Source organism: Larimichthys crocea, unplaced genomic scaffold, assembly GCF_000972845.2.
Source record: "Larimichthys crocea isolate SSNF unplaced genomic scaffold, L_crocea_2.0 scaffold537, whole genome shotgun sequence".
Taxonomy (NCBI): Eukaryota; Metazoa; Chordata; class Actinopteri; family Sciaenidae; genus Larimichthys; species Larimichthys crocea.
The window spans coordinates 248-66349 of record NW_020857021.1 but is presented as its reverse complement, the minus strand read 5'-3'; the positions used below and the strand labels follow the sequence as shown (position 1 = coordinate 66349).

At 41.5% G+C, this 66102-nt stretch overlaps 1 protein-coding gene across 4 annotated transcripts; it reads right to left on the bottom strand.

The window, feature by feature from the left end:
• Positions 1 to 5673: 5673 nt before the first annotated feature.
• On the bottom strand, positions 5674 to 31261 carry sh3bp2 (SH3-domain binding protein 2). Of its 4 annotated transcripts, none has more exons than XM_010753707.3 (13): positions 31107 to 31261; positions 11764 to 11903; positions 11493 to 11595; positions 11074 to 11191; positions 10905 to 10972; positions 9883 to 9968; positions 9720 to 9797; positions 8612 to 9335; positions 8419 to 8527; positions 8026 to 8081; positions 7715 to 7790; positions 7118 to 7177; positions 5674 to 6983 (listed from the first exon to the last, which is right to left on the bottom strand). In XM_010753707.3, the coding sequence occupies exons 2-13, from the start codon at positions 11897 to 11899 to the stop codon at positions 6852 to 6854; spliced, it is 1746 nt and encodes a 581-aa protein (XP_010752009.1). In that variant the 5' UTR covers positions 11900 to 11903; positions 31107 to 31261; the 3' UTR covers positions 5674 to 6851. The 4 variants fall into 4 exon arrangements, with proteins under 4 accessions (XP_010752009.1, XP_010752008.1, XP_019112500.1 ...); XM_010753706.3 differs by lacking the exon at positions 31107 to 31261 and adding an exon at positions 21970 to 22386; XM_019256955.2 differs by lacking the exon at positions 31107 to 31261 and adding an exon at positions 13468 to 14080 and having other exon boundaries at positions 8419 to 8524.
• Positions 31262 to 66102: the final 34841 nt, after the last annotated feature.

The following is a 66102-nucleotide window of genomic DNA, read 5'->3' as shown; positions in this document are numbered from 1 at the left end:
CTGTTCATGCAGGGACAGCTTGAGGAAAAAAGGGCGAAATGGACAAAAGTGGTCACAGTGTTGACGTCTCCAAAGAAAAAAATGGACCAATTTCTAATGTAATCTTTCAGTGTTTAAGGAATCTAATATTCAAACACCACTGTCAAACTCATCATGAGGAAATATGCAGCTAAGAACAGAGAAGGTAAATAAATAGTTGGCAGGTTTAAGGACGAGTCTGTGAAGACACATATGCTAAAAGCTGCAGAAATCGTGTGCCCCAACAGCCTGACAACAGACTGTGGCAGATAAGATTTCAGGGTTTTGGAGCAAAGCTAACCCACAGATGTCCAAGCAATTGCCCACGATTGTAAAAGAAATTGATAGGGCCATTGATAGGTCCCTTTAGGGTTAAACACAAAGCCATTTGTTGTACTTTGGGTTGCGATTGATGAGAGCACAGACATGTGTTGTTGAGCTGTTACTCAACTGGCCGTATTCATTCATGGTGTTGATGAGACTTTACTGTCACGGAAGAGTTTTTAGAGTTGGCAGACATCCTAACAGTAAAAACTATGTATACTGTGTTCATATTTAAAGATGCTGAACACTGTGCGTGCAGTTGTAGCTTTTCTATAGGTCAGTATGGAATGATTTACTGGCCTGGCCCACTTGACATCAGACTGGACTGTATGTGGCCCTTGAACTGAAGTTGACACTCCCTGCTCTAATTAAACATGGCAGATAGATGTCACTGCATAGTGTCAACAGACACAGAACCCAAAGTGAACACTGAGAGCACCAGATGGCTCCATGTCAGCTCCTTTCCCCAACATGCATGTTGAGCTGTAAATGTTACGGCAACTCTTACACTGTCAGTGTCACGCATGAACAGCAATCTACAGAAATCTGCCACCATGAAAGAGGAAGCACGGCAACCATATTTCCAGGTAAAATATTAATAGAAAAACAATGATATTGTGATTATTGTGCTATGTAGTTACCAAGGTGATTCAGCAGCTTTACAGCTGGTTATAGAAGAAAAGAACCTGAGATTCATCTAGATCACAATAAAACAAAACAATACAAACAAACACAGATGGTTCATAAAACCAGGCCTGTGGCAGGATTTTTGTTTTTCATTTTTACCTCATCATGCAGAAAATACGACTTAAAATCCAGCAGAGAAGCGACATTTATAAGGCAGAGAAGTTGCACACAGCCTACAGATATCAACACTTCTTCAGACCAAACAGCTTTATCCTCATCTCACCAGGAGGCTGCGGGGCTTCTCACCACTGGCTGAGAGCAGATATTTAATCATGCCCAGATCTGGGCCAGGTTTCTGAAGATGTTTGTAGCCAAAGGGGGAAGTGTTTGTGAAGGAGAACTGTTAGTCCACTCTTTTAAGAGTTTTATTTTCCTTACTTAGCCCTTAGAGAAGACAGCAGAGAAGAGTGAGGAGGTTCTGCTGTGATTTAATACCACACCGGGATGATTCATCTTGGCCAAAATGAGCTTTAACCTTCTGCAAAATGGTTCCAGTGATCGGTACTACAAGGATAAGATATATAAAAGCAATATATGACTTATAAAGTTGTGAGCATCCCTTGAAGCATCATCCTTCCATGTTGACTCAAAGCAGATAGAAGGAGTGACTGCTTTGACCTTCCACACTGAAATTTCCTGTTTACTTCAAACAGAAATGAGATCTGTCAGTAATAAAAAAGCATATCCATGAAGATATACTAATGGGTGGGTAGATCATAAGGTTCATGTTCTCACACTGTTTAGGGATCAGTTTGGAAACATCTTGAGCTCTCGGTGCTTGCATGAGACGCTGTTCAGCACCACAGACAGCGACACTCAAAGCTGGTGAACGTCTCTGGTTGTTGTTGACACGTGTACAACACATTATTTACCGAGACATCTACTCCACATCACTGAGATTTATGTGAGAGAGGACAAGATCACAAACACAAATAAAGATGAAAAAGTGCTGCTTGGTACGAAGTCAGGTCTCTTATTTGTCACATACTCAGCATGTGTCTACGTTATGCAGAAATGCTTATTGCCCCCTATGGTAATGTGCTCGGGAAAAATAATATCAGATATATAAAAAAGAACAGTATGTACAAGAAGAGGGAAGAAAATACAAACACACACACACAAAATAATGTGCAAATGACTATGGTTTTGGCTTTCCAGACTGCAGCAGTTCAAACAGACCATGGTTCAGAGGGTTCGAAAGAGCCGAGTGACCACTCTCTGCAGGCCTCTGTCGTCCTTCTAGTTGCTGCTGACATACCAGGAGGTAAATGGACTTTTGTTCCATGCCAAGGTCTTTTCAATAGTTTTATAGACATATCTTTGCCTAATAATGGAATATTATACGGAAAACTATTATTGGTACAGGGAAAAACAGGCATTTCATGCATCGTTTAATTATGGGATTTTGTGTATAATGTATAGAATGTTTCTTTCAGACACTGCTAGAAGAAAATGCCCAAAATACACATTCAGGTTGTTTTTTTTTTTTTTTTTTTACTACACACACTATTTGTGTCTGTAGATTTAATCTAAAATTGCCTTTAAAAAAACAACTAATTTGCATATTTAAAGATGAAATCTCAGACAATTTGAAGTGCAAAAAATAACTCTCTGTATGTAATCAACTGAGAAGTTTTATGGTGATATTCATTAATCAAACGTTTTGACCCTATTCACCAGTTGTGTCTTAAAGATATTTTTAAAGGAGTGCTTCGATGAACTAGTGTACCCCGCCTCTCGCACATTGCCAGTCCCCGCAATCTTGATAATGACAAGCGGTTATGGAAAATGGAATGGTATTATCTTTAATCTCCACTTCAGTAGCACGTACATACACCAAACCTCCCAGGTTTATTGCTGTCTATATTCTGAAGGGTTTTACAGACGGGTTTGTTCTTTTCATTTTTAATATAACATGATGAGTGATAAGATGAGATTTCCAAAATTCCCTCTGTAAAAACCTTTGGCTGCAATACGTGAACAAAATGAAGAATGTTAGATCTGGCTTTATGTAGTTAAAGTATTTCAATTAGTGCATTTTTAATGGGAGAATATATCTCAAACCCGAACACAACAAAATTAATAAAATCACAAGTAATGAAATGGGAAGTTTCATGGTGATATTATTAGTTAACATTTTTTTCTTAATTATCTATAATGTTTTCCCCTCACATTGCAGTATTGTGTTTCACCACTGGTAGCGAGCCTCTCCTGTTGCACCTGTTCAGTCTTTTCCAGTCAGTCTCTGATGCTTCCCAGAGAAGAGCTTATGAAACTAGATGTTCATTTGCCAAAGCAGCCATTCATCCTCATGACACCACAGTATAAACGACCTGTCTCTGTGGTTTGTGAACGTTTGTTTTCAATTGAGAAGTGACTAATTGCTGCCCTCTTGTGGCCGATGTGGGTAAAACAGCCAATACAACAGTTGTTTTCAGTAACAGCCAGTACTCGAGTTGAGGGGTGGGGGTGGTGGCATCCCCCCCTGGAGGAAAAATGGTCAAAATCATCCCTTCTTCCATCCCTTGTGGCATTTTATCAATATATGTAAAAATTACTTATATTTAACACTGGAAACAGAATTGCCATTCGACATTTAGGGGGGCTTCATGATAATCAGCCTATTACCTATGTCAGCGGTTTTCAAAGTGTGGGGTGCGTCTCCCTTAGGGGGCGCCAGAGGACTTCAGGGGAGGCGCGGCGGAGGAAAAAATAAAAATATATCTTACAAAGATATGTGTCTCATCACTGTGCGATGAAAACTCGGAGAGCTAGCCCCCAAAGAGTAGCAAAAAAAATCCACAAAACGACACAGTATGTCTTATCTTTGTTGTTTGGTGACAAAAGTTCTATTTCAGCGCGGAGAAACGCTGCTAATATCTCCTGCTAATGTCTCTGCTTTAGTTTGAATCAGTCACGAAGCTCCTGGTTGTTACATAAAGACAAAGACGCTTTGACAGTGAAGTGTGACCTCTTGCTGCGATATACTACCTTTGGGTTTACTTCATTCTGGATCGTCATTGGTGGGTCAAAGGTGAATGTGGGCGGTACTAATAGATTCTCCTGACTCTGATTGGTCGACAGGTGACAGGTGTCAATCATCCACACTCTGCGTTGTTTTAGCCTTAGCAGCACCGCTAGCTGCTACCTGCTGCTTCATATTCTTTAATACCGCTTGTTTCAAACATCGCGTCGTCTTAAAACTCGAAGTCTTCTTTCCTCCTCCTTAAATTGTGTTTTTTTAAGTGAAGATGTTTTTTTTTTTACAAAAATTTGTTTAAATGTATTTAAATATGTTAAAAAACACACAAAGATGTTAAAAACATACACAAAGATTGTGTTTAAAAAATATTAAAGCACATTCACAAATAAAGATATTTAAAATGTTTTTACAAATATGTTTAAAAAAGATGTGAATGACATGATGTCCATAGTTAAGTGTTTTTTGTTTATTTCCGACAAATAGTGTTGTATTGTGCAGGCCATGCAACTGAGAATGCAAGCTATGAATCAGATGGGATTTAGGATTTGCCATGTCTAGCAAGTCACCCTAAAATTGACTAGAATGCAGGAAATTGCATCTAAGAAATACAAAATTTGGAAAATTGGAAAATATGTCACATAAATGAAAAATTTCACCATTCTCAGCTGGTTGTTTTCTGCCGTCCCACCACAGTGGACAGCACTGAAGCCATTGTGGTTCAGAACGAGGCAAAGCCACACTCCAGTTTCCTTACACAAAGACAAAGCATGAGAAAAATCTTTAGAAAACCTTTGCTTGAACACACTCTTCTGCTTTCAAGCATGCTGTTTTGTGATTTATTTATTGACTTTTATTTATTGTCTTGTGAAAGTGTGTCTGAATTAGATCATTTTCGCAGAGAACTGAGCTGCTATTTGAAAAAAAGAAGAAAAGAAGAAAAAGAAAAGATGTTCCTCCTTGCAGTTCTCCTTGTTTATATTACATTATAACCTCAATTTGAGAGCACCTGCTCATAACTTATTTTCTTAACCGTCTCGACAAAGATTCTGTTTTCTGATTTGTTGTCAGACTTCTTTGAACACCAAGTTTCGGTTTCAAAAGAGAAAAGGCTGTGAGGATGAGGTGCTGCTATTTAAAATGTCACTGTTGTCTCATAGATAGTTCCTTTTATATATTATGTACAATGTAGAGTTTAATAAAAACACAGAGTCTGTCACAGAGGCTGAAAATTGAATGAAGCTCCAACAGGTGACATCATTGACATTTTAACTGTCACAGATTCTCCAATCATCTCATTTACAGCATCTCTGGTGATGTTTGAGCTTCATGCCAACACAACCAGCATCGAAAATCTATTTAGTGCTAAAAAAATTTGTCCATCAATTGCCAACTTTTTCATTTTTCATCTTCTTGATAGTGAAAATTATAAATGTGTAATATATAGACTGTTTTCAAACTCACAAACTTGGGCTCTGGGAATTTTCCCTCATTTCCTGACATTAAATAGACTAAATAAATAGTTAATCGTAGGATTACAACTTAATTAATCACAGCTTTTTTTTACACTGGGTGTGGTGCCCTGTGGTCTACACAATGCAGGAAGCTGCACCCTCAATGTTTAGATACAGAAATATTAAAAAAGACGACAAAACAACAGGAAGCTCTGAGTACATTTTTATACTTTCTCAACATATATTTCTGTAGAAAACTAACATATTTACATTTTTACATACATACAGTATTTACATATAAATATAGAGCGATTTACAGCATTGAAGTCAGTGCTGTACAGACTGTATTTGAAGAATGTCAGCACATTTGCAGTCCAAAATTCTTCACGTTCAATCTGACATGTTGAACCATTGAATCATCTGGTTCTATTCTCTGTTAATGAGTGGGAGGTCTCTGCCCTCAGAAAAACCTTTTCAAGCCCAAAAATCCGATGATGAGCTATGCTGGAAGGCATAAATCACAATTACACTTCTTGGACCTTGCACCTGGACAAGAAAGATGTGAGATAATAGAGGTACAAAGTCTGGACAGGAGGCTGCTTCCTTTTTCACTCACAGCTTTGACATTTGAGAATCAGGGTATCTACGTCAAGTTTGGGATGACACATCTGTGTCATTGGTCCTGAAACTAGCCTGATTTGAATAGAAGATTGTCTCTATACCCACACTTTTGGTCTGTATCTCTGAAGTGCTCGCCCTTCACCACTGGGTGCTGGGAAAGTGTGTTCCATGTCTGAAAAATGGTATTCAGAGATGTATCCAACAACAGTCTCACATCAGTCCAGTTGTTGGTAGTCATATGTTAGTTTTATGAAAATGATCATTACAGTGCAATCAAAAAGTCCAAACTTTACACTTTGCTCTTTGATTAAGCTTCACCACGGATTGTTCAGTTTGCATAAAGCAGCAGGAATGTTTCAGAAACAGAGAACAAAGTGTCTGATTAATTCATATTTCTGTTCCATTCAAGAGTTTTGAAAACAGGCTTGTCTTATTATAACTTATTAATTAACATGTATTTACAGAAACTGACGTTTCCAGTGCACATTAGAAGATTAAGATGACTTGCTGTGTTAAAATAGCAGTCTAGTTTGTCTTAAAGTTAGTTCAAATATGGCTTTTTTTTTGTCATTATGATTGACAAAAGTCTTTTTGATGCATTCTGGTGCAACAGCAGATTAAAAATGATCAGTTTTCTCTTCCACAGTGATAGGCATAGGAATATAATTAATATATTCTGACAGTTAGTTTATCTCCATGAGATGAGTTACAGTTGTAGAGACGTCCCAGACTGTTCGTCCTCCCTTGGTTTCAGTCAACTCTGAAGATCAGATGCTCTTTGTGTAGGGCTTCTGCAGGCAGAGTGAGCCGTGGTGAGGAAGTGGGTGGTTGAAGTAGTGTTCGATCAGAGCTGGCAGAGAGGGGAAGGTCACTTCACTGTCCAGATAAATGGTCTTGTTCTGTCAAAACAGCCACAGCAAGCAAAAGACTTTAAAATGTTACACTCATTACTCTACACATGACTGCTGCTAATTTTATACATATATGCTGTATAACATTAATATGAGAGCACAGAGAGCAGCAGGTTCCTTACCTCTTCAAACAGTCGGTAGTTTCTGGCTTTGCTTATACTGACGTCCCACACCACCAGCACCTGGACAACACACCAACATGATGAGAATTAGGACAAACTTTAACTTTTACATCAGCATCATAGGCTTCAGTGAAGACAACGAAAAAGACTCTTATGTTTTCTGTCTGTAATGACCTTTGGTAAATGTGAACTATAGTCACCTACAGGAGTGACCCGATGACAACCAACAACCGACAATTTGAGGTATTACACAACACAGTGTTTCACACTGAGGGAGCTGAGGGTATTGTAGTTCCTACACAATATTAATTTATATCAATTTTATGAAGATCAGGCTGTACTCGGGCTCGGAGGCGCTTTGAGTTAAAAGCTAACGTCAGCATGCTAACATGCTCATAATGACAATGCTAACATATGAATGTTAAACAGGTGTAATTTTATGTTCACCATATTAGTTCAGTGTGCTGCTATGCTAACATTTGCTCAACACAGTTAATTTGAGGTTAACAAGGGAACTAGTTTTACAAACATACATTTTTTTGTGTGCCCAAATATTTCAACTACTTTCACTGACCACAGCAGCTTTTTAATTTTTACCTGTGAAGTTTTGGTTCCTGATTTTCGTATGCCGTACAGTCCATCTTCTGGAGGGTCGGGGCTCTCCCGGAATAACCTGCAGGTACAAACATCATCACAGGGTTACAGGTCAGCAATACACACACACACACACACACACACACACACACACACACACAGATCACAGATAAGAAGGCATGAACAAAAACACGTAGCATATTTTTTTCTATATCACTGTCAATACAACAATTGCATTTAATGAAGCAGAAACAGGAAGCAGTATTATTGTTTCCCACAAGGGGGCAGAAATATTGCAGTGGTCAGTGTCGTACTTTTCTACAAAGCTGGTTTCAGTCGTGTCGATGAACACAGATTCTGGCAGCTGCATCTGCAGAGAAAAACAACACGATGTAAACAAATTGCAAATTGTAGCACTGATAGTAAACACATGCTCAAAAATAATATTTAAAAAAAACCCCCACAAAAATCTGTTTAAGAAATTCAAGTTTGTTAATGGTTGTAAAAGAGATGATGACATCAATGATGAGGTCACACAAAGACAATGAAGTTACAAGTGTACATTTCAGCCCTGAAATCAACATTAAAGATTGTACTTATGACTTAAAGTGTGTGTGATCTATGAGGATTTACAAGCTTATGCTGATAATCTTGGTGCTCCTAATTTGAGCCCATAAACTGTGTGGAAGGTTCAAAACATCTCTTACATTCTCATAGTCTTCATCCTGTGCACTGTGTCTGTCTTGCTTCTTCCTGAACTCCGTGGGCGTCTCTTCTCCCAGCGAACGGAAGCTCTGGCCTTCTGGTGATGCCCTTCTGAGGGAAAAACACTTCTTTGTGAGTTTCTTTTTCAGAGGATGCCTGTTGTGTTGAATTTTTTGTGTTCTGAGTCTAACTTACTGAAGTGGGCTTCCTGACTGCTTGGGCTTGGCTGCAGGCAGCTGTGGTTTGACTAATGGTGGAAGAGGTTTGGGTAACCCTTGCTTATTGTGTGACTGTGGTGGCAGTGGTGGATGATTGGGGGGCGTCTGATTGAGGGACAGGGAGTTTTGAACCACACTTCTGAGGACGGCCACTCCAATACCCGCGGGGAGAGGAGTCGGCAGACTCGGCTTGCTGCGGAGGTTGCTCATCACCATGTGGTTGTTGTTGCCCAGCGACTGCACCCCTCCAGTATTAAGAGGGCAGGTGGGACCATTTAGGATCCTGGCTTCTAATTGTTCGCAGATGGGTAGAGTGGCAGGGGATTGGATCGATACGGCCGGTGAATTCCTCCAGTCTCTCTTGTCGGCCCCGGCGCCCCCAACAGACGTCGTCCTGTTTGGAATAGTTCTTTTTGCGTTGGGTGGAGGAGGAGGTGGAGGGGACGAAGACAAGGACTTGTGCAGGTGGGGGGCAAAGGGGAGAGGAGGAGGCGGGCCTTTGTTTAGGTCCTTGAATGGTATGGAGGGTGGAGGGATAGAGGGCGGTGGTTTTTTGGGGAGTGGGCTGGTTGGGATTCTGTGCTGTGGAGGGATAGGAGGAGGGGGACCTTTGTGGAAACTGGCACCAGGGTCTGGACGGAGCTGCAACCCTGCAGGCACTGGAGGAGGAGGGTAGGATGGAGGCGGCCCTGTGGGTCGACCTGAAGAGGTAAAACAAATTTAAAAATCAGTTTATTTTTTGTTGTTTTTTATGTTTTGCTAAGTTTTTTGTCCTTTATGCTTCCACTACATGTTAATGTGTGAATGTTTAAAAGGAGAACATCTGTGTTAACTCATTTTTATCTGTATTTTATGTCCTCATGCAACCAAGAGCTGGGTTTCGTTTCCTGTTTCACAGTGAACGAGGTCCTCTGGTGCTCAGCACAGCACACTATACACAAAAACTGATATCAACTAGTGTGTCAGAGTCTCTCAAAGAGCTAGAATAAACACATAAACATTAAAGTTAAGACACTGTGGGGGTCTGTTGAAGTTTATTGTGTTGTTTCCTTCATTCAGCTAAAATAAAGTCCACGCGGTGTCACCTGTAGATGTTGGCGAGAGGTCACTGTCTGGCTTCAGATAGTCTTCCTCATCGTCATCATCGTCATCCTCACCATAGTCTGCGGTGAAAGGAGAGATAACACAGTTTAGTAACACACAGTGTAGCGTGGGTGTGTGCTTTGTGTATGAGTTGATCATTCTTACCGTCTTCTGGGTTGTCGATGAGGTGTTTGATATCCATTGGCTTCTCAATCGTGCCATAGAAACTGTCGGCATCTGAATCTGAGTCGCTGTGGTGACAAAGAAAATGTTATCATGAATAAATAGGTTTATGGACATTTGCAGATGACACCATTTAAATTGTTAATTATCGTACCCATGTAGTCCAAACTTATTTGGGCTTCTTTAGCTCTTGTATTTATGTTTAACAATCTCTGCCTCCAGACACCTCACAGTTTTATCCCACAAAAATGATTTTTGTTACAGAAGTACAAGAAATGTATATTTCTGTCAAAGTTCAACATCTCTGAATAAAGTATTTTAGTCTAAGGTTAGAGAAAGAAATCTGACTTCGTTTGTCATATATTCCTGAGCAGCTCAGAGACTCTATAATCAAAAGCTATTAAATGAGCTGCTAATGTGACCAGGCCCAATGACAGTATGTGTTCTGAATAAAAAAACATCTCAGGCTCATAGATTACTAATCAAAAACAAGAGGCTGTTTTAATTGCCTTTATAAATTATAGATTAGCCTGCAGGTTTCCCAGGACTTAAAAAACTTTAAGTGCCATTAGTCTGCAGGTACGGAAGCCCTAAATTGTCATACATACATACATACATTTTATTCCACCCGTTTTCCCGTGATAACAAGATAATTTCCTCCGTTTTCCCATGATAACGAGATAATTAATCTGAGATCTCGAGAAAACAAAATGATAGTCTATAGTGTATTAAATCATTGCAGGAAACTACATTTAGTGTAACAATGTCAATTGCAGTCAAGTGAGCAGACGTTCATCTTTTCTTGATTTCAAGTGCGCCCATATTACAGAATGTATGGCAAATGTATGTAGTCCATGACGGGTGGAATAAAATGTATGTATGTATGACCCTTTAGGGCTTCCGTATGGGAAAAGTTCTTAGCCAAACACAACTGTAATTTCTATGGTAAAGATATTCTGTGTCTGCACTGCGCTATCAAACATGACGTGATTTGCTGATGTTACCTTGGAATGTTGCACTCTTTTCTGTCGTTATAGTGATCTATCTCCCTCCGCAGGTATCGCATCCATTTCTGCAAAAGCAAAAAACATTATTATACTGTAGATGTTTGCGTCTGCATGTGCATGTGCATGTGTTGAAGTATATGTTTAGCACGTGTTTGTCCCTTCTCACCCTCCTTTCATCTTCGCTGGCTGCAGAGAAAAACCACGTCCTGTGTTTTTTACTGAAGTGGACGATCTTGAAAGGAAACACATTGCTGGATGTTGTCTCCTCTGCTGCTCTCATCACTCTGTGGAAGAGAAGAAATGTGTTATGCTGCAGTATTTTGTATGAAATATGACATTTCAGCTCTGTGTATGAGCCTGTATTCATTCATCTTTGTGACAATAAGGCAAGAATTTCAAGCTTGCATGGAAACTCTGGAACTCTGGAAATGAACTACTTCATTGTAGGCATTGTGGGACTGTGAGAAAAGAACTTTACATTTAACTGTGCATCTATCAGAGGTTTACCGTACTAACAGTAGACAGTTGGTTAGAAAACAGTGAGTCTGGAAGTATATTAGTGATTGAGGTAGAATTTTCACTGACCTGTTGTAGCCGTTGAGAGAGAACGCCCCCTGTGGCGTAGGAGAGGTACTGCTCTTGAAGTAGTACACACAGCCCTTATGGATGATGGTGTACCTCAGAGGCCCTGTAAGACAGGCAACAGATATTAAGAATGTTTTCATATCAATACTACACAGCTGAAAATGTTTTTCTGCTTGACTGAGCTGTGTAAAAGTTGCTGGATCAAGAAAAGGAATGTCTTTAAAGACTACATCATATTGTCAGACACTTAATCTTTTTATTATGAACTCACATTTCATGAGGCTGAACTGGCTGCCTCCCTTCTTATGCAGGTATCCTGCGATGGAAACGCCTCCTGGCATGGTGAGGAGGTTCTGAGCCCCGATGGCTCGCATTGGCACGGGCCAGACCACCTCTGGAGATGCCATGGTTCTACAGGAGGGGAGAGAAGAGGATGTTATTGTCACCTCAGGAGTCACACAAGATCATGGAAATGTTCGATTGAATCCCAGTAGACCTTTATTGAAGAATTGAGATATTTGAAGCTCAAACTACATCAGCTCTCACACAGAGAACTACAAAGCACTCAGAGAGCTACGGGCCTTCAAAAAAAACGCTTAGTCATCTAACTCAGTACATACTCAGTGATGGCAGGATATCTTTTGGTCAAATAAGTGCAGCAATTCATGAGAAATAAGTTAAAAACATCTTGTTCCTCATTCTGATGTATTCATTAAATATAAAAATAGCAAAGATCCTCTTTCAACTACACATTACATGACAAACTCAGCAATTGTGTTTGCCCCCTCCTCTTTCTCTCCACTCTTTCTTGGAGATGATTGGTTGGTGGTCTTGCCCCCCATGTTTAAAGGAGGCTTGAGAAGCAGGTTCTCTGTCTCTGAGACAATACATCCTCCTGATCCCAGCAGAGTTAGCTTATTTTGCTTCTTATTTTTGTGTTTTATTCTTTGAGGAGGGAAGTCTGGTAGTCCAGTTTTGGTCATTTGTTTCTCAACTGACCTACACAATGTTTTTGATAGTGTAGTGTGGACGCTCTCGGACATAGGTCCCATTGCATGGCTAGCCACGACTCCCTCCATCTTTGTTTCAAAGTAAAATATTTTGATATCTATATCTATATCTTACTGGTCACAATTGGTTCAGACAGTTTAAATCTGGCTGTGGCCTAAATGTGTTAAGGCCACAACCAGAATCACAAAAAAAAAAAAGAGTTTCTGCTTCAAAATACAGTATTTCTGAAGGACTCTGGGAACTACTGTTACCTTTAGTTGACAAAAGACAAATGTTTCACTAGACTAGTGGAATCTAAAAGTGTTTATCACCATGAAAGATAAAGGCACTTTGTCATTTTTGTTTGAGAAGGTTTTGTGTTCCAGGTGACAAATAAAGAGAACAAAGAAATGAGTCAGTATATAGTATCAATACAGCTATGATAAGTCTTTTAGTGAGATGACAAGGTGCAAACTTACTTATATAGTAACTGTACTGTACACTGTGTCATTTTAGGCTGTCCCACGTGGATGTGAAGCACAACTTAAACCTGCTAAAACCCGTGTTCTGCAAACATCCTAGACCCGAGATCACACCGCTGAGACACGTCCACCGACGGACAAGAACCAAACACAACAAAATAGGACCAAAATGCCACAATGTGACTGCTGCTGTGATCCACAGCGTGCCCACATAACCCTATGTCTCTCTGTGGTGACAAATCCAGCATGCATGACACACACATGAGGTGTTAATCTGTCTATCATGAACACTTTTTCATAATTCCAGCTGTTCTTTTACACTTCAACTGACCCAACATTAACAAAAGACAGACAGATGGATCCAATGGCTGCTGATATAAACAGCTACTTTATATTCATGCAGGGGGGAAAACATCTGGAGTTCATTACACCCTCTTAAAGTCATTTTTCTCCATATACTGTAGGTCATGGCTAGTGGAAGTGTGACCTGCTCAGGTGCCTACCTCCTGTTGAGCCTCTTGGTGATGCTCTGAACAGCAGTGCTCTCCCTCAGCCAGTTGACTGTGGAAGCTAACGCTGTGGTCGCCAACCCCGGCAGTGTGTCCATGACAGAGATGTCCCACAGACGGCTCACCCGACTCAAACTTGTTCTTTTCTTTCGGCCCTCAATGGGCTCACTGTTGCGTCTCATCAGGCCCAAACTGAGAGGGATTTGTCTGTCCTCCTCTGATCACTCACTCTCTTTTCATTTCACTCTCTGATGCTCTCCCTCTTGCTGCTGATCTCTCTTTCTATCTCTCTCGCCCTCCCTGGCAAATAAACATGTCTCGAGCCGAGATAGTGCACTTACGCAAACACATTCACACACACATTTCTACATGTGGACTGACACACACACACACACACATGCAGTTCAGACAGGAAGCACATAATGAGTCCTTTAGCTTTGGTTTAAAGCTTCATGTAATAGGTGTGTGTGTGTGTGTGTGTGTGTGTGTGTGTGTGTGTGTGTGTGAGAGAGAGAGAGAGAGAGAGCAGTAGTCAAATAAACATTCCAAGTGAAGTTCTTCATCCTTTAATGTGTTTATGAGTAACTTCCAGTCTATCAACAGCATCTACTGACCTCAGAGGGATGGAGGGGGAGGATGTGTGTGTGTGTGTGTGTGTGTGTGTGTGTGTGTGTGTGTGTGTGTGTGTGTGTGTGTGTGTGTGTGTGTGTGTGTGTGTGTGTGCGTGTGTGTGTGTGTGTGTCATTCCTCTCTGAGATAAAGACCTGCAGGAATGTCTGTTTGCCACTCAGTATGCTGAATCAAATCTGCCTTCTCAACACCTGCTTTAAGTATGAAATGACTGCGACATGCAGGTCACAATGTTGCGACAGGGATGAGATACAGTAAAGCGAAGAAATGAGGATAACAACACTTTAGGACAGTCCGTCCTCGAAGGCATTCATGTCTCGCATTCAAGCGTGGAAACAGAAAGAGAGAGCTCGACACAGAAGCTCAACTCCTGCCTACTTCAGATGGTCGCTTCAACTAATACGTCTGTTCAGATCTGACAAACACTGAGTAAAAAAGATGGACATTGTGCAGGATTTTTTCATGCTTGTTCTGATTTTTCGATCTGACTGTCTGAGGCCACTGTCTGGATGTAAGAAAACTGAGAACATTTGGAGCAAAATCAATTAACTGAGTGGATTCACTGCAACCTGTGGACTTGCTTGTAAGATCTTCAACTTTAGCATGCAAATATGCATCATTGATCAATAGCACACGGTTTGGACACTTCTGACTTTTTATGGAATGTAGAGCCAGAGAGCTCATGACAGAATGACCAACTAGCCGTGTAGTCATTTCATCATCACGCTCCGAGCAACACCTATTTCAGGGCGATGCATTATTGAATTTTGCAGTGCTATGCTGATTGAGCTTAATGCTTTGGTGCTCTTTTAAATTACAATTTAAACCAAATCTGTCAGCTTTTCATATGCACAGAGTCTGGACAGAGGGAGTGAGACCAGAAATCAGCTTGAGATGCAGTAAATCACAAGGGTGGAGCTGCTGCTTATTTCTGACCTCCGAGTGCTCTGTATGTGTGTGTGTGTGTGTGTGTGTGTGTGTGTGTGGACTTCAAGAGGACCTACAAAGGCTATCATGTGGTTTGTTTTTTTCCCAATGTTCAGTGTAATGGTTCCTGATAATCAGTGGACAACACACACGCAGACACACACTTACACACACACACTTACACACACAGATAAATAGCGTCCATTCTGCGGTTAACTAAACCTCAGCTCAGTGTGAGCAAGGTCAGAGTTCAGCTGCTTATCGTCGGTATAAAGATTTCCTAAAGTCAGCTACAGCTACAGACACGAGCAGCAGATAAAAGTGACTCAGCAGGACAACGTTTTCATGTTTTCTAAAGGAAGGGGGCTGTAAAAGTCTCAGCTTCATTCCTGTTTCCGTTGACGGGAGAACAGGTCGGGACAGCAGACACACTAAAGGAGTGTCAACATTTCATCTGCTGTCACTGCTTACACACTGACACTTCAGCTGTTCACAGTGCACACACTCCAAGTCAACCATAACCATTAGTTTTGTATGAAAAAATTATGAAGAATACTTATTCCTGAGAAAAATATTGCATTTTATCACGAGATAAGAAAGTATTATTTCACAAAAATAGTGATAACATTACAAGAAAAGTCATAATTAATGTATTTAAATTTGTTCTCCTCCTCTCCTGTCTCCTCTAATACTTTGTCATAGTTCTTCCAGTTTCACTCACTAATAAAAGAAACCTTTTTCACTTCCCTCACTCTGAGGAATTGATGAATGAAACAGAAACACAGTCCTTCTGTGTCAGCAGAGTTAGGGATTTCTGATTACATTAAAGCTTACACACTCACTGTAAGATGAAGCCACTCACACGCAATCGCTTAACTTCTTACAACAGACTTCATGACCAGAATAATGCTAATATACTAAAAAAAAGACATGTAATATATATATTTTGATGTATTTCCTTCTATATGGCCTTCTATTTAAATACCGTCTGATTTGCTGATGCTTTATTTAAAGAGAATAAAAGTGCGCCAAGGCTTTGAACCCCCTCACCCCACCACTGTTTTTTTAATTTCTCCATCCTGAACTCGGCTGGTGTTTGTGTGCCAGAGATGCTAATCAGACAGCAGCTGTTTGTCAGGAAGGGCAGCACAGGAGCTGCTCACATACCAGACTCATTCAAACATATTTCCTCCCTGAACACAAACACACACACACACACAGGGTAAAACAATGTCTGTGTTCCACAGTGATATAAAGTTGCTTAAATTTTTCATGTCTTTTTTCATGATGTTGAAACCAAAACATGATGCCCAGAAACGGGGTGGACGCTTGTGCCTGCTGTGAAACCGTAAACCTCAAAATAGGTTACAACTTGTTGCTGATAGTTAACAGGTGTTGGTGTGGTAACTTGACCAACAAAACCCCAGAATGGGCTTTTTAAATACGAAAATATGGTGTGACAATCTGAAGGAAGACATAGAAGGTTATAGACTACAAAAATCCTGACTTCATTTGCTGACATCAAGTCCCTAACAGCCTTTCTTGGCGCTACAGAGCCTGCAAGATCCCACAGAAGCCATGAAATCACAGCTTGACAACGCAGGGTGTTGACTTGACACTCCTATTCTTCCGAGGATGTGTCTCCTCTGAGTTTGTAAATGTTTCATCTATGACAAATCTAAACCGCTTCTCTCTAACGAAGAAGCAGGCGGTGCTGCACTGGAACTGAACAGACCGCCGACAGCAGCAGACTGACCAGAGTCACTTGAAATAGAAACTAACGCAGCTGTGAGATGGAAAACCCCTGAAGAATGACATCAGAGGACAGTATTCCTGTTAAATTTTGATGTACGTAGACATGGACGCTGGTCGGTTTGACTTTGTATTGGCCTTAGAACCTTCTGTGCCTTTTGACCTCCAAATCTGTCATCTAGGAAGCCCTAAATATCGTCTGCAGACTGTCCTTTGAAAAGTCCACCAATCAAAGGGTGAGGGTAGCCCTAATGTTGCCTGAGAAATGAGGTCTAGGATAAAAAAAGAAGCCTATTTCTGTGTGTACTCCAAGGTTGGAAAAAAAACAGAAAACTTAGCAAGAAGAAAGTGCACAGCAAGAACTGAATGCAACCTAAACAAGTGTATATTTTATAACTCCAGGAGAATTATACGTAATGGAGAAAAGATCATCACATGAATCTGAATTACAAAAATCCTTCCTTTTCTTGATAATTCTGACAGTTCATGTGGCTTTTGGTGAGACTTCTAGTGGTCAGTGTCTTCTCAGTAGCTGTGAAGTCATGGCATTAGTTCCTAGAACGACCCTGAGCAGAATCAGCTGACCCATCACATGACAATGAAGTAAATCCACTGATGAACACTGTGTGATATCTATACTATAAATGGTTACATTGATATAAAAGCTTTTACCCTGAGCAGTTCACAACATTTTTTCCTCATTCACCCATTGCAAACACTCACTTACTGATGGCTACCACACAGGGTACTAACCATACTGACCATCACAAGCAACTTGGGGTTCAGTGTTTTACCCAAGGAAACTTTGACATAATGTTGTAGTAGTCAAGATTGGTCTCAAGACAACCTTTTTAAGGTCTCTGTCTCCTCTCTGAATTGACAGACAAAGAGGACTATTTATATCAAAACCAGTCAAGGCCCAAAAGCGGCTGCATAAGTAGGACCCGAGTAGGCAATACTGTGTGGTCTTGGTCTCTACTTTGAAGGTCTCTACTTTGGTTTTGTCTTACCTTGGTTTGGCCTTGACTTAGTCGCAATCCTTCAATGTCTTGGCCTTGTCTCAGTCTGGGTCCACTCTGGTCTTAATCCTGACTTGATCTTGGAATAGGTGGACTTGATTACAACAGACAGGGGCGCAGATAGTGGGTGTGTCAGGTGTGTCATGACACACCCACTTTTGAATGACCGTAGATCCGTCCCACCCACTTTTATGTAGCTTAACGTTTTGTTTAGTTTTTTTGTTTTGTTTTTTAAACTTTGTCTTCTTCAAATCTTCTGATTCAAGCATCACGAGGAAACCAAAATATGAATTAACATAATATTTGGTTTACTGAGGTGTGTGCTGATGTGCATGCGTTGTGTGTAACAACGCGTACGCATCAAGCAAGTGACTCGTTTGGACTGTGCAGCAAAGAGTGTGGAGTCGTCGTCGACTTTGGTTGCCACGGTTACCAACTGATCACTTGGACAGCTAGCTGCACGTTCAGCACGGCATGGCATGATGAGAAGGACAACAAAAAAGCAAAAGACTATTGCGTCATTTTTTCAAAAAGTCACTTCTGTAAGTAAATTGTACTTTTTAAATATATACTTCATCACACCACATTGCATTTCTGAGAGTCTCGAAGCAATGTCCTCTCGTGAAAGTAAAATCGTACGAGGCAAGAGACAAACTTTCGCCTTCTGTCTCCGCGTAGCCTGTAGCCTACATGTAAATACCTCGTTGGACATTAATAACGTAATGCCGTTTTAATGTTAATCTGACTTTCCTCGCCACGCACGAGCATAGGCCTACTGTTTAACAAGGACTGACTAAACGCACGTAGCCCACCCAGTTTCTCAGCATTTTTTAAAACGAGTTTAGCATTTTTGTGAGGGGGTTTCTGTGTGTGATGACAGTTAATAATTTGTAATGATTTTCATGAGCTTCGTCCCCCCCAGTTTCTCAAACCTATCTGCGCGCCTGACAACAGAGTTTCGACATGTGGACCAGAGAAGATCAAACTGCCATCCCTGCAATCAATGGGCAACCCACTCTACCTACTGAGCTCCGCCAAGTGATTACAACTGCTTCTGTACGCTTGTATAATTGTTTATACAATTATTTATGGCCCAAGTACATGTTTCCTCAGCTCCAGCGTGATGATGTGACACAGATTTGAACACCTGCAGCTGCTTCAAAAGTAGCGTGCGGCTAGCCAATCCCCCTGATGTTCATTGAGCAAAATGTGTGGTTTATGCTCAGACCTGATTACCAAGCCCCCACACAATCCCAGGCAGATGTAAAGGTCACCACTGTAACAGGTGCCCAGGAAACAGACAAGTGGCGACAGAGCTGCGTTTTTAGCTACAAGCTCACTTCCTGTTCCCCCGCGACGACCGACCACAATGATTCCACTGGTTCAGCTTCACACCTTACTGTGACTTTAATGCGTACGTATTAAAACATGAATAGAAAGTGTGTGTTTAGAGAGCTTTAGCTGAACCTTGGAGTGTTTCCTCTTCCACTTTGTTTTATTTATCTAGATGAATGAATTACAAGGCTGCGACTGAACGCGTGCACACTGACAACATTGAAGGAAAACCTTTTTACCTTTTCCTTTTTGACATTTAGAAGCACATGTGTTGGAGCTTTGACCTCCAAACTGGAATTTCATAAAGGAACAATGACCAAGAAAAAACTGTGCACTTCCTGTGTTCAATTCCTCCTTTTCGCACAGACAGCAACATATTATAATTTGCATGCATGCATGTAAATTTGGACATTAATCCTCATGGATATTTAGTGCTGCTGTCATCTGAATAGTGGAATTTTTCCCGCACAAGGTTGAAATGGTGCTGGCACTGTTTGATTAAAAAGATTTTACCTCACGTGGTTGCATGGACCATTAGTAAAGTAAGTGACCGTTGTGAAAACAGAACAGAAACAGAAAGTCAAATTTGACTTCACCATCACACATTGATGCACACACACACACCTGCAGCAGTTGACTCATAGAAAGCTGTAATAGTAAAACCATGTCCTCTTTCTCTACCTGTGGCTCTCTCTAATACATCATTATTTCCTACGTCCAAATATGGCAATGCCACTCCACAGGAACTGCACAGCCGTCACAGTTCCAACGGCTACAGGAAGGATTCCTGTCAGACTAACACACAGACACACACACACACACGCATACACACTGTGCAGATCTTCCACTGTGACTTCAAAAATCGTACTGTAGCTGTGTTTCATCTAAACTAAAAACCACAAAGACAACAAAAATACACAGATAGTTAGTTTACAGAGAGGTACAGAGAGAATAGGAAGCATGAAGAGAGAGAGCGAGAGCGTAGAGATTTTGCAGTGACTGCATGCCGACCCTGCTTACCCACAAAACAGGGTCGAAAAATGAGAACACATTTCCTGTAAATGTTTCCTCTTCTCTTCACCGACACAAACTTTGCTGAGGAACATCTGATAGCTGATGTGATTGTGGTACCATCATGGAGTCTTGTTAATTTTTCAATTTAAATTATAGTTTAATTACGTGTAATATACCTGCAGAAACCTGGGCCTTCACTTAACGTTTTGCTGCATATGTAAATCAGACCAAACCCCATTTGTGTCCTTGGCAGTTTCTACTTTACTCATTTGGTAACATTGCGCTCTCTGTTCAAATCTCAAGGGAAAAATTAAAGGCTGCATGTTGGCATTTTGGTGGTCTCTTCGTGTCTTGTGGGAAACAAACCTGTGAACTCCCCACAGTGTGATTTTCCCTCCATGGTAGATACTGTATTTACTCTTAGATTTCCCTGCCGCAGTGGTGGAAAGTAACAAAGTACATTTACTGGACTACTGGAATGAAGTTCAAGTGTTTCCATTTTATGCCACTTCATACTCTGACTCCACAACAATTCACTACATTCATCTCAGAGTGATAGTGACTCATTACCTATCCGATTTAGATCTTTTAGATAAAAAAAGCACAATAACCTCCATAAAATGCAATGCTACTGTAAGCTCATAACTCTTACAAAAAGTAGTGCCCACTTTGTCCCCCCTTGTCACATTCCCAGGTCTATAAGTTATTAGTATTTCCCCTCAGATGGTTTTGTATCAATAACTATTCCAGGTTCATTGATATAAATACATACACATCACACACACACACACACACATAAAAAAGTACCATTAAACACTGGACAACCTATTTGCGTTTGTAATGATCTACTTTGCAATGTGGTTAATAACTAACCTCATGCAGTTTAACCTCATGGTACACTAATGTCATCTTCTCCTTTTTGGGTTTAGCTTTATTCTGCTCTGTACTAGTATACTGTCTCAATTTGTTTTATCCCGTACACTTGGAACTATTTTTCTATTCTACCAATCAGGAGTCTTTCAGGAACAAATGTTAATTATTAATAAACCCGACTTTACTTGGCCATGCTGTACTTTGACTGCAGTTTCTTTACAGTGCATCTTACTGCTTGACTGCACAGAGAGTGTAGAAAATACAGTATGTGTCATGGCTGCTGCTAAAGTGTTGTTTTCAACCTGCCAAAAATTACTCATTAGTATTTCGAGGATGTCTGGCGAAAGCTGCCACGATTGCAGACTACACTATTTCAAATGCATCGTAAGAAAATTCATGTTTATCTTCTTACAGATTGTTCTAAATGCTGTAGACTGAAAGGTGCTACAATGGAAACAGAGGACATCAAATGAATTTTTAATGAATGATTAAGATGACTCCAACTATGATTTACAGCTTCCACACTCCAATCAACAGGCAAAGACAAAGTTGATGGGAAATCCCACAGTTACTTCATTGACCTCTTGAGTAACCGGCAAGAAGCTTTACCAAATCAAACAAAAAGCAACACAAATGACATAAACCTCCAGCTGAGTTCTTTACAAAACACACCTAATACCCAGGTTGTTAGAAAGAACCACTGAATGACAGATATCTGAAACCAGAAGGGAACCCAGATAAACACAGAAAGATATCCCTTCAATCCCTTGAACAAGTCTCAGAATTTGTCAGCAAACCAAGACAGGTAAGGCCAATCTCCAGTCAACTTATCATAGAATACATCTGTACAATAATTTACAAAAAAATGGAAGTCAGAGAAAGACAACGATAGATAAGGTTGAAAAGCACAAGTGTGCCAGGCTCACAAAGACAGCAGGTAACTTACATGAAATCCCGATGTTCCCGGATACACATCCTGACGCTCGGATTGGAGCTCCGCGCAAATGACTTCTTCCTCAAGGATGGAGCGGACATGTCAGTGGACATGGCAGCAGCAGCACAATGCAATAAACCACCATACTTTTCAACCTCGTAGAGCGACAGCTGACGGATGCACGGTCGGATGGACCGATTGCAGAAGAAATCGAGACACCAAATCAAGATTAAAGGAGTGGTTCAGATTTGGAAGAACAGAGTAAAAATAAAGATCAATAAAAGAATAGACGCATAGAGAGAGATGAATAATAAATATTAGCAGAAAATAAAATAATTAAAACTATTAAAGAAGTACAGTCGTGTTGGTTAGGAAGTCTGGTGGAGGTCTGAACCTCTGATACTCCGCCAGTCGTTTCCTGATGGGGACTGCTCTTCCAGCCCCGGCTTCTCATTGGTCGAGCGGCTGCAACAAGTTCCTTCCTGCTTCCTGAGAGCTAGTTTGCAATTGGCTGCTAGTTACAACCCACACCATACATGCCCCACACACTCGGACACACAGAACAGGCCGGGGGAGTTTCCACCTCTTAAGAATGGAACAATACGGAGGTCAAGCGCACGCACACACACATATCTATGCGGCTACAACCTGAAACTTAAGTGTTCCTGTCTGAGGTGAACTCTCATGCTACTTTGTAGTTTGTAAAATATGAAGTGTGTAACTGCAAGTGACCTGTAGTGTTTCTAATAACCCTGTGTCCTTTTACATCCTCATACACACTATTTTTTATACAACTTATTCTTTTTTTTTTCTTTTTTTTTAAACATTTTTTTATTTAAAATTAAGCATATAAAGAACAACACAAAACATTACACTAAAAACAAAACAAAACACAACAACCAGGAACAATTAGTGTCTCAGCATACCTACAATCCCAAATCAAGACAAACCACACAGATGGACATCCCACCAAACTAATCCCAGAATAAGGGGGAGAAAGTACTCTCCGCAGGGGACCTCCACAAAACAACAAAAAAACACAATACCGAAATAGCTTCTTACGACCAGCCGTTACCAAATTATCTGTCTGGCCATCCAAAATGGGAAATGACAGGGGCCCACAAAACCAAAAACAAATCCATTTGTACATGAAGTTTTGCAGTTATCTTTTCCATCAAATACAAATTCTTTAGTCTCTCTCGCCTATACAACTTATTATATGTACAATATACAGTAGATCTTGTATCCATCTTCCTTAGTGCCCTTTTAGTCTTCCGTCCTATGTTCCCCAACATAGAATCACAGAAGTCTCCTATGGTAAGGACACTAGGTTATGTCCATAGGTTTTAAGTAGTTCTGAGAAATGGTGTTTCTTGGTCAGTTTGGCTTGGCAAATGACTCTAAATACTACAATACCCATGCCTCTTAGCAATTGGTACTATGGAGAGGAGGCTGTAGTAAATTCAGATTTACTACATTTTGGCATTGGAAACTACAATGGTCATCGCTGAATTCAAGTGTTCAGCTGGCCATAAGCTTCCTAAAACTGCTTGGGAGTTGTAGTTGACTTCTCTAAACTTGAGTTTTCAAGTACACAAGCTTGTAGCTTTGACTTTCTGCAGAATATATTTATTTATTTATATTTTCTCACAGTTGTCATTCTTCTGCACTGATGATTCAGTCATTTGAAATTTAATGTACATTCAAGTGCCATGCCTAACACTGCTCATATACAAAATGAGAGGGAGTTTTACTTCCAGAACACTGGATGACTAAAACAACTCCCACTCCCCCAATCTTATACATCTGACTTCCTTTAAAAGAACACTCCCGTGATTTAGTACTGCACTGTTTGACTCACAATAGACAGTTTAAAAGAAAGGACCTAAATCTTAGTGCCTTCATTGGCCAAGATGCCACTTGACCTCTGACAAGTCAGAATTTTAGGTGTGTTATGCTAGTAGTGGCTAAGATATGGGAAATGAGAAACCCACTTTCTTCTAACTCAACATTTCCAGATTTATTTAAGTTTTTAAACAGCCCCAAGCAACACTGACATCTCTTGAAGACTTTTTTCAGACTTCAAACAGCTCCCCCTGCAGCCACAACCAGCTTGTATACTACAGTTGGTATATGTGCAATATTAGCTCCTGACAGTACTATACAGTTGCTTTCTACAGATCACTGTACAATGCACAGTCAAATATGGAATTCAAGTTGAAAGCAATATAGCAACAAGCACACACGTAGGCTGATGTAATGATTTTCACACTCAGGCCTCAAACAGCAGCACAAAGTCGTGTCAGCTGCACGTATTCGGAAAAAATCAAGCGCTCCAGTATAAATAAATTGTACAAGAAAGAAGTCATATGAACCTGATACGACATTTTGACATGTCTCAGTATGAAAGGTGCAAACGATGAAATGAGTGATAATGATTTAGCTGCTTCAGTTTCAGTGTCCTGGTATTGTGCATACTGGCTCATTGTTGACTGGTACATGTGAAAATGTCTGCTGTAGCTTTTTGGCTGAGCCTGCATGCTGAGGAACGGGTCAAGTAAAACATTTGTGCTTGTTATTCTTAGTATAAACACGAAGCAAATGTTACCATCAAGACTATTTTCTGTTGTCTGTGTGAAGTGTGTGAAGGTAAAGTGTGAACCGCTGCCTTCAACTGAACTTGTACATGCAACAGGTTATGTGACTTGACTGCTGTATTACTGCAAAACTTTGATGGGCTGTCTTTCTTTGATAATATGAAAGTATTCTCTCACTACCTCTCTCTCTTACTCCCACCATATATACGTGCTGGAAAGTAACAAAGCACATTTATGCAACTTTATACCTCTATATACCACATTCATCTGACAGCTAAAATTACTTTTTAAATTAAGAATTTACATAATCATATGATGCTACAACAGTTAGTTTTGAATTAATGATATACTGTATATGCTAAATATGTGTTCTGCATTCAATGTACAACTCATATTTTATATATTAGATATACCGGCACCCCCTGTACATCTTGTATAAGGTAAAATGTAATCACCCTTTATTGCTTAAGTACAGTCAGGGTATCTGCCTCACTGAAGCTCACACAGACTGAGCAGCAAAGTTGGGCACACACACACACCCCCTCCTCTCCTTTTGTGAGGCTCTCTGTCACAGCACTGCAGGCAGATACACACACCTGTAGTTCTACATGCTTGAAAAATGGAGCGAGATAGACAGCCCAACAGAAACATTAATTTTGTAGGGGAAAGACACAGAAAAACCTGTGTGTGGGCACACGTGGAGTCTTTGCTTTATTTTACACTCTTACATCAGTAGGCGCCCAACCTAACTCACTCTTGGTGTTTTTATCAGGAGCGGTACAACGCTTTCATTCCAAAACACTGATACTAAACTCACCCATACACACTCATTCACACACCGAAGTCACAGCAATCGGGGAGCAATTTGGGCCTCAACACCTCGACTGGACTTTAAACTGAACAACCAGTGATTGGACTGTAATTACTACAAATTATCTGCTCTACCATAGCAAAGGCACTCTTACAGTCTGGTGTTTGGTCTTCATCACGAATGCAGTTGCGTCCGGTTGCATAACATCTGCAGAAGATCATCTTGAGTATACAGTCACAGTCTGTTTTACACATGGCTAACTAAAGTAATTACTACAGTAATTTGGAAAAAAACCCACACTCACACTCTACACTGTACATGCAAAATAGGTGTTCTGAATTCACATATGCATTTTAGATACACCTGTACACCCTGTACATCTTGTATAAAGTAACAAATACTCTGCACACACCCTATAAATCAACACTTTTCATATAATTTTACTCGGACCACTGAACTGGGGAAAGAGTAAATAGGCTGGTAGATTAGTGGTGTTACTTTTCTTTGAAGTCCAACAAGATGAAGTTGTCTATTCTTTTTAAAAATCATAAACAAAACAAATTTTTGCTGCTTTGTATAATTTGAGCTGACTTCTGTTGTACAAAAGAACAAAACAGCAGCACAAGTCCCACTTTGGTTGCAAGACCTCAAACCACTGTCCACAGCAGCTAAAACTGTGAGGTGTTATAGCGGCACTAAAGTTAGAATTTGAAACCTACTCAACAGCAGCTTCCCATGCTGCTGCATCTCAGCTCCATCGCCACATTTCAGATGTCGAAGATTAACAGAGACTGAGCCAGATCTTCATGCAGTATTAGACCAAATTCAGTCCATTAGCCGCAATGCTGTGTGGGGATGTTTTAATTTGCACTACCTGCGCTCCCTCTCTCTCATTCACTGTCTATGTCACTTCACCACAGCTGTCTCTCAAATAATGGCGATAAACCAAAGGAAGCTTCTTTGTTTCACTATTTTGAAGCTTTGACTGCAAGCCAGCCAAGCTGGGTACATGAAATAAACTAAGTGAGGTCAGGACTGGGACGGTATCATTGTTTTTTGCCTGCTCTGTGGATCAGTTTGACAGAATGGCTGTTGCAGTGTGACAATGGGTTGCGTTTCTCCAAATGTTAATTCTGGTTTACCTTTTTTTTTTTTGCCATACCATGCGGTATTGCAGAATCCTAAACTCAGTACCCAATCTGAATGTACCAAGTCCAATCTGGACACACAGAAGATGAAGTAGTTGTGTGACCGTAAAAATAGAAAATGTTGCAGCCCTGTTATCTATTGTTACTTTTAGCCTCTCTTGAATGTGACGTGGATTGGTCTGAGAACTATAGATGTGTGGAAGCCTGGACGTTTCATGTTGCAAAACATCTGGGAAAGATCATCTTTAGTACACAGTTTCAAAGTTTATATTGACTGTTGGTTGTCCATGTGCAAAACAAAGGTTTGCAAAAGCCGCTGTGATATGGTTTGTATAAGGTGGTTGACTGAGAGGAAGTTTGATCGGTAAATGATAAATAGAAGGGGCTGGTACAAGTACTAACTATATCCTGTCTTGATCATCCTGTTCTACTCCTGTTGAAGAACACCAGTTAGTTCATTTAGATTGGAGCTGGAGGAGTCCAAAGCATTAACTTGCATCAATTCAATTATTCCATATTTGAAGAAATGCTGGCCCCACATTTCCGGAGTGGTGATCATTCAAATCAAAAGAGAAGACCCCAACCAGCAATTTATGGCATTGTCTTTAAAGCTTCATACTTGTGAAATCCTGTATAAACATGAGAAAACAGTATCATGTAAAAAAGATGACGCTGTTTTTGCAGGACCTCAGGAATTATTTATTTCAGACCTTAAAGGTACAGTGTGTAAGATTTTGGAGGAGCTGTTGGTAGGAATGGAATGCAATATTCATAACAATGTTTTTATTAGTCTATAATCACCTGACAATAAGAACTGTTATGTTTCTGTTCCCTTAGAATAAGTCTTTTTATATCTACAGAGCACGCCGGTCCTCTTCCACAGAGTCCGCTATGTTTCAACAGTAGCCCAGAACGGACAAACACTGAGTCCAGATAGGGTCTTCACAAGTTTAGTCAGTTTTCCTACATGCTTTGAAGGGAATGGTTGCTTTCTGCAGCCTTAAACTGACCTTTAGCTTTTGCTGATTAGTGTGTTGTAGCAATGACTCGCAAGCATGCTGGTTAACCACACAAAATTCTATGGTAGCTACACGTCGTTCAAACTAACAAAGAGAAACAGGTTAAGTGAAGACTGTAGACCACAGAGGAAAATTGTCAAGGCTGTTGCTGTACTGTAACACAGCGCAGACACGGTGCAGTATGCGGTGTGACATATAACATTCATATTAGCAAGGGCTACCGGTTCCTGTTACAGTGAGTCACCTGCCCAGTCTGAAACTACCAGCCCTTTGTTTGTCGGCAAGCAACACAATCAGACTGAGTCACAGCAAAACCAAGCAAGCTTGACACACTTTTAAAACTTCTGGTTGCTGCCCGACATGAATTCAGTGACTAATAGCAGCCTACATCTTAAATCAGTGTGAGCTGGCAATGACAGAACATCTAAAAATATAATCTGAAGATTTCAACACAACAGAAATTGAAAGTTTAAACTCCTGCAGTTGTAAACACAACACCGAATCTCAGAGGGACCACAGACAGCTGAATGTGACAGAAGGTGTGATTGGGAGGCAGACACGGTCAACACCTTCAAGAGTAGATTTAAGACTTTCCTTTTTGATAGAGCCTATAGTTAGGGCTGGCTCATGTCATCCCTTAGTTATGCTGCCATAGGACTAGACTGCCGGAGGACTCCCCCTCTCTCCCCCAGTATTGTTTGAAGATGCATGCACATCTCCCTTTACTGAAAACTCTCTCTCTCTCTCTCTCTCTCTCTCTCTCTCTGTCTCTCTCTTACTGCTACTATAATCATTTTATCAGTCATTGTAAATGTTTGTGTTGATTTGTCCTGTACACGTGACATCCATTGCACGTCTGTCCGTCCTGGGAGAGGGATCCCTCCTCTGTGGCTCTTCCTGAGGTTTCTTCCACATTTTTTTCCCTGTTAAAGGTTTTTTGTGGGCAAGTTTTTCCTCACTCGAACCGAGGGTCTAAGGACAGAGGGTGTCACTCCCTGTACAAATTGTAAAGCCCTCTGAGGCAAATATACTTTGTGACTTTGGGCTATACAAATAAAATTTGATTTGATTTGATTTGAATACACTTTGTCACTTTCTGAATTCTGTTTCTTTTTGCTTTTGTCTCTTTTGTTTTTCCTTTTAAAAGTTACTCTGGTCCATCTGGCCTGTTCTTTCTGTTTTTGACTCTGTTTACGTGCTTATGTCCTCCTCTGATGCCAGCATCATTGCAATATTTATTTATTTTTTCAGATGTCACTAGGTCAGATTAGGCCATCATAGTCTTGTTGTGACTTGGCTGAGAGACATGGCAGATGACGTCTTAAACCCAAGCCAATCAGAGCTCACCGCTTGTCATGACATAGAAGGAGTTACAGGTTTCAGCTGACAGATGAGCATTCATGCATGCAAACATGGTTTTCTGAACTGAAGTGAACCTGTCAAAGGTTACAGGTTCACTGAATTAAAATAAAACATCATTCCTCACAGAATGTGATGCAGAAGTTGTTAAACTTGATAAAAGATCCTGATATGCAACATACGCTATCACTGCTTATCCATTCATTATCTCTAACTGTTTATTCTGATCAGGGTCACAGCGAGCTGGGTACACCCTGGACAAGCCACCAGTTCATCACAAGGCTAACAGATATACAGACAACCTTTCATTAACCTATAGAGCACATGTCTTTGGACTGTGGAAGGAAGCTGAAGCAACTGGAGAGAACCCACGCAGACACAGGGAGAACATACAACCTCAGCACAGAAAGGCCAAAGCCGGGTTTGAACAAAGAACCTTCATGCTGTGAAAAAAATTATTTAAAAAAAACTGTACCTATACACTTGTGTTCAGTGGCATTTTGTCAGTTTTTATACTCTGGTCTTGATACTGATGAATGATATTTCATTTTAAGTACACTTTGGTACAAAGTACAAATAGAAGTCCATCAGCCCGTGTCAAAAGAATCTACAAACTCATGCATGAACAGCTGTGGGTCTACATCATGTTCAAAAACTATGAAACAGGACAGTAAATTGAGTGATAACCTTGAGAGGCAGCTAGAAGCTAGAAAACTTGCCTGATGACTCTTTTGAACTACATCAAGAAAAGTATTTGGGTTGACCTAATCAGCTCTGTATTACCACAGCAAAGTTTAATGACTTAAATCCAACTCCCCCGTCATTTTACCACTTTCATTCACAAAAGGCCATCATGCCATAAAACATTTGGCATTGATTTATTTTTCATGGCTGCAACCCAAAGTCGTGTGTTCAAACACAGTAGACAAAGTTTATAACCATCTTACTGTACCACAAACTACTCAATAAAAAAAAGCCACAAAGGAGTGAAAACACACTACTGTAACCCCACCTCTTTGAAGAGATGTAATATTTTTAAGTGAATCCATAGACTTCTAAATTAAAGCATGCTTTTAGCATTTAGCATTACAATGAGAGCAACTGATGCAACATAGAATATGTTTTGAGTGACACGAGGGCTGTGTGAAATGTCAATAAAGATAAGATAAGGCCCTACAGTATTACAATGTAACACTACAGTTAACAGGCTTTACCCAGCAAAGCAAGAACACATTACGCCTTGATATCTTTCAGTCAGTCTGCAGTTGTCAAATGCATGTAGCCCTTGATAGGGTTCTCACTTTCTTGTCAGCTGGCTGATAACACGAAAAGTCACACTCATAGTTTCCATTCAGAGTCATAGAGCTAACATTAAATAGCCAGCTAGAAACATTTGACAGAACCTGCCAGTGTTGGTTGTTTTTTTAGTATTCAAAGTTTATGGTTACAGGCTGAAGTTGAGAAGCTAAGCTGCTTTTGTCTACTTGGGTCTGTAATCAAGAACCTACTGTTTGAGAAATAGACAATACAATTCAAGTGATTCATCTGCCAACATCAGTGTACCCAGCTCCGGTCCCAGAGAACTATGTGACGACACCCAAAACTGCTCAACGTCCTTTTGGATCCATGCTCTTCACTTTAGAGTGAAGTCTGACGGTCTACAAACAGAGGCAAATTTAGATTTAGGACTCTGGGATAAATTTTAAATTAATTGGACTTGATGGCTGCAGACAGCTTGACAGTTACAGTATAGTAGCTATAGACAGACATTGCTCAGCAACTGTTCCACGGTTATGCATTACAAGAGACAACTCTCTGTGTCTCTCATTAATATATAATTTTTTAATGACATCTTGATGGTGATCATTTATTTTAACTGACATGTAGAGCAATCAGAAAATCATATCGTCATGTTTAGAATCTGCTGAGTTGGTGAAATGGATCAACCAGAAGTACACTCCATTGTGCAGGAGCTACGTTAATTGTGAAGTTATGCTTTCTGATTGGTCCATTAAAACTAACAACAGAATATGAATTGTAACAGCACATAAAGCAGATAGACTGTATCTGAATGACTTGCAGGTCTGTAAAGAGCTGTGTGTGTCACTGTTGTTGTCTGCTTTAACAAACCTAACAACACTGCAGCTCTTCTCTAAAATAGGAAAGACAAGCACACAGTTTGGATACTCTTGTAAAAATGTTACGTTAAACTTACCCATGGAGTGCTGTGTCACTGGTGTAGCTCCTCTGTCCGTGTCTGTGTCTGTGTCTGTATCTGTGTCATCAGTGGTTTGAGCCCTACAGAGCTCCGCTTCAGCTCAGTTCACTTCCTGGCGTGGCGTTTCAGAGCTTCTGTATGAAGTGTCACGACACCCTCCCTCCAACCACAAGAGAATCCGGCTGCAGCGCTCATACAAACACAGGCTGACTGACATGCAGACCAGTGAGAAAACTTAAGAACTAGAAACATAGTTCAACTTAGCAACAGAAACTTCTCAGTTACAACTTTTTTTTAGTGTTTGTCTATAATGAGCCCTACTTTGCAGAACTGTGGTAGTTCATTACAAAACAGTAACAACATTCAGCATATGCATGTATCAAGTTTCACTGCACACAGAACTTCATGACTAACTTCCCTTTTACAGTGTAGGACCACTCCTTCTATCTGGTCAGCAGTTATTTCATAACCAAATGAGTTAACCTGAACCAACCAAACTAGCCATGTGTGTCGTGACTAAAGCCAACTGGTTGGAGAGAATGAGTATATTTTTGTGGATGAGGTGTTACTATTCTTACATCCTTGGTGGTGGGGTTTAAAAACCTCATCTGTGTGAGATGAATGAATGAATGAATGAATGTGAACTACTCCTTTAATAATAATACCTAAATTAAGTAGTGTGTTTTTTGTCTACTTAATGTCTAACTAAACTAAATTTATAACATTTATTTAAAAACTAAAACTAAAAGATATATATATATATTTTATACCCCATTTTTTGGTTATACAACAGCACACCCTATTTTTACATTAAAGAGCCAGTGTGTAGAATTTAGTTATACCTAGTAGTAGTTGCACCCTCACCTTCCTACTGTAAAGGAGAAACAACACCTGAAAGTCCATGTCTAGAGCCAGTATTTAGTTTGTCTGTTCTGGACTACTATAGAAACACAGTGTTTCAAAATGGTGGCCTCCATGGATAAGGACCCGCACCCACTGTAGATATAAAAGGATAATTTTTAAGTAACAAAAATAAAAATATTCTAATTATCAGGTGATTATAAAACATAGTTATGAATATTATATTTCATGTCTGCCTTATTCCGAAAATAAAAGGCCCAAATCTTACACATTGCACCTTTAAAGGTGCTCTGTGAAGTTTTGTTTACGTTCAGTGTTACTCACCGAAACACAATAAGGGTACCTTTAACGAACAAATTATTTCTTTCCTTACTTACATATGTTATGATGAAGTATTCATGTTTATCAGCTAGTTTCTTCTTCCCTGTCGTCGATGGCCAAAGTATCTTGTGATCATACCACTGCCTGTAGATTCACACCATTGGCAGTGCTATGTATCGCATGATCAGTGTTGCCAGCTAAAGTCTTTCTCATGAACATACATCTTGTTCTGATAATGAAGTGACTACACTGAAACACTGACTAAACACTTCACCCAGGAAGAATGTACAGCTATCATCAGGCAGGCTGTAGCTAATTAGCAGACCTTTTTAGTGACCTTATTTCTAAAAAGTGACCTTTGCAAACCATCAGTCTGCTAATATAATAAAATATTATATTGTAATTCCCATGCATGCTCTATGGCCTCCCTCTTTCCCCTTGCTCTGTAGTCACAGGTAGCAGTAATGAGGTGTTGGATCTGGATCCCTGGTTTAGGATGTTCCTGCAGCTTGTAAATATGTAAATGTATTGTTCGATCTCGTAAAGTTTTTAAGGTTCAGTGTGTAAGATTTAGGGGGAACTATTGGCAGAACGTGGCAGAGATATAATATAATATGCAGAACTATGTTTTCATTAGTGTATAATCACCTGAAAATAAGAATTGTTGTGTTTTTGTTACCTTAGAATAAGCATTTTATTTCTGGGTCCTCTTCCTCAGGGTCCACCATGTTACCAAGCCATGTTTTTATAGCTCAGAACATACAAATTAAACACAGGCTCTAGAGGGCCTTATTCAGTATTTGGAAGAGAAAGGTGAGGTGAGGGCTATTCATTTGATTGCAAACCTCACTGTTACATGGCACTAAATCCTACACACTGGACCTTTAAATAGTTTGTTTGATCATCTCCCTTTCTTAAATAAAAAAAAAACAAGTGTGAACTTGTTTACTTCAAATATGCAGTATATCCCTACACACCACAAAGCTTTATGCAAATGAATGTTTTTAATGGTAGTGTTAGCTACTTTCATTGGAAGAGAGTAAGCAACATTGCTGGCATGAATACTGCAATTAGAATACATGTAATTCTGCAAACTATAACTATACTAGTTATAGTTTGCAGAATTAAATACATTTTACTTTGTTTCTGCCTGCACAACTTGCACGTGTGACTGCATTTTTTATTCATCTATTTTTACACAGCTTTTTCGTGTGTTGTCTGCTTTCGAGCACATCTGAGTGGCCTACTGGTCAGCTTGCAAGTCTTATATTAACGTGTCAAGATGGGTCTGGTCTAGAATTGATTCAGAGATAATTGAGTCTCCAAAATGAAAAGACATCTTTCATCTTCCGTACGAAACTGTTAAAACATTGTCATAAAAAATTGTGTTAATGTGTGGCAGATGTTGACGTCGACAATTTTGCATATTGATACAAATCTATTGGACTTCAAAGCACCATATAGCATGTTAGTGTATAACAGATCTAGTGTGGTGGTGTCAATTTGAAAAATCCAATCTCTGAGCTATCAATCACAATGGAAGTTGCGTCTGCCATAAACCCAGCTCCACAGCGGCAAAATCATAAGAAAGACAGACTGCACATCATTTTGATAAATGTATGGGTATCATTTTTGTCACTCTAGAATCTGAACCTCACATTATCCAGGCAGACTGTATTTACAGTGGCTTGTCTTTGTCAGTACACTGTCTCTGTGACCGCAGCTCGTCTGCCTGCAGCGTCGGTGTAGTCGGCCTTTGTGCTGGTTTGGAGAATTTGGAACGCTTTGCCACAAGATAAACAATCCCTCTTCTAAATCTAGGAACACACTCCATCTCAGTGGAGATTAAGAAACAAAAATATCCTAGTAGTGTACTAGTGTACTGTAGATAGACAACAAATCCTTTCATATTTAGTGACTTTCTGAGCTGACACACACACACATGCACACCTAACCATTATGAAGCTAAAATTAGAGATTTAAATACCTTTGCTTACATGGGTGACACAGACTCCAGCCCCTGTGTAGCTGCTTGGCTTAACAGAAAGCCAGAGACTTTTAGAGAAAACCATATACACGCCCATACAGCATGGTGACCACAGATGTTTGAGCACAAAAATGTTTGGCATTAAAAAGAGGACAAAAGTAAGACCAAAGTGCACCTTAAAACCTCAACCTACAGAATACACAACCTCTCTATCTATGATGCAGTTACCTTCTGGTTGGGTTTATCTAGTTTTCATTGTAGGAAAATATCAATGACTCAGGACTTCTGACGATCCCTGTAAAATGTTGTGGTTTCATTTTAGTTCAAAAATAACGTTGCAGCTACACAACGGAACCGGCCAGTACAACCAGAGTAGACATAGCACATGGATTTACAAGCAGTCATTATATTTCTTACAGCTCTGCAGTAACATCTGTCTATTGCACTGCATGAACCTCACTGCCTCAGAGTTAAAGTGGCAACCCACAAGACTCTCAGTTTTATTTAGTTTCCCCGTCTTTGGTGCAGAGCTTTCGCTGCTGCAGCGATGAGCCTTGATGGAAAAACAAGAAAGAGTGTACACTTGTGCCTACTTTCATCCTCATGCAGGGAAATTCCAAATAATGCAGAGATTACTGTACTCAATTTTTTGCTTGGTTGTCAAAAGCTGTTATTCTCACACGACAGTCCTATTTGTGAATGCACCTCTTTGATAGTGAAACAGTTATGGTCACCTGGCATGCAAAACAAGTACATAAAGCTGTCACAGTATAAGGCCTTTTCAGACACAATGAGCATGCTTTACTCAACTCTCCTTCAGAAGAACATACAATTGACAAATTAAAAATACAGTCTTGTTCTACCTTCACCCATCTAGAGGGTCCATTTTAAAATTCAGTTTAAATAAGGTATAGGGTGCTAAAGGGTTAAATGGTACCAAAGTTAATTCAGTGTTGTGTGTAGCATCCAAAAACCCTAAGTGTTGTTGACTAACTAAAATCAAAACAGAATTATTTAAAGGTCCAGTGTGTAAACATGGGTATCTATCGGCAGGAATGTAATATAATATCCATTAGTATGTTTTCATGAGTGTATAATCACTGGAAGATGAGAACTGTTGTGTTTTCATTGTCTTAAAATGAGCCCAGTACAGTGAGAGCTGGTCCCCTTCCATGGACTCCGCCATGTTGAACCTTCATTTCTCTACAGTAGCCCAGAACAGACAAACCAAACACTGACTGTGAAATTCTCATAAAAAGCAAAAGTCCATATCTAGTTCAAAGGTTTTCCTACATGCTTGGAGGGAGAGGACAAGGAATGGGAGAGTATTCATTTGGTTGCAATCTCTAACTCACTGCTAGGTGCCATTCAATTCTACACACTGGACTTTTAAAGCAGCTCAAAGAGATTGTCTGTGACCTCACAGTGCACTACTGTGTGTGAAGATAGCAGCTAACATGAAAAGAGGAAACGAGGAGTTAAAACAAGTAGGGATTGGAATCAAGAACCGGTTCTTGTAGAGAACCGTGTGTTTCCGTGACTGGAGGTGAATCTCAACCTAGCAGCAGCGGCAGCAGCCAGGCTATGACCACCTCTGCGGTTACTACGGAAGGTAACCATGGTAAGTAACACACTGCCTACCATGTTAGCACGATGTGCTTCTTTGTAAAACATGCTATAACAGTTAACATTAAACGTGTATTTGCCACAGTTACACATCGTTACTAGGCTGTGGGCCTCTTTCGACCTTGCTGTTGGTTTTGTAAGGTTGTGATACTTCTAACTAAACAACATTGATGCTGATCAAACTGTTTGTTCTCCTTTTTTTCGCAAATGAGAATCGATAAGAGAATCAAATCGTTAAGCAGAATCGATAAAATTCGTAAAAATCTTATCAATTCCCATCCCTAAAAACAAGTAACATCAAAGCTGGAAAAGACTGTGTCAAGAGGACAAGGAGTGATAGAATAAATGCAGCTGGATCAGGAATTAATTCAGTCATTTAAATAATTTCTTCATTCAATTCACTGAAGCATAGCTGCTAGCCGGCTGCTAACTGGCTACAAAAAACACAACTGTAACTCCAGTTCTAACTACAATAATCTATCTATCTAAGTTGAAGTACTCAACAAATTTGAGAGAGTGAAATATTTACTTTTGCACACAACATTTTTACCTCCAGGAGGCAGGTGGTAATTGCATTTTAATGAATAAAAAACCTCTATCACATGTCGAATCAAATATCTATAAATATGGATAGCTACAGCAGCCAGCTAATATCCCTTGCATGTCCAGCATCAAGAGACCCAGATCAGTTTCCTCCATCACCATCCTCTTTGGTCTCTTCACTGTTGTTAATATGTGCATGGAGGCTGCTAAGCCTGCTTACAGTGCCTGCTTAACTGACTTTGATTCTGGCATGACACCACCCCCTGGGCCTGGAAACCTCTTCCCGATCGTCTAAAACATCTGTGACACTCACTTGGTATTCCCCACTCACATTCCAGGTAGCCCAGCTATCAAACCAAGCTAACATTTGCTAACAACAGCTGTAGTTCATAGCAGAAAGTTGAAGCTGATCATCTGGAGGACATCAGAGGGAAAACCAGAAAATAATTTCTCCATAACATATGATAACGCTTTGAACTGCTATCCTTAAGCAAAGATGAGGAGCAGACTACAGAGATCTTGTAAACTGAATTATTCTAACTCCACACCCCCAGATTTTCAGTGATTGTTAACTGTGTATTCCCCAACACCTGTAAAGACACTGTGATGCGAAAAATCACTGGAGTTCCCCTAAAAGAGATGTGAATAAAGCCGGTCTGTTTTAATTCCCAGGCTGTCAAATACAGATGTTTTGTCACAAACTAACGCACTGGGCTTCATTCTAGTTTAGTGTAACCTACCTGGTGATGACTAGTATTAAGTGATGTTGTGTAAAGAGCGGGTGAATGGACAGATTCATGTGTCAAACAAACACAGGACTTTTATTCAGGAGACCAGGATTCATGTCCAATGTAAAAGTCAACGCTGACTTATTTAAAAAGGTACATGCTACGTGTGTGACTTGCAAATTGTAATGGCGACGTGACCTGCTGATAACATTGTACAACATGGACATTCCCCCTAAAAAACCACAAACGGTTGTGGTTGCTTGTTTGTATTTTAGTAAGATGAATACATACATATGACTAACACTATTATTATCCGTTGTAAAACTTGATGAGCTCAGGTTGTCACTTGAAATATACCATTAGCTGTCTGTGTTATTAGTGGATGGATATTAATTTGCCCATTTTGACAATAAGTGTATCTATAAAATGATATTCAGGTTAGGTAAGCCCGAGGTACAATGGTCCAACCAGATAAATCTGTCACTTCAGTTATTGTAGATATAGCTAGGTATTCTGTTAACTGTCTTGTCTGTATGAAGTCCCCAAAATCATTGGCATAGTTTATCACTCAGAGTGAGTATTCAAATCGATTAGCATGGGAATGAGGTCAGTGTCAACTACGTACTTCCTATTTGAGGAGTTTTGTCAGCACCGCAAATGCTGTGTTAAAGGTTTTGTAGATTTGACAAAACAATGTGTTACTTAAAAGTTTTTTTTTTTTGTCTGTGTAGGAGTTACAAAGCAACGACTAATTTGCATGTTGCAGTTTTCTTCTGAAAAGGGGCCTTGGGGAGACAGATTTATGAAAGGTGTAGGTGTGTGTTTAAACATGTGGTGGGTATGTTGGGAGGTGGGTGGTATGTGGAAGTATTGTAGGTGGGAGGACAGACATGTATTTAGAAACTATAGAGAAACTATAGATATTCTTACTGTTCAACAAATGATGGGAGACTGACATTTGATAGGCCACATCATTATATTTAGGGTCTGCCTACATATCTTGATGATGCTTGATGTCTTTTTTTGTTTATTCATCCATGCAACTTAATTTTTTTTCTATTTAAACCCACTGTGTATCCTCAGCTTGACTTCTAATGTCCTATAGATATATATGCAATCATAGAAATATAGTCCCCATCATCCTACAACATTATATACATTAAATAGTTATGTGTCTTCCAGCTCTAAGGTTAGGTACAGAGGTCCACAAGGATCAGTACTTCAGGACTACTTTTGTTCTGTGTGTACATGCTGTCTTTGGAGCAGTTTCACAGCAGACATTTTGACTTAACAGATGGACAATAACAATAACAATGGCTCAATTCCAGTCAATTTCCCAGTATGTCAAAATATCTGCTGTGCAACTAGACCACGAGTCACATTGGTCAGCTACGCTGATGACATACAGATATCTTACTGTAACTGCAAATGACTCATCCCAGCTTTTGAAACAAGGGAAGAGATTATCAGAAATCTAAAATTGGATATGTAATTTATTTCAATGCCCAGAAAAAAAAAGTTGTTTGTTCAGCTAGACCTAGATCAGGTTTTTTTTTTTCTGGACGTTTCCATTTATGTTCATGGCTACTCAACTTGTCAAAGCTATACAGTCAAGAATTTGGGTAAAAAGTTTTTGACCCTTTTTCTGAATGATATATCAAATGTGACCAAATATACTTTTTTTTGATTAAGGTCACATTCATTCAGTGCTGCGGCAAAAAATGCAGATTTTTCCATTCATTTGAGTGGGGGGTTATCCTGGTGGATTCATGGAATTGATTTTTGCAATGCACTCTTGCTTATCCATGACTGTAACAAGGTGTCTGAAATGCAGTCTTTGCCTTTGCAATGGCTTTTAATACAAGTCCTCTGATAGAACCATGTAGGAAAAAGTAAGTGAGTTTCTAAAATGACTTTCAGTGGCCAAAGTTCTAAAACATTTTACATATCTGATGATGTCAGTTTCAGGTGTGTTTTTTGTTTTGTTTTTAATTTAAAGATATATTTAGTTGCCGGAAGGTTATTTCTGTGGGTGGGGGGAGATAGGCTCATATGTGCTTGTATGTGTGTGTGGGTTGTGTGTTTCCATGTACACAAGAAGACATGCAGCACCAGAATCATCACAAATGTATTGACTTCCTGCATTTGAAAAGCTAATGGAAAACAGACTGCTGTGTCACATCTGTGCATTATAGTATCACTTGTATCTGTGAGTGATACTGTAGTAACAAAGAGATGAAATCAAAACTTATGTGTCATTAAATATTGATTGTCATTCTGAGTGTATTGTTTTTGCCCATCAGTAACAGGTGAGATTCAATTTCATTTGAACAGAAGTGATCTAATGACACTTTCCTTAAAGAACAGGTTTAGACTGTAATCTGTCTAGAGACCCAACAGCTCCCACCATGACCAAGTGCTTGGTAGCAGTGGCAAGGAAACCTGGAGCTCATTAGCAACCCAGCTCATTAGATTTGATTATACTTTATTTATTCCACAATGGGTAAATTTACTAATGGATGATGGATGCACATCTCCCAATGCGTATCCTGCCAACATCATTTCCAGTCGACACAGCAGCTGCATTAACCTTTTTGTATTTACCTCATTCAAAGTCATCTATTGATTAGAGTTGACTTACAACAACAACAACCTAAAGCTGTGTCATTTTCTTCCACAATTTCAGTCTCTATTTTACTGCAGCTATTTTTCATAGATATGGCCAAGTAGCTAGCTAGCCATGCAATCTCACCTATGATCTCGTCTCGACTGTTTCTCGTAGTAGAAATGAGCGCCCTGGTAGCTTACTGAGTAGAGCGTGCACCCCATTTGCTGCATGTCATCCCATCTCTCTACAGTTGTCCTATCCCAAAAAGACAAATAAAAATAAAACTTCCTTCCTTTTGATCAAATTTACAAATAATGAAAATCTGGACTATTTAATTTTTCTGTTTCTGCACTTTATGATGTGCCTGACATGTGCCCAAATATTTAATTGCATTTGTTTAAAAGTTTCTTTAAAAGTTTAAAATCCTGCCACCTTCAGAAGTTCTCTGATGACTCAGCAACAGTTGGTTGTATTGAAAAAGGTGATGATAGTGAATACAGGACTGTTGTGGGCAACTTTGTCACTTGGTATGAGCTGAACCATCTGCAGCTCAATGTGACAAAGACGAAGGAACTAATAGTGGATCTGAGGAGGGTGAAAACACCAGTGACCCCCGTTTCCATCCAGGGGGTCACTGTGGATAGTGTTGAGGAGTATAAGTACCCGGGGGTGTACTTGAATAAAAAATTGGTCTGGAATAGAAACACAGAGGCTATCTACAAAAAGGGCCAAAGCCGACTCTTTTTCCTAAGGAGGCTGAGGTCCTTTAACATTTGCCAGACAATGCTGAGGTTTATGAGTCTGTTGTGGCCAGTGTGATCTTCTTTGCTGTCACATGCTGGGGCAGTGGGCTGAAGATCGCAGACACCAACAGACTTAACAAACTGGTCAGGAGAGCTGGTGATGTTGTGGGGAAGGAGCTGGACACTCTGACAACCGTGGCAGAGAGGAGGATGCTGTCCAAGCTTAATTCCATATTGGACAATGACTCTCACCCTCTCTATGACACACTGGCTCTGCAGAGGAGTTCCTTCAGCAGCAGACTCCTCTCTCTGAAATGCACCACAGAGCGACACAGGAAATCATTCCTGCCTGCGGTCATTAAACTCTATAATGCCTCCCTCAGCTGACATATACATGGACATTTACTTTTGCATTTGTTGCACTTTATTTATTTAATGTTAATGATCTTGTATATACCTTTTATGTATTTATATATTTTTATTTATTCGTAATAGATGATTACTTGTTTTATTATTAAAGTATTTCTGATTCTGATTCTGATTATTATTAGATTTTAAATAGGCTGCTAAAAATGACTGGCCCAGTCTTTTATTGAATTTGTCCAGCAATATATTAATAATATATGGTACGGTTCCCATATGTCGAGGTAAGGATGTCAGATATTATCATTTCAATCATTGAACAAACTGGATCTGTGCTCTTTCTGCACAAATGTGTTTTAAGTACAGTTTAAGTGCATTCTTACACAGAACAAAGACCTGAACTGGAACCAGACCAAGTTCCCCCTTTTCAGGTTAATTCTGTTGGTCCGCTCTGTTTGATTGACAAATTTCACACCAGCCCTAAATGAACCGAAACAAACATGCAAATGTGTGAAAAGTCAAAAGTTTTTCTAACATCCCCAATCGAGATTCTAAAGAAGCTGCACAAAAATAACTGCATCCGCGTTACAGCGGAGTACGTATGTTTGTGTTTGTGTGTTAAAGGGGATGTTGCTGTTTCCCCTGCAGTGACAGTAACAAGCAGCGGTCTCATATGTCACGTCACTGCTCCTCCTCCCACGCTTCTCACAGAGAGGAACACACAGTGCTATTATTATCACTGACAGGAAACATGTTGAACCACACCAGCGATCTGAGCATACTCTCACTCACTGTCTTTGTCTCTCTGACTCATGTCTTCCTTTCTGTTGTTTAGCGGATGCTCTGTTCGTTCTTTCTTTTTCTGCCTCAGTAACTTTCTGTTTCCTGAAAGTTTTTTCCCTTCTTGTCTTGGTGTCGCTGTAAATGCATCCAGTCTTTTTTTTTGTTTATCTTGCAACTTTTACTGTACATGACATTAAAGGATCAGCTCATACAAATTCCCCTGATCGTCCCACTTACTTTACTTGATACTGATATATAACCATGCAGACAGTTTTGGTTTTCATTTGTTTAATGTAAGAGATACAGTATGCTCCTGTACCACTTCTGGAGGTTAATGACTTTGTTTGTGGTTCTCAAAGCATAAAAAAGACAAAGGAACAGAAACAATGCACCTCTTAGTCTCTGAAAGCCTGAAAAATCTGCATTCATAACTAATATGAATGAGCAAATATATATATATATATATTATATATATATATATATAATATATATATATATATATTTGTAGGAAAAATAACTTCTCCTGATGAACTTGTGCTATAGAATACTGCATGTCAAAACAACAAGACACAAGAACAGTTTCTTCTCACAGACTATTAGAATGGTTAAAACCAGACAGACAGTGTCAGGAGCAATTCCTGTGTATTATAAATGATTATTCACATTGTTCATTTTAATATGTAGATATCATTATATCGGTATGCACACTGGGAACAACATGCAACCGGAGTCAAATTCCTCGTGTTCGCACTCCATGGCCAATAAAAGTGATACTGATCAACATTGTTTAATGTATTTTAATCGACAATGTCCACTCCTGGCAACTAATGCATGGTTATATTCTATGTATATGTATTTGTCAGTGCTTTCCAAACTTTGATTGCTTAGAACAAAACCATGTGATTTAGGATGCATCACTGTCAGCTGTCAGCCAATGATTTGATAAATAAATAAATAAATACATGAATTAATTAATAAGGGGTGTTGGTTAGCTCAGTTGGTAAAGCATCCGCACCATGTACGAATCCGACCTGCTGCCCTTTGCTGCATGTCATTCCCCATCTCTTTACCAGCTTGTGACTGTGTCTGCTGTTTGGTTCTGAGCAGATCATGCACAATCAGTTTCATTTGGCTTTTCACTGAGCACAGCTTCTACTTCTGTAGAATTACGATGTTGAGACCACCGACTGGTGAGAGTAAACAAATACATCGTCAAAATGAGAAAACCAAAGTGAGAAAGTGTGTCCAAACTTTTGACTGGTACTATATAGGGTGGTGGGGGTGCACATAGTGACACATCATCACTGTAGATGGTCACCACAAAGTGAAGCAGTGCTGTCAACAGGAAGGAAGGAGTTTGGCATTATATTGTTACCCAGCTGGCAGCGTCTGGTGTTCCCCACAGTGGAAAGCCCCAAGAGCTGCTCGACATCCACAGCATCAGTGCCAAGCACATTGCCAACGTTGTAGATCAGACCTTTGCAAACTACGGGACTGCACCTGATCTCCCACTCGCTGCTTTATTGCATCACAACACTTAAAAAAAAAGTTTGTTTACCACTCTGTTGCATCACCAATTCTTTTAACAACACTTTGTAAGGGTCTGTGCGCTGATGAGACTTTACCGAAATCTTGAAAGTGAAATGTTTTCCCATTCTTCCTTGATGTAGGATTTCAGCTGCTCATCATCTCCTTTGTCATGTTCTCTGTTTCATAATGTGGCAAACATTTTCAATAGGTGATAAGTCTGGACTGCAGGCAGACCAGTTTAGCACCGGCCCTCTTGTACTATGGATGTGTGGTGTGGTTTGGCACTGTCTTGTCAGAAATAAACAAGGGTGTTCCTGAAAAAGACGTTGGCAGCATGTTGCTCCAAAACCTGTATTGTTCCGTATTAATGGTACCCTGACAAATGTTCAGGTTACACATACTCAGATCACAGTTTTCCATTTTACCTCAGTCCATCTTAAATGAACTTGAGCCCACAGAAAGTGGTGTTTTTTCTGGATTTTGGTTATATATGGTTTCCTCCCTTAGACTTTAGAGTTTCAACTTGCATTTGTGGATGCAGACACCGGTTTTTGGAAGTGACATGGAGATGACATGCAGCAATAGCCCCAGGCTGGAATAAAACCTGTGCCCCTATGGTAAAGATTTAGTGTTGATACATGAACTCCGCTCTTCCTATTTTTACCCAGATCCAATCATACAATGTCTCTTCAGTACACACAGTAAATGGTACACAGAAATCTGACTTCATGACATGTAACAAAATTGATAGTGTAATCTTTCCAGTGAGTTATAAATGTGGTGGGAAGGATGTCTGCAGGTCCTTTAAAAGTTCAATTTTTTCTGACGTGAGTTCACAACTTCAACATCAGTATATTTTATTCTTTTAGAGGGTTTTGTTGTTTTGTAAGTTTCACTCCTTTCTTTCAGTTGCTAGTTGCACATAAGAAATCTGCCATTAGAATATTATCATTCCTTTGTCCCTGGTTGGTAGGTGGAAAGAAGGTGCTTCCCCTCGACACTTCAGCAGTAATGATTAATGATGATGAACTAGCAGACAGGTGAAGAAAATCACACTGGAGAAAAATTCACCATAGAGAAAAAAACATTACAATCAATCTAAAAGTGTTCACACTGGTTGTGTTTAGTTTGACCAGGTTACGGAGCGTGTTCGAGCTGTGGATGAAGAGGAAGAGGCTGCCCTCTGTTGGCAAAATGAGTACAGGGCCCAAACAATGAGGATTTCCCATGAAGGTTAGTGAACAACAAATGGACATTCAAACAATAGCTCCATCTAGAGGTTATATTTAGGTACTTAGATGCTCAAAAAATTATCTGCAAGTGCTATAGGTGGAACTGAATAAGGATTCAAAATGCACACCTCGTTTTAATAGAAAATAATTAAACAAACCCCAGTTTACAACACAAACCTGAATAGATGAAAACAAAACAGTGAAATAAAAAATTTAAATTTAAAATGGAATAGTAAAAATTTGGTCCAGGGGTCCAGTGTGTCAGATTTTGGTGATTTACAGAATATGGCAGAAATTGAATATCATATTTGTAACAATGTTTTCATTAGTGACTACCACAGTTTCTCCTTTGTGCTAGGAGTAGGAGAGGCGAGGGGGCTGCAGTCTGCAGCTGCACTAACAGATGACACTAAATCCTACACACTGCTCCTTTGAGTGAAGTAATCCAACAAATCTGGATGAAATCTACGTAGGCTATTATAATAATATTATTGATGAAGAAGAAATAAAAGAATCATTTGTTAAATGAATTTTGCAGTTGTAAATGTCTTTCTTGAAAGCACTGTAGACATGCTAGTGACATGATGAATAGCACTATGAGTGCCTCTATAACAGATAGAAATATCTCATCAACTGATGAATTGCCAGTTTTGTGCAGATACCTACAATGTCCAGAAAAATAATCTTAGCATTTTCAGTAATTTATGACATCAGCCTCAACTATACTGTACAACAACAACATAAAGTAAGATGGGATGCATTATACCTATTAGATCTGAAGGTATAAAATATCTGAATATTTTCCCAGTGGAGACGGAACAATAGTGCCACAGTGTTTGACTTGACATGCAAGACACCAGTATTGAACTGCAGTGTGACCTTGACCTAAATATTTGAGTTCAATTCAATGCAGGTTATTTACAGTAATAAACTGGAATCCACAGATCTATGTTTTTTTAACACATGCAAACTTACTGCACCTAAAATGGGTCAAATGAGATCCATCCTTCTTTCCTTCCTTCCCCCTTTTCACCCTCATTTTTATTCCTTCCTCCCTCATCCTTCGGACCTTCTCAAGATCTTTGAAACAGATTTTTACAAGCTTTGCTAAAACATGTCAGGAAATAGAATTAAACCCAGCCAGAAAGCCATCAGTGATTAAAATAGGAGCTTCGTGGAGCCAGTATAGCATCAAATAAAATGGGAAAAGGCAATAAAAGCAGCCATGAAAAGACAGTGTTTCCTCTCATGAAACTTTTACATGCTGAGTGTATTCTGTAAACACCATTACAGCGTGACCGTATGTCTCTGTCTAGGGTTAAGAAGGACCTAATCCCTGAAAAGCTCACACTCTGCCATGCACAAATAGCATAATTGACAATTAACAGATTCATGAAATGGAAAGTAAAGGAAGAACGACTAATAATTGTTGATCTTATTAACTTGTTTTGTTTCACTTCAGAAGAAATTTTAAACACAGTTTCACTTTTGTAATGCACTAAAGGGAACATAAGCCCTTTGCAAAAAAAAAAAAAAAGACCAAATATTACATGATAAAACTTCATCCTGCTTTAGGTCTTTAGATCTCAATCCTAAAGCAGGATACCACACACAGGAGCTGCTGGCAGATATAGATGTGGCATCCACCCAAACCAACCTCTGTGTGTTCACAGGTCCACACTCAGACCTGACATTAAAGACTGTGTATTTAGCTGCCTCTCTCTCTCTCTCTCTCTCTCTCTCTCTCTCTCTCTCTCTCTCTGTCTGTCTGTCTGTCTGTCTGTCTGTCTGTCTGTCTGTCTGTATGAAACTCTCATGTCAACCCCTGCAGGCAGCATTAAAGGACCTCTGGTTCTTCAAGAGGAAAGTTTCACACTGGACCTTTAAACACAAGTATCACTGCCTTAATGTGCACAGCGTGAAAAGAAATATAAAGTTTTATAATCTGTCTTTAACCTCAGATGACACGTTAAAGTTTTCTTTTTCGTCAAACAGTTCTTATTCTCACTCTCTTCATTATTATTTCTGCATCTCTTTTTGTGCATATTAAATAATTTAGCTCTTTCCTATTTCCTTGATGCAACATTTCCTTTTACTTATGATATTTCCAGTGTTTCCTGTGCATACAGTATATAATGAGCTGGGTGTGTCCATGTATGTTCAGAGCTGTGATTAGTCCAGAATATTTGTGCATTGGGCAGTGTGTAGCCTATGGAAAACCTCAGACTCATAGACTGTACAAAACATGGATGTAGTCTCCATGATGTCATCCATAACATGGAAATTAGCTAAGAGACCAAAACTGTTTTTTTGTACCAGGTTGTAAACATGTTTATTTCTGCCTCAAGTGGCCATTTGAGGAACAGCAGTTTTTCTTCTGTACTGGCTTCATTTCGTAGCAGCCGGAGGTTGCCACTTAGCAAAGAATCTTACACACTGGACCTTTAATATTGTCAGTAATGCAGCCTGATGTGGGAGGTTTTTAACTAATTGTTGTCAAATTAAGAATAAATTAAGTAAATTTGAATTTTCACTAAGAGTGTGTGACCAGTATAGTGACTTTTAGTCAGTGTTGTAGTACTCGGGATTGGTCTCAAGACCACTTTTTGAAGGTTTAACCACAAGCTAACAACTGCAAAGTTCTTCTGGCAAATCAAACTCAGTATTTTATAAAGCAGCTCATTAAAAAAATGAAGGTTAAAAAAGTTCAGTTTGGAATTTAATTAGTATCACTGGTAACTCCTGTGTTTAGTGTTGCACCTGTTGCCTGCTGACAAATAAACTGTTGTCAATTTAGGATAATTAATCATTTCTTGATTTTAATATGTAATGTGTTGTTAAGAATAATTAAATAAATAATTACACAATAAAATAGACCATGTGACCTATGGCTGCCAGCAATCAGTGATCGGCCTGAAAAATCCTGATCCAGAGCCGCTTTAATATCAACCATCAACTATTCAACCAAGCCATAATGTACATAGTATGATGCATTTAACTTTAAAATGTACAACATTTCAAGCCCCCTGGACAGTCCTAAAGTCTTAGGTCTACCCACCACAGTTTCACAAAGACCTGTAGGAAACACTGCGTCACTAAATGTGCTTTTGCATTTAAATGAACTTCCTGCTTCATGAAGCTAATAACTTGACTTATTTGTAATTAAAAACATTTTGTTACTGTTAACGGCTGTCAGCGGTCACTGCCCTCTTTCACACAAACTCCTAGAAAGTGACTGTTTCTGTCTGTGAGGAGACGTTAGCCAAATCAAAATAAAATGTGACTTCCTGAACGTCAAACAGTCCACAAAGTCCAAAATAAAACACACGGCAGTCTGTAAATCCTGCACTACGCTTACTGAGAAGGCTCTCACCTAAAGAGATGGGCTATATACTGTGCAGTCTTGGTCTTGTCTCAGTCTTGATACACTCTGCTCGTAGGGTTTGATCTTGGTTTAGCTGGTCTTGACTACACTGCATTTAATGGACAGGTACTCCATTCTTGAAAATATTATACTGCTGCTGTGATGTGTTCCTGAACCACAGAAATAAAGAAACAAAAATATATGATGATAAATAAATAAATATTTTCTTAATTGTCTACTTTTATTTGTGAGAGAGGATATCTAAACTCATTTATTCCTGTGCTCTCCTTTCTTCTTCTTTTTTCTGCCTGCAAAGATTCACACCTACGTCCACAACATGGTAACTGTGGAGTTTAAAATAGACTTGTCTGGGAAAGTCATTTTCGCAGCAGACTGTAGTGCAATTACTCACATAATGATGACATAAAAAAATAATAACCTGTGATGTTATAAAAATAACAAGCAGTAGCATTAATGTTTACACAGTGGAGTATTTTGGGGAAGAAACTCTTCCCCCGAGTCTGACCCAAACCTCCCTGCTGACGACACAGAGGATCTGAAGCTCCCACTCACATAAACAAAGGTGAGAACATGGAGCCCATTCCAACTAATGGAAAACATCTCATCATGTGTGAGGGCCACAACATGAAAAAACATGGTGAAAATAGACTGGCCACTGTCTGTTCTATCGCTCCACGTGTCACAGTCTGCTCCTCTCTTGCCTGCCTCTCAGTACTTTTCCATTCACCCTCCACTCACCTGCCAGCCACACCCCCCTCATCAGACCAACTCCCCTCACCTGCTTGACTCACCTGCTTCCCATCACCAATCAAGCTAGTACTTGAGCCCTCTCTGCTCACTCACTCTCTGCCAGATTGTTCTACATGTTCACACTAGACTCTCCAGCACTTTTCTCCTGCCCTCTCGTTGCCGACTCTGCCTGCCTTGGACTAACCTGTTTCGATGTAATCCCGGAAACCGACCCTGCCTTCTGTCCCCGACCACAAGTTCAGCTTCTGGCCCCTCTGGCTTCGCGTTTGCCGCGGTCGGCTGGCGGTGAACTGGTGAAGCTTAAAGCCTGGCTGGCAGGATCTTCGACCATTTCCCGGACAGAACTTGGATTAATCCATTCTTTCGTTGTGCCCCGGCATTTCCTGGACCCCATCGATGCCTGCCTTGTACCTGTCACCGGATCGTTTGCGGGACTCCAGCCTCGCCACCCCTGCCCTCCTCGGCTTTCCCAGCGCAGGGTGAACCTCCGGCTCCTGAAGACGCTGCCACGGTCTCGCAGATCCACCGAACCGCAGCCCCCGGCGCCCGCCAGGATCGGCCTGGTGAATGCCAGATCTCTGGCGAACAAAATGTTGGAGACTTGACAGAGACAGAGACTTGGATCGGTCCCAGGGAGTGCAGCCCTCTGATCGAACTTTTACCGGCTGGCTGTTCTTATTTTAACTCCCCGCGGACGTCAGGCCGTGGAGGAGGAATGACGACTGTTTATAAAAATGATTTTAAATGTAAACAGCGTGCCGTCTCATCCTCCTCTTCCAGTTTAGTATGATCGTGTCCTCCCTGCTGGGGATTTTATGTGTGCTGTCCTGCCAAGCCGTTGGTGAAGGACTTTTTAAGCCTCATTGACTCTTTTAATTTGGTCAGTGTGTGTCTGGTCCCACACACGAACATGGACACACATTAGACCTTGTCCTCTCCCATGGTTTGTCTGTGTCCAACTTGGAAATCTGTGACAATGTGTTTTCTGATCATTTGCCTGTGGTGTTTGAAGCTGCCTTTTCCTGCGCTGCAGTTAAATCTGGCGCTCCTGCTCGGAGCCGTCGGATTTTTAACCCTGCCGCTGCTGGTCAGTTCTTGTCTGCTTTTAACTAACTGTGTGTTCCCTCTGGCTTACCATCTGCAAACACAGGAGCTAAATTCCTGGTTTCACTCTTCCTGCCGAACCATACTGGACTCTGTGGCTCCATTAAAACGGTGCAGCTCAAAGTTAAAACTGAGCCATGGCTTAATGTGAGAACTCGCTAGACGGGAGTGCGGCAAAGCTGAACGCAGGTGGAATAAGGACAAGCTGCAGGTTTCCTACCAAATCCTAAAAAACTGTTGGCGCTGCTACCAGAGCACTGTTAAAGAGGCCAAAAGAGAATACCTGTCCAACCTTATCGACTCTAATCATCACAACCTGTGTGTGTTATTTAAAACTATTGAGGCTGTTCTTAATCTCCCCCAGCCTGGGTGCATAGAGGCATCCCCCGAAATGTGCAATAGTTTTCTGCAATTTTTTATTGACAAGGTTTCTACTGCAAAGGGCTCTCATCTCTATTGCATCTGACCCCTTTGACCTTGTCCCTTACTTGGCTGTGTTTGATTTGTTTGAGCCTCTGAAGGCCTTAGAAGATGTGGTTGGCCAGATTAAGCCATCAGGTTCTACCTGTGACACTGTCCCGCCTCACTTTTTTAAAGTTGTTTTCCCCAGTATAGGGGGACTCTCTACTCAGATCCAGCAGCTGGCAGCAGCCATTTCCCATCTGCCGCTACTGCTGCTCCGTCGGCACCACCCCAGCCAGCTGCGGTTCCCATTCCTCTAGGTTTACCGCCTGAGTCCCGGGACCTCCGGAACGATACGCTGGAGATCCGGAGGGCTGCAACCCCTTCATCACCAACTGCTCCATCCTCTTCGCTCTGCAGCCTCAGACTTTTTCAGAAGAGGCTAAAGTGGCGTTCGCCATCTATCACCTGACCGGTCGAGCCCACCTGTTGGGGACAGCTGAGTGGGAATGCCAGACCGCTGCTTGCTCCTCCTTCCAAGCCTTCACCTCGGAGCTTCGCAAGGTGTCCGGCATAGCATCCATAGGCCCTGACATCACAGGGGGTCTGATGGACCTGAGCCAAGGAAACAGACTGTCGCTAACTATGCCATTGAGGGTTCCCACACCCTCGCCACCTTCATTGACGCTGGTTCCGATGTCAGCCTCATCGATGAGGACCTGGCCCGGCAAGTAGGCATCAACCGGATACCACTGCCTGCCCCGGTTCCTGTCAAAGCCTTCGATAGTCACCTCCTGGGGAAAGTGACTCACCAGACCACACCCATCCACATGCTTATGTCCGGCAACAACCACGAGACCATTCAGTTTCACATTCTGTGGTCTCCTGGACTTCCCCTCATTCTGGGTTTCCCCTGGCTCCGTCATCATAACCCTCATGTTGACAGGGCGATGGGGTCAATCCTGGGGTGGGGGTCATCTTGTCATCAAGTGTGTCTCCAACAAGTAGCTGCTCCCCAGCCGTTCCGCTGTCCCAGTCCACCATCTGACCTATCAGGGGTGCCGGTGGAATACCATGACTTCAGGGAGGTCTTCAGCAAGGTTAAGGCAACCTCACTGCCCCCACACCAGCCATATAACTGTGCCATCGACCTGCACCCCGGCTCTACTCCTCCTAGGGGGCGCCTGTACTCACTGTCTGCTCTGGAGAGGGAGGCCATGGAGACCTACATAAATGACTCTTTGGCAGCAGGCATCATCCGTCCCTCCTCTTCACCTGCTGGTGCTGGCTTCTTCTTCGTCCAGAAGAAAGATAAATCTCTTTGTCCCTGCATTGATTTTCGAGGCCTGAACGACATGACTATCAAGAACCGCTACCCCCTTCCTCTCATTTCCTCTGCCTTTGAGCTCCTGGAGGGGGCCACCATATTCTCCAGATTGGACCTTCGCAACGCCTACCATTTGGTCCGCATCCGGGAGAGTGATGAATGGAAGACGGCCTTCAACACCCCCACCGGACATTACGAGTATCTGGTTATGCCCTTCGGCCTCACCAACGCCCCTGCTGTCTTCCAGGCCCTGGTTAACGACGTGCTCCGGGACATGTTGCACAAGCACGTGTTTGTTTACCTGGATGACATACTGATCTTTTCCAAGACCAAAGAGGAACACGTTCACCACGTCCAGGCAGTTCTGCAGCGGCTCCTGCAGAACTCTCGCTTTTTTAAAGCAGAGAAGTGTGTGTTTCCTTCCTCCTCTGTGTCCTTCTTGGGCTTTGTCGTGGGTCTTGGGAACATCCAGATGGACTTCGCCAAGGTGTCTGCCGTCGCAGACTGGCCCACCCCTCACTCTCGCAAACAACTGCAATGGTTCCTGGGCTTCGCCAACTTTTACCGGAGGTTCATCAGGGGCTACAGCACGGTAGCCAGTCCACTCACGGCTCTGACTTCCTCCAAGGTGCCATTCTGGTGGTCTTTCCCAGCTGATGAGGCCTTCCGGTCCCTCAAAAGCAGGTTCACGTCAGCCCCCATCCTCCAAATGCCTGATCCAGAAAGACAATTTGTGGGGGAGGTGGACGCCTCCGACGTGGGGGTAGGAGGTGGACGCCGCCGACGTGGGGGTAGGAGGCATGCTCTCCCAGCGGGCGGCCAAGGACCAGAAGCTCCATCCATGCACCTTCTTCTCCAGACGATTAACCCCGGCTGAGAGGAACTACGACATCGGCAATCGAGAGCTTCTGGCAGTCAAACTGGCTCTGGAGGAGTGGCGTCACTGGCTGGAGGGAACTAAGGTGCCTTTTTTGGTCTGGACCGACCACAGGAACCTTGAATACATTCGATCGGCCAAGAGGCTGAACTCCCGACAAGCCAGATGGTCTCTGTTTCCTGTCCCAGCAGTTTTTGAGAGGAGAGGACTCGGCTGCCAGTTCCGACACCATTCTCCCCCCCGCTAACCTGATCGCATCACTCACCTGGGAGCTGGAGGAGATGATTAAGGCAGCCTTAGAGGATCAGCCTGGGCCCAGCTCATGTCCTCCTAACTGCCTGTTCGTCCCCGCTCCGCTGCAGTAGGCCCACAACTCCCCACTCACCTGTCACCCTGGGATCCAGCGGACCAAAGAGGTGGTGCAGCAAAGATTTTGGTGGGCGACTCTGGCTGAAGACACCCGGGAGTTTAAACGCCTGCCCAGTCTGCAACCAGCACAAACCCTCACACCAAGCCCCTGCTGGATCCCTGCATCCGCTGCCAGTGCCCCATAGATCTTTATTGTCATTGTCACAGGTACAACGAGACTAAAAGTGCTTCTAGTCAGTCAGTGCAACATAAATAAAATCCTAGTGTTAAAATGACTAGTAAGTGTTAAAATAACTAGAATAAATAAGAATAAAGATACCTGAGACATTAAAATGTATTAAAATAAATAAAATTAAACATATGCTAAAATCAAAACAAATACTAAATATGCTAAAAGGAGCATACACCCATTACGTAAAACATTGTGCACATTATTTTTTTGGCAGCATTCACAGTGACTATTGCATTTGGATAAAAACTGTGTTTGAATCCATTTGTCCTTGCACCAATGGCTCTGTATCATCTGCCTGAAGGCAGCATTACAAACAGGGGGTGACCAGGGTGTGAAGTGTCCCTTATGATGTTCTGGGCTTTTTTTAAGACAACGGGATCTGTGTAGGTCTTCCAGTGCTGGGAGAGGGCAGCCGACAGTGCTTTGAGCGGTGTTGATGACCCTCTGGAGCGTTTTTCTCTGAGCCATTGTACTGCTGGTGTACCAAATGGATGCGCAGTAGGTGAGTATGCTTTCAATGGAGGCTCGGTAGAAGGACACCAGCAGTCTTTGTGTGATGTTATTCCTCCTGAGTATTCTCAGGAAGTACAGTCTCTGCTGGGCCTTCTTTAGTAGCTCAGAGGTGTTCACGCTCCAGGAAAGACTGTCCTGTATGTGGACTCCCAGATAGCAGAAGTTTGCCACCCTCTCCACACTGTCACTGTTGATGAGCAGCGGTGGGACCACAGTCTTCTTCCTCCTGTAGTCTATTATGAGTTCTTTTGTTTTTGCAGTATTGAGAAGAAGGTTGTTGGCTGTGCACCAAGCCAACAGCCGCTCCACCTCTTCTCTATAGGCGGACTCATCCCTCCCGGAGATGAGCCCCACCACTGTGATGTCGTCTGCAAACTTCACAATGGTGTTGCTGTGATGGACAGGGGTGCAGTCATGTGTGTAGAGGGAGTAAAGCAGGGGACTCAACACACAGCCCTGGGGGGAGCCAGTGCTGAGGCTAAGGGCCGTGGATGTATGATGACCCACTCTGACTCTCTGTCTGCGTCCAGAGAGAAAGCTGCTGCTCCACCTGCATGTGGCCTCAGGGAGCCCGAGGTCCGCCAGCTTGTGTGGCAGGATGGTGTTGAATGCCGAGCTGTAGTCCACGAAGAGCATCCGCACATAGCTCCCCTGCTGCTCCAGGTGTGAAAGTGCAGCATGGAGTGCTGTTGCCACTGCGTCTCCCGTGGATCTGTTCGCTCTGTAGGCAAACTGTTTGGAATCATGGCTGGGGGGCAGGGCCAGTGATGTGACTGCGAACCAGTTTCTCGAAGCACTTCATGACCACTGGAGTGAGTGCCACTGGTCTGTAGTCGTTGAGGCTGGTGATGTGTGGCTTTTTTCGGGCAGGGGGACTATGGTGGAGGACTTCAGGCACGGTGGAACAGAGGACTGGGCCAGGGATTGGTTAAAGATCCTCGTGAAGACTCCAGCCAGCTGGTCTGCACATTCCCTCAGCACCCGTCCTGGGATTCATCGCCCGCAGGGTGCGCCTCACTTCCTGTTCCTCAAGAGTGAGGGTTGTGCTGCTGTGGGCTGTGTGGTGTAGCTGTGCTGCCTCTGGTGCTGTTACCTCAAACCGAGCAAAGAAGACGTTCAGCTCCTCTGCCAATGCAAGGTCACCTTCAGCAGCTCCACGGTTGGTCTTGTAGTTGGTGATCTGCTGGACGCCCTGCCACACCTGCCGGCTGTTGTTACTGTCCAGGTGGTTCTCGATCCTCCTCCTGTAGTCTGCTTTGGCCTCTATGATGCCTCTCTTCAGGTTGGCTCGGGCTGTGCTGTAGAGGTCCCGGTTGCTGGACCTGAAGGCCATGTTCCTCTCCCTCAATAGCTTCTTGACCTCCTGGGTCATCCAGGGCTTCTGGTTGGGGTAGACCCAGCTGTGTTTGACCACTGTGACAGTGTCTATGCAGTTCTTGATATAGCACAGTACACTGTCCGTGAACAATTCCAGGTCCTGATGTTCAAAAACCTCCCAGTTGGTCGTAGCAAAGCAGTCCTGTAGCTGCTGGGAGGCCCCCTATGGCCATATGTTAACAGTCTTAGTAATGTTGGGGGCAGTTTTCTTGAGGGGTCATATGGAGGGATTAAAAGCAAGGACAGATGGTCGGACTGGCCCAGGTTTGGTAGTGGCCTGGCCCTGTAGCCCCATTTGATGTTCGAGTACACCTTGTCCAGAGTGTTGTCTCCCCTAGTAGCACACTTAACATGCTGGTGGAAACTGGGGAGTGCTGCAGTGTGTCATCCGGGTTCCACCCCCAGTCCAACGGCCAGTCTGAGAGGATGAATCAGGAGATGGAGACTGCTTTACGCTGCATGGTCTCTCAGCACCCCTCATCCTGGTCCCGACTGCTTCTGTAGGTGGAATACGCCCATAACACCCTGACTGGACTCTCTCCATTTCAGTGTGCCTACGGGTTCCAACCCCCACTCTTTCCCGCCCTGGAGAAAGAAGTTTCCTGCCCATCGGTGCAAACCTTCATCCGCCGCAGGACCTGGACTCAGGTCAGAGCCTCCCTTCTTCGCTCAACTGACCGCTATTCCACTGCGGCCAATCGTCATCAATCTAAGGCACCGACCTATCAAGTTGGCCAGAAGGTGTGGTTGTCAACCCGGGACCTACCCTTACGGGTTGAATCGAAGAAGTTGGCCATTGGAGGTTCAGAAGGTCATCAACCCTGCAGCAGTTCGGCTCAAGTTACCCAGGTCCATGCGGGTCCACCCCACTTTCCATGTCTCCAAAGTCAAACCTGTCCGTGAGAGCCCCCTGGTCCCTACTGCTCCTCCCCCGCCACCACCCCGCATCATCGAAGGGGGTCCCGCCTATACCATCCATCGACTCCTTCGTTCCCGTCGCCGGGGGAGGGGTCTCCAGTACCTGGTGGATTGGGAGGGGTATGGCCCTGAGGAGAGGTCCTGGCTTCCTGCACAGCATATTTTTGATGCTTCTCTCATCAGGGAGTTCCATCGACGCCACCCTGACCAACCAACTAGGCCCTCCACATCCTCTAGGAGCACGACCAGTGAGGGTCCGTCTCCCTGTTCAACCGAATCCTCTGACCACACCAATAAATATGAGGAGACCCCTTTGGAGGAGGAGGAGGCTCCTTCTAAAGCGGGGAAGGAGGAGGACATGGTGGTTTCAGATGAATATTAGCCCTCCTCCGGGTCCCCCGCCACCAACCGGACTTAGCATTTGAACCTTTTGGGACGTCAGGAGCCGTCCCTTGAGGGGGAAGTTCTGTCACAGTCTTCTCCTCTCTCACCTGCCTCTCAGTACTTTTCCATTCACCCTCCACTCACCTGCCAGCCACACCCCCCTCATCAGACCAACTCCTCTCACCTGCTTGACTCACCTGCTTCCCATCACCAATCAAGCCAGTATTTAAGCCCTCTCTGCGAAATTGTTCTACATGTTCACACTGGACTCTCCAGCACTTTTCTTCAGACTGATCTCTCGTTGCCGACTCTGTCTGCCTTGAACTAACCTGTTTCGCTGTAATCCCTGAAACCGACCCTGCCTTCTGTCCCTGACCACGAGTTCAGCTTCTGGTCCCTCTGGATTCCGCCAGCTGGTGGCGGCTCGGCTACCGGTGGCTCGTTCCTGGTTAGTCTGCTTCAAAGCTGTTGCTTTGAACTGTGCTACTTCTCGTCTACCAGCCAAGTGCAACAAAAGTGACTTTCATTTATTACCTTCGTCCAGTGTGCTGCATTTGGGTTCTTACTACACCCGTTACACCACGTTTTTCTTTCTTTCTTTCTTTCTTTCTTTTTTTTTCTTTCTTTGTCATGTGTCTGCCAGTGGTAATGAAAAAAGTAGAGTTAGGTCACTTTGAGCTTTTTTTTTTTTTTGCATGGATCGCATGGATAGCATCAAATAGCTATCATTAGCATTTTAGCTTGATCTTAGCATACCATTTAGCTTATTACCATTTCTCACATGTAATCATAAAACAATGATAAACATTATAACCTACATACAGGTGGTATGATGACATGCAAAAACAGGTCTAAACAGATCATTGGACCTGGTTAGATGACTTAAAACTAAGGTGTTAATGTTTCAATGGGAGGAGGCCCAGGTGACAATAAGGTTTGAAGTGTGCACCAACACTCTAAGTCCGACTGGATGTACAGACACTGTATGACTGATTGACTATATAGGGATCTTAGGTAGCAGCAATCACTTCAGGGTGTCGGGTCAGGACACTGTTGGCATGTTCAGTGGATGGCATTAATAAGAGGCAGACTCTGTCAATAAAGTTCAAGCTGTTTATCTGCATTCGGGTGTGAACAGGTGTGGGTATGTGTGTGTGTGTGTGTGTGTGTGTGTGTGGTTGCTGCAATACAAGCACAACAATACAGATTGATTAGAAATAAAGTATAACTTAGGCATGAAATATACTGAGCTAGATATCTCTAACCAGATAACATATGAAATACAGCTCAAGATTAATTATGAATTTAAAGTGAGCATTAATCAATGAAACCAGAATGAACATTAATCCACAGGCTTAGATGCAACATAAGAGTGACATACACCGCTGCTCCTCAATTAGCTTACAGTATGCAATGTATAATCAACAGAAATTAGCAACACAGCAACACAATACTCTCAGGCTATCGCTAGTTAGCGATTAGCTACAAGTCACTCGTTAGCGGCTAATTGTTTGTCACATTATACAAAAGTCACCAAAATAGACTCATGGATCAACCCAAACATCAACAAAGTGTAACACAGAAGGAAACATTATAACTCACGGCTCAATGGACGCACACACTGCACATCGTTCACCTGACGTTTGCTCTGGGCTGAGCGGTAAGCATGTGGTGCATTCAAGGACCTCAGCAGTGTGGGAATTCACATGTGCAGCAATATAAACAATGAAAGAACCATGCACAAAGGAATTATCTTTTGTACAGACACCAGGTTTACTTGTGGAAACAAAAACAAAAAAACTTTTTTTCATTATCTGTTCATATCCAGCTAAAGTGTCCATATCATGTTACATCACTTCATCTCACAGTAGAAAAATATCCAGGTTAGGTTTATTTGGAACATTAAGCTGCATTATGTGCAGCTCAATCTGAATCTGTGAATGACTAAAATATTGGTGGAACCAAATTTGATCGACGTGAACAGCCTTTTCTTCATTGATTTGCACAGTATGTGATGTTATCCTGCAGAGATGTGGGAGTACAGTTTTTGTGCTGCTCCTTCATCGATTGTCCCTTCTTCCTCTGTTTTTATCAAACAGCCTTTTTTTAAAAACCAGAATCCACACAATAAATGCATCCTGGTTGTTACAGAGTCACAGAGTGAGGTTACTGTAGGTCAGCAGTTCCAGTGAAACACAGAGGCGGACTTCAGACCCCAATCCAGAAGAGTGCCCATGTAAGGTCACTTCCTCCAGTTAAGACTGGGCCTCTTTTGCTGGGCTTGCTAACTGGGAGTGCCAGGCTCCTCTGCCTGGTACTCTGTAATTACTGTAGGCTGGTCCAATGAGGGCCGGAGTCTCAGAGAGCCACGTTGGTGTTAGTTCAGATGTAGAGGAGCTTCCTCCAAACATGTTTCAAATTAGAGCTGAAACACACGTGTGTAAACACGTAATCACATGTTCACACATGTGGAAGACTGTGTTTAAACAAAATATATGTTTACACTTATACATTCACATACACTTTGACATGTTCAGACACACAAACAAATCCAGAAACTAGTTTAGATTCCATGTATCTGAGATATGTGAGAAGAGTTTTATATAAACAGAAGGTTTTTAATGTGTTTTTTTTTCTCTGTTCTCCAGCTCATAGTTGTTTTATTTTAAAGTCTGTCAACTTTAGTTCAGTGGTGTTGGTGTGAATTATCTTATTGAGATAAACAATGTAGAAATCGTAGTTGTTTTATTAAATCTCATGGGACAGAAAGTAATAATAAATCAAATTATTTTCTATATTTAATATCTGGTGTCAGATCAGTCCTATAATCAATATTCTATTTATATATCAAATACTTATATTTTTGGAGCATTAGATGATGACACTGCAGCCTTCATCAACCTGTTAAAGTGAAGATTTTTATTATCAATGTCTTATTTTATAAAAATAATAATAGGATATTACCAGATTTCCTCCTGCTTGTGGCAAGACATATAACAACATGCTATGAGCTCCACAGCTTCCTGAGCGCCCTGACTACAGTAATAATTGTTAATCATTCATGTGTATTCATTAAAAATGTGTTGTATGTTTATATCTTAAATTACTCTTACCTACCTTCCATGGTCATTTTGTTCTGCAGAACCTTTGTGTTATTGTTTTGTTTATTTATATATATATTACAAATGTAAATTTAATTTGTTTTGGCAACATTGTATTGCAAGGTTATGGACATGTCAATCAAGCCACTTGAATTGTATTGAGAGACCCCAGTGAGTTAAAGAAAAAAAACATATTAGCAAGGCTAATTTATCACCTTCAGACAAAAGCGAAAAATATTCATTCCATAATAAAGACATCAATGCTCTCTGATAATCTTCATGATACCAGTCATGCAGGACAGTCAATGGCAGGTTTAGTCAACCCAAAGAGAGCCAGACTAAGTTGAACTGGCCTAATAATAGAATCTACTGCTTTTCTCCTTTTGCACAACAGGGAACATCACAGCCATTTAATTTGTTTTCTTTACTCAGTGAGCAATTTGAAAAAGAATAATTACACCTTCCTGCTTACTGATGGCGCAGTTTGACTGACTCCCTTTGCAATGGTAAAATCTCACTGGGAATTTCTGTTCTTGTCCTTTAATTCAGAATCATGTTATCATTTATGTCAATCAAGTATTTACCTAAGACCACCATTTACCCAGGTGTGTGTTCTTTATGCTTTATTCAACACATAAGAAAATTAAATTAATTCTTGTCAAAAATGTTGATAAAAAAGGTACTTCTTTGAAAATACATATAAAGGAGAGATTTCAGAAACAGATCTAATACACCATCTATAAGCAAATATAACTGTATGAATGAATTGTTGTATCCTACTATTTATACACTATCATCTGTACTGCCTAAATCTGTGTCTAATTATTGAAGAACGAGAAATGGCCTATAAATTTGCAGATTCTTACAGAATACAAATAGAAATTGGTAGAAATGTTCTGACCGGTCATTGAGGGCACAGCTCCGCACTGTCACAGTGGTTGGTGGTGTGTGGTTGCATGTATGTGTGTTTCTCAGACTTTGAAACTCACTGATGCATTTACAACAGGTCTGAAAATGGAGGAACCTCCCAAACCATGGGACAGTACAGAGACCAGTCTTGGTTGAATGGGGTTACGGCTGAGTCAGTCACAACCGTATCAGTGGTTTTATTCTCGTTTCCCAGAACAGATGGCTTTACAGTAGACAGGTCTGAGGTCAGTACTGTAAGTCTGAGGAAGAGTTTTATTTAGTCTGAACAATGAAGGAGACTAGAGACAGGAGGGAGACACTTACACTTATTATCCACTTATGCATACAGATATTTAATTGAATGCATATTTACTTATACATGCATGTTAAAAAAAAGCTAGAAACTGAAATTAGAGAAGGCAATCCTTGTTGATAATTATTTTATAAACAGCCATATTTATATTAAACATCCATCCATATTTAATCCAGATGATCATAAAAGACACTGAATGTGGTGCTAAATCAACAAACCCGTCATCAGCAATGGCAACATTGTTGACATGAGCAAAGAATAAATACAGAATTTACAGCAGGAGAAACTTTCCACGTTGAGATGCCCATTACCAAAGGGAAGTGTAGGTCAGACTCAAAACAGGTGAGTTCTGGTTTATCAGCAGGATAAAGGGTGAAACATTAGGCACTCTGGCCGGCATAGGGACACTGATTTCCAACAATTGGGCGGTGTTGAAACTGGTGATGGTGGATCAGCTTCCCTAATGGGCTTCAGTGGACATCCCTCGGATCAAGAAGAAGAGGAACAAGTCCTTGCACTCACTAAAAAGCCAAAATTTGGGACTGACATAAGAACCAGTGACCGGAGGGAGAGGATTTTGATTGCCAGATGCTGAATATGATCTTGGTCTTAGCTACTTCAGTCATACAGGAGGGACGGACACCTGCTAAGGCCCATCAAGGTGCGTTGATCCAGCATCACTAGTTTCAACATCGCCCAGTCATTGGAACTCAATGTCCATACAGCTAAAGTGGCCAGTTTGTGTTCCAGCTGAAATCTGCCTCTCATTCCCAGTCGGTGGTCTGTCTGATGCCTGCTCCTTGTTCCCAGTTGCCAGCCTCCAATGACCAACAGCCTCCAGTGCGGTCCCACCTAACCTCTGTTCACAAGACCTTTGGACAAACTGCCAGTCCTCAATGGATCTTAGTACTCCTAGTTTGTTTAAGCTATGCGTGCTGCTTAGTACCAAGCTTATTTTGTACCAGTGTGTAGTAGGGTGTTGTCTGCCAGTCAGTTTTCTCACACATTTTCTCTGCCTCAGGATTATCAAGCCTTCACCTGGATTCTTTCCCCTCACCTCACCCTGCCCTATCTCTCCATTCCTGCTAGTATTCTCAATAACAGACTTTTTTCACCTTACCTGCCTGTCCAATGTCTGCATTTGGGTTTAGTTTAATTAAATCATGACACAACTTGCTTTAATTTGTACTTAACCCTGCAGGAGCTCTGTGAATTTTCTTAGAACTAACAGCCTGTCTGATTTCCTGCATTTCCGCTGGTTTGCATCAGTGCGCCGGGGGTTAGCCGTACATATTTTCACCATCTTAAAAGCTGTTTGGCAGCACAGGATGTTTGCTGGACCAGTCTCGTAAGGGACTGAAAACATGAGGTTTATGTGAGGTCACTTGTTGGTCGAGAGACAACGGCTCTTTCGCTTCCTGCATTATTTTTGGACGATGCATACACACAAGTGTATGGAGGCCCTCTGTGGTCACAACAGAAATTCTTGAGGCCACGTCAAAATACACTCATCATATGATATGTGTATGCGCCTACATGCGATTCCATGATTATGGCTGCTCTGTTTCCTCTGCCTTTCAGTGGACAGTGCAAAAATGCTACCCTCAACCTAATCATGCTGTGGTCTGGAGGCTACAAAACCACAAAACATATTTTTATTCTTATATTGAGATCATTTATGGATCAGACTGAATGTAGCTGTGTCTGTCAGAACTGGCAGACACAGCCTGATAACAATGTGATTAGACAGACTATGGATAGAGTGAATTCTGACTGAACATTAATAATATCTAATGTCTCCAGAGTCCAAAATCTAAAAGGAAAAAGCAGTGTATTAGGTTATTCTCAGGGACAGGCTTGCAGAAAACCCCATTTATCTTTCTGTAGATAGGTCTATCAAACGCTGGTGGTATGAGGTAAATGTATTATTAATGTACTCTTTCAGTTAGTTGTTTTTGTGGCCTTTTGTTGTGACCATAACACTTCTTGTGGTGGTCATTTTAACAGTTTTGAATATGACTTAAGTTGGACCTTAACTCAAGACCCAGTGGGCAGATGTAGTAAATGGTTTTTACTTGCCCAAAGGTATGATCTTGAGAACAATACAACTTAGGTATTTTGGGTATTCCCAGCTACATACAAATCAGGGTCAGCCCTCCCTCAGCTCAGAGGGTTCTTGTCATGAACCTGAAGCTCTGAAGAACTGGATCCTCATTAGTTATGGTATAATAATAAAAAAAAGGCCTATTTGTGGAAAAAATATGTAATATTTGAGTTATATAAAAGCTTTTTATTTGTTTTCTTCCTAATTGTCCTTGAAATAGTGGTCAAGAACCCACCCCCAACACAAAAATGGTTTGGCCACTGATCAAAATTTGATTTTGCTATTTGATTTGAAGTTCAGTACGCTCAAAATTAAAATAGAGGCCTTAAAGATTTTCTTAACAGGTGATGTGGTGATGCTGAAGCTGGGACTAGTAAAGTGAACGTAGAGCAAGGTAAGAAACTGTGCAGCCAACATTTACCAGCCTTGTAATGTAACCTAACAGGCTAGCTCAAATGTTAACGTTGAGTTTGGTAGCTCCGTCAGAGAGGATGAGACGGAGAGGAGAGAGATGCGGGAGGGGCCCGCTGTCCCCGAGTGGAGGGACAGAGTAAGGCTACCGGTGAGAGAGAAGAGAGAGAGGGAGAGAGAGTCACAGTGGAGTGGGAGGGGTCCGCTGCCCCGTCGGAGAGTCTGAGCAGGATGGATCAGAGTCTGATTACACACTTAATTTCAGCGATCCTGCATTATGGCCAATGGTAAAATGAACGCCTGGCAAAGGAATTGCCAGCAGATGCAGACAGAGAAGAGGACCAGGAGAGGAAAAGCAGAGGAGAGGAAGAGCAGAGGAGAGAAACAGGAGAGGAAGAACAGAGGAGAGGAACAGGAGAGGAGAGGAACAAGAGAGGAAGAGCAAAGGAGAGGAAGAGCAGAGGAAAGGAAAAGGAGAGGAAAGGAACAGAAGAGGAAGAACAGAGGAGAGGAAGAGCAGAGGAAAGGAACAGGAGAGGAAGAACAGAGGAGAGGAAGAGTAGAGGAGAAGAAGAGCAGCAGAAAGGAACAGGAGAGGAACAGCAGAGGTGAGGAAGAGCAGAGGAAAGGAACAGGAGAGGAAGAGCAGAGGAGAAGAAGAGCAGCAGAAAGGAACAGAAGAGGAAGAGCAGAGGAAAGGAACAGGAGAGGAAGAGCAGAGGAGAAGAAGAGCAGCAGAAAGGAACAGGAGAGGAAGCGCAGAGGAGAGGAAGAGCAGCAGAAAGGAACAGGAGAGGAAGAGCAGAGGAGAGGAAGAGCAAGGGAAAAGGAGAGATCTGGGCGTGGGGGGACATCTAAGATTATCTCTTTCCAGGCTCAGGCAAGACTGTCAGCTGGCCTGTGTGTAGCAATGACTGGAGCCATTTCTCCTTTGAGACAGAAAAGAAAAAACTAATTTTACCTGTGTAACTTTAGCTGTACACACAGACAGAGGAGACAGATCATAAATATATGTATTTATTTCCACAGACTGCTTACTGACATAGTTGCACTATAGAATGAGTAAAGAGTACGCAGTGTATCTCAGAGAAAGAATTTCACCCCTCTTACATGCGCTGACACTTTTTTGAGGTCAGGTAGCTATCTGATTCACCCAAACACATGAGGTGAGTGTAAATGAAGTCATGAAGGCAGTCAGAGCAACAAGTTCTCATACTTTAACAACAAAGGAAGCTGTTTGTCAGTTTGACAGCTTCAAAGAAGCTCTTCAAAGCCACAAATCAAGGCCAGAAAGAGCAGCCTGGAGCTCGTCTTTGATACCGATCGACCTTGACCATGTAGCAGACTCTGTTATTTTTTCACACTTTCAAACAGTTAGCTCAAAGGTGAGTGTCTAGTCAATGAGAGCACTCACAAAGGGCGTGCCGCGGAGCGTCTCAGCAGCGTCTAAGAAGCGTCTCTCCGCGCCATGGTGCGAGCATTCTGTAGCATTTCTATTTTTGACGCGAGCAGCTGCTAAACCTCGGAAATTTCAACAGAGCAGATCGCAAAGTCAGCTGTTTGTTGTTGTTGTTTTCTAGGGATGAACTGAAATGAAAATTTTCGGCCGAAACCAAAACCGAATAAAAATTAAATGGTTGGCAGAATACCGAAACCGAATATGAAATGCGGTTGTTAAATTTTTCACTATTTTTTTTACTATTGCATAAATAGCCTAGAATAAATTTGTAGACGTGTTTTTTTAAAGAAAGTAAATGTTTATTTAATATCCTTCAAATATTCTAGTAGAATTTCCAGTTAGTATAATTATTATTTCATGTATACTGTTGGAGGCCCATGTTGTTTTAATCACTGTTAATTTGTTCTTGAAAGAAATACTATTTAGTTTTGTTATATTTCCGGGGAATTACCATTTTTCCCACGTTCATGAACGCATCATAGTCATTCCGACGGTCATTGAATGCACCTCGCATGTGTGAGACATCGTAATATAGAGAGTATATAGCTCCGCTAAAGAGCAGCAGGGGCGCAACTACCTCCTTTCTGAGGGGTATGCAGACACATTACAGGTGCCCCCCCCCCCTTCTTCAATGTTTACGTGTATAAATCTTATTTATTCATGGACTTATAAAAGCTCAATCAAACACAAAAAATAATGTATAACAATGTAATAACATAAATAACATAAACAAAACATAAATAAGTCCTCTACCTACCACTAAATTGTTACATGTCGTGCCCTTGCACTCGCCCATTTGTCAAGAATGGCATCAAATGAAATAGACCGTGCCACACTGTTTTCAATGGAGATCACTGCTAACTGGGTCAAGCGATCATTGCTCATACTTGAACGAAGGTATGTTTTGATAAGCTTCAGCTTACTGAAGGATCTTTCGGCAGATGCAACCGTCAGAGGCATGGTCAGGAATACTCTAAGGGCTACTGTCAAATTTGGGAACACCAAATCAAGATTCTCCTGTATGAGGAAATTCAACTTCTCAAGAGCCTTGTAACCCTTCAGTAGACGGCTTGCTGGGTATATTTCTTGAATGATATCTCTGGAAACATCACAGGTAGTCAGGGCATATCTGGTAACTGATTCCTCCAGCTCATTTTAGTGATGAATTTAAATTTCTCAGACACAAGCTGAAGATTGGAAAACCTGTCAGACAACTCTTGCAGGACTGTGTCGACAATAACATTGAAAACCATGCACCTAAAGTGCCTCTCTGGTTCCTTTTCATGATGACCAGTACTGGAATTATCATCTTGGAACCTCTTTTGCTTCCTAACACGTCTCTCTTTGAATTCTGGAGAAGCATCCATTTCAATGGCTATCCTGCGTGCAATGTCAAGTGACTTCTGAAAGCCATCCTCTCTATACTTGAGCAAAAACTCTCTCAGAGAATCGATCAATCTAATGGCTGTGTCCATCGAGACATCTGGTGCTTGTAGTGCCTTGCTTGCAAAGTTGATCTCTGACAATAAGTCATACCAAACCAAGAGGCACACTAGGAACTCCATACTTACAATCTCATTAGATAGTGACTTTGCCTCTGAGACAATTTTGCTGTCTCCTGCCACTTCTTCAAGCTTTTCTAGCACATCTAGAATCCCCCCCAACTGGAATTGAACAGCTTTGACAAAATAAGTAGGAACTTATATTAAACATCAACTGACACAGAGGCAGTT

Coding starts and splice junctions, on each gene's coding strand:
- sh3bp2 (XM_019256954.2), bottom strand. CDS start 13,655: ATGAGACGCAACAGTGAGCCCATTGAGGGCCGAAAGAAAAGAACAAGT. Junction 11,904..13,467: donor ACCAAGAGGCTCAACAGGAG/GTAGGCACCTGA, acceptor CCCCTCCTGTAG/AACCATGGCATCTCCAGAGG. Junction 8,528..8,611: donor CAGTCAGGAAGCCCACTTCA/GTAAGTTAGACT, acceptor TTTTTCCCTCAG/AAGGGCATCACCAGAAGGCC.